Here is a 72,089-nt window from a genome sequence, read left to right as displayed (position 1 = left end):
CGGACAGAACACCCAGCACCAGTCTCGGCATTGGAAAAGGGAATTAAAAACGCAGTCCCATCACCATGCCGAGATCTCTTTCCTAACATCTGAGGGCTTGTAACAACATTTACAGAGCTTTCCCACAGACTGCACAGAAACATCGGGAAAGGTGGAGGTCTTTTGACACATTGAGCCTTCTCCATTCTAGTTCATGGAGAAAACCTCGTCAATGCAGTTTTCTCCACACAAGGTTCATATCCCTCAGTATGTTTAAACATCGGGACATATAAAATAAAAATTAGTGTCATCCCTTCGGCCCATCAATTTTGCTCCTCTATTGGCAGTTCTCCAATAATGTGTGCTTATTAAACACGATTTGGCTGCAACACGATTCACGAATTGTGCACCTTTCTTTATAAAGCGAGCTCCCGTTCACTGTGACATGATTAAATCCCCCGCACCAGCTGAACAGCAAACCCAGCCCCAGGGTCCACTGTCTGCAAAATGCAACCTTAATGTGTTCAGCTAAACCAGGAATGTAATCCATTCTGAACGTCTTGAAACGCAGCCTGAAACTATGAATTGTTAGCGAGGTTTGAGAAGATTTGTAGCTCAGGTTGAGATTATGGACGTATGAATCTTCCAGCTAAGCGAGCAAACCTACGTCCAGAACTGGGAATTGTAGTCGATATTTAGAAGGAACTTTCTTTCACACCAGGGGATGAATCTTGGGGAGAAATCTTGGGACGACAGAGTGGCTCAGTGGTTAGCACCAGGGACCCGGGTTCAATTTCCACATTGGGTTAAATTATGCATGAAGTTGCACATTCTCCCTGTATCTGCATGGGTTTCCTCCAGGTGCTCCAGTTTCCTCCCACAGTCCAAAGATGTGCTGGTCAGGTGAATTGGCCATGCTAAATTGGCTATAGTGTTAGGTGTGTTAGTCAGGGGAAAATATAGGGTCGGGGAATGGGTCCGGATGGGGTACTCTTCGGAGGGTGGTATGGACTTGTTTTGTTGAAGGGCATCTTTCCTTACTGTCGGGAATCTGCTGTAACCAGAAACACCGCAGTAGTGTCCTGTGGTCAGTCCGTTCGCGTGCTTTCTGGTGAAGAGCTTGGTGAAAGGAACAGTGCTGTATTCAGTAACTGTAGTGTGAAAGTGGTATATTTACAGCATTATTACCTTACAATGTATGGTTTAAAGATTTATGTAGACTGTGCTGTTGTTTGTGTTAGGATAACTATTTTTTATGATTTGATTTTTCCTGACTTTATTGGGTCTTCGCCCCTTACCCTCTTTTTCCCATAGCCCCCATTATTTATATTGCACCGCTTTCTATAATAATGTTCCACAGGTATGCAGCTGCCGCGTTATCAGAGAACAACCTGTAATGATCGCTGATTCTCTATCTTCACACCATATTCCTGCTCTCTTCCCATCCCCTTTGTGTCTAACAATCATTATTTACATTCAGTGCCTTGTCTTCCACAGCCTGATCTGGGAGAGATTTCCCCAGGTTCACCAGTCTCTGAGTGCAGACATTTATTCTCATCTCAATGCAGAGTGGCCTGCCTGTACCTAATACGGTGGGCCCCTGTTTTAGACGTCCCAGACGGGGGAATCATCATCCCTGCTTCCATACTGTCTCCCCCATCAAAGTTTTACATGTTTCACTCATTCTCCTGCAGCTCATGGAATGCAGGTCCATTCACCCCAAACTCTGCTCCCACAACAAGCCTGTCATCTCAGAGATCAGTCTGGTCATCCTTCACTGCTCTCCCTCAATGTCAGATTTGTCCTTTATTAGGTAAGGACACTAACACGACATACAATACTGCACAGTGTTCAAGATGGAGTCTCACCAAGGCCCTGTACAACTGCAGGAGAACACCCTTACTCCTGTACTCAAATCCCCCTGAAATGATGGTCAACGCAAGACTTATCTTCTTAACTGCTTTCACTGTCCATAATCAAACAATCATAGAAGCATATACTCTGTACTCTCAGAAAAGCAATATGATACACATTAGTCCCACTTTCTTACATGAGATCTGTAGCCATAAATGTTATGATACTTCAAGTACGTTTTAATGGTTGTGAGAATACCCATCACAACTCTCCTCTCAGGAAATTTAATCCTGACTCCAACGCCCTCTGTTTGAAAAACAATCCTCATATCTTCTCTAAACTTCAACCCCTTCACTTTAAAAGTGTTCTCCCTTGTTTTTGTCCCTTTGACTAAAAGAATGCTGCTGCATAGCCACCCTGTCCATGCCCTTCGTAATCTTATCCTTCTGAATCAAGTCCCCCTCAGCATTCTCTGCTCCAATGTAAACAATCCGAGCTGATCCAACTTCTCTCCATAGCTGATATGCTCCATCCCAGGGAACATCCTGGCGAATCTACCTGCACCCCCTTCAATGCAATCACATCCTTCCATAATGTGACTCCCAGAACTCCACACAGTATTCCATTTGTGGCCAAATTAAAGTTTTGTATAACTCTTACAATCTATGTCTCAATGATTAAAGGCTGTGCTGAAAGTCGCATGTGACTTCTAAACGAACCTAATACCCTACCTAGTGACATTCAGGGATGTGTGGAGAAGCACCCTCTGAGATTCCTAGTGTTCTGCCATTCTTTGAGTACTCTCCTGTCTGGTTCCTTCTTTCAAAGTGAATCACCACATATTTATCAGGGTTACATTTCATCTGCCATTGCTGTGCCCATCTGATCATTCCATCTATATCTTCCTTTAACATAAAACCTTTCTCATCACTGCCAACCACCCGGACGATCTTTGTGCTCTGGCAGGAGACAGAGAGTACTGGTAGAAAGCTGTTTGTGTGATTGGAGACCAGTCTCCCCTGACGTATCACAGGGACCAGTGCTGTATCCCTTATTATTTGTGGTATTGAGAAATGATGTAGATGCGAATGTGGATGAGGGGGGAGGGTGGTGTGGTGAGAGTGTGCTACAGAAGCTGGAATTTGTACTTAAACCAACACATGCTGGACATCACAGTGATCACAGTGACTTAGACATCATCCATGGAGAGAGAGCACATAACCCTTCATTGCCTATATTCTGATTCCCTTCAAACAAAGGCAAATTTAACTTTACCTTCCCCCATTTGCATATGTTCCTCCCAAAACAATTTACTTTATTGTTGTAGGGCTAACCTACTGTATGGATTCTTTAAAAATCCTCCTGATATCCAACTATACCACATCCACTTGTTCTCCATTGTTTATATCGGCAAGGGACATCTTCAAGCAAAAGGTTTGGAAATGTTGCATTCCCTTTCAGAAATATAGCATCATTCCCTAGACGTTTGCTATCCCTTTCCAAGTGACCAATATCGCATTCGTTATAATAAATTCCGACAGATTCCCCACTGTGAACAATAAGTTAACTGATCTGTAGTTCACTATTCTCCCTCTTCTACAATTTGTAAATCCTTAGACTGCATTTATAACCTTCCAAATTGAATATGGAAAAATGCAACGATTCCCAATGCAATTATTATGTCCATTTATGCTTTCTCTGAAATTCTGGTATGAAGTACATTTGGTCTGTCAGAATTATCAATGTTCAATCCAGTTATGTTTTCAAATGTTGCCTGGTCACTGGTATGAATGATTTTAGTCTTTAGTTACACAAGTCCCAGGGTCACTTGGTATTTCTGGGAGATTTTCTGGACCTTTCTCCGTGAAGACAGATATAAAGTAACTGTTTAGTTTCCCGATCATTTTTTGTTCTCGACAAAAAATTATCCTGTCCACACATTCACCCTTCCACCTTTGACCTTGCTTTTATTTTCCTTTCAAATATTAATAGAGGTTTGTGGTCAGTCCTTTTGTTTCTGCTTAGTTTGTGTTGCTGTTCTCTTTATAATTTACTTATCAGTTTATCCGTCCCCTTTTGTTGCGTCCACAATTTCAATGAATCCACAATATATGACCCTTATCTATCGCACTTTCTTCGATCTAATGCAATTCTTAACTTCTTTTGTTCACCATCGTTGATTCACCTTTCACTTTTGCGATTTCTGCCTTGGATCAATATATGTACATTGTAGACCTTACAGTGCTTCTGTAAATAACAGACCTTGCCTGTCTTTTATTAAGTCACTTTAATGTACTTTTCAAATTCACTAAAGTCAAACTTATTTTCGTATCTTAATGGCTTGCACGACTCAGGTATATGCCCGTAATATAAGAAAAAAAACTGCTTGTATTCAGACGTCATGAAAAGTTCAATATATTAAGATCACTATACCCCAAAGCTCCTCTACAGCAAAGTCTTCGATTTGCTCTTCTGATCACACAACACCAATTCTAAAATTGCCTGATCAACAGCTCGGTGCTTAACACACTACTAAAGCAACCCGGCTCATACACACTCAACATGAACATTCACTTGGGTAAACACTGGTTAGATGTAACTTGAATCTGTCCATTATTACAGCAGTACTCACAAACCTGTATATCTAATTTCCTATTTTATAACATACCCAGCATTAATATTGCAGCTTTCACATTGATACATAACCTTCATGAATGTTTGCTTCTCCTTGTTGTTTCTAAGATCCACCTTACCAGATTCTGTGGAAGCTCCTGGTCTCAGCCCCACGTTCCTGTCTGCAGTTCATTATCCTTGAGACACTTTCCCGTTAAATATTTAACTAACACATCTTTCTTCCTGATTTCCCTCTTTAGTATACTCCAACTTCCTTTATACTCTTCTAAGGATTCACTCGATCTATCCTGCCTGTACCTGACATATGCTTCCTCCTTTTTCTTAACTAGACCCTCAATTTATTTAGTCATTCAGCACTCTCTATACATACCAGCCTTTCCTTTCACCCTAATAAGAATATACTGTCTCTGGACTGTCGTTATCTCATTTCTGTACGCTTTCCATTTTCCAGCCACCCCTTTCCCCGTGAAAATCTGCCGCCATCAGCTTTTGAAAGTTCTTGCCTAATAACATCAAAATGGCCATTTCTCCAATTTAGAAGTTCAACTTTAAGATCTGGTCTATCCTTTTCCATTGTTATTTTAAAAGTAATAGAATTGTTGGCAAATAGCTGAAGCTCACACATTTCAGTGAGAAATTAAATCGATTGATTATATTTAAATTTGTAAGAATGATAAGAAGATTTGATTATTCAAGCATTTGCTCACTCTGAACATGCAATCAGTCAGAGGTCAACCACTTGGCAAATGGTGGAGCGACAATCTATGTATTTGAATACTGAGATTCAATGTGTAATTGTGATCACCAAAATAGTGAGACAACATGCTCTTTTTCGATACTAAACAAAATGTGCATTTTTTACTTTCGAATCATAAAAGGTTGTTTGGTGTTTAAAATTTAATTCTATCAATGTAGAATCAACGTAATTGTTTTCAGAGATGGTGCAGTTATTGTTCAGTTGAATAATTTTAGCTCATATCTGATTACTGCCCAATGCACAAACATGGCAAACTCCTGATTATTGCTCAGGTCAGTAAACCCATCTCTTTACATCATGACCGACATTAAAAGAAGATTCCAAAAGGCCTGAATTCGGGTACAGTGCTATTGGACCTTACAGCTGCCTGTGGCACTGAGTGAGACACTGGCCTGCTCCTGAATCTGACCAAACAGTTTCCAACCTGGGTGAGGGAAGTCATTCAAACATTCCCTCACAGAGATCATTTGGAATGCAATTCGGACAGGAGGAAACTAGCCAACAGCCTATCACTGCTCTCAGTGTAGGTACAAATGCTTTCCAAATTAGGAACCAGATGTTACAAATTCGTCCTCATTCAGAGCCTGGCCCAGGGAGCAGATGTATGGACATGGAGTGTCAGAATCACATCACCCAAATTACTTATGGTGATGACATCTGGCTTGTCTCCTAGACTCCATTATATCTGCCCTCTGGACCAGATACTGGGTGAAAATTGTTCACAACTGACAGTCTTCTGCAGCATCTGGTGTCTCACAATGAACCCTCTGAAACTATATCCAATAAATTCACCTTCACATTCACCAGTATCAAAATAAAATTGTACATGTCTGTGGATGGTCAGATACTAATCCATAGGCCACCAGCAGAATGTATCTGAAGAAACCAGGAGCAAACAGCAAGCCAAGAATCACTTTAATAACTGAATTCGGTGGATATTTTCTGGTGTAGGTAACGACACATATTGTGCTGGCACTCAGGTGAATATAACAATGCACACCATAACTGGATGTCTAGGTCTAACGCCCCTCCCCAGCTACCTGACAACACACACCTCACTCCCGGTGCACCTCACTCCCTCGCACATCGCACTCTCTCAAACACTCACCAACTTATGAGAATCCATAAATTGAATGAAATCTAGCACATAAGACAGTACAGCACATTAGAGCCCTTCAGCCCTCAATGTGCTGCGGCCTTTTATCCTACTCTAACCTACATAACCTTCAATGTAATAACTTCCATGTACTGATCCAAGAGTCTTCGTAACTATCCCTAATGTGTTTCACTCTACAACCACTGCTGGCGGCGCACTCCTGAATGTTCTCTGAATAAAGAACCTATCTCTGACATCTCCTCTAAACCTTCCTCCAGTCACCTTAAAGTTATGCCCCTTGGTGATGGCCATTTCTGCCATGGGAAAAGGCTATGGCTATCCACTCTGTCTAAGTCTCTCAACATCTTGTACACCTCTATCAAGTCACCTCTCATCTTTCTTCGCTCCAGTGTGAAAAATCCTCACTCCCTCAACTTTTTTTCCTAAGACATATCATCCTGCGAAGGGCTTATGCTAAAACATTGACTCTCCTCCACTTCAGATGCGGCCTGACCTGTTATGCTTCACCAGCGGCACACATTGATGTACGTAAATTAATTGGCCACAAGAATATGCCAGGGGCTAGGAAGCCTGCAGAAATAACTCACTTCATGATCTCCAAAAGCCTGTCCCCCATCGATAAGACACAGGTTGCATATGGGTGTGATGAAGTACCGCCCATTTCCCTGTGTGAGTGCAGCTTCACCCCTCCATCTACTGACACTCAGTAGCAGCAATTCCTGCCATCTACACGGAGCTCTGCAGAAATTTCCCAAGGCTCCTTACAACGTACCTCTGAAGTCCGATCATCAAGAGGGACAAGGGAAGCAGATACATGGGACCGCCACCATGTCCGCATTCTGTTCCAAGCCACCCACCATCCTTATTGGGAAGTATATTGCTGTTCCTTCAGTGTCACTGTTTCAAGGTCACTCCCGAATGGGATTGGAAATCTAACTACAACACATGGGCTGCAGTGGTTCAGTGCAGCAACTCACCACCACCTTCTCAAGGGCAACAAGGGACTGACAATAAATACTGACCCAATCATATTCTATGAATAAATTAAAATGAAAAAATATTGTGCAAACATGCCCAATGCTGGACAATATGCTTTAGGTTTGTGAGCTCAGGCTGGTTGGATTCAGTCCGTAACTTGCTTATTGTGAACAGCTGAATAGATAACCTGTCAGTCTCTCAGAGGCATGGCCTTCATACCGAGCATCACACAGACCTTGACATGCACACACAACATTTCTGAACTCTGAGGTAGACATAAACAATTCAAAATGTACTCATATCTGACTGTCATGTTTACCACAAAAATGATTAGGAGTGAGTGTTACCAGGGAGAAAGTGAGGACTGCAGATGCTGAAGATCAAAGTAAAAAACTGTGGTTCTGAAAATGCACAGTCGTTCAGGCAGCATCTGAGGAGCAGGAGAGTCGACTATTGGTTCACATCATTAATACAAAGGAAAATAATTGCATATTTTCAATGTTTTTGCACTTAATAATAATGTGGTCTTGGGTGTGAGAATGAGATTCATCATTCCAATGTTCCTTACTATGAGTTGTACACTGTTTTCCTCATATTGTTGTTATAAAAGTGAACGGAATAAATGGGTGGATTTTGTGCATATTGTACAATCTAAAAGTTGGTTTTATGAAAGGATATCGGAACTTCAGTAAAGAGACTTTGCTCTTAATGGTTAGAACAATGCTGCAAACATGTAAACAGAAATTTCCAACTCAAGTCATACACAAGGATGTTGGGCTGGGATCATCCTGTGCATCGATGGAGCTGCAGAATTCTGTTTGGATACTGACATTGTGCGGCTAACATACACTGGATATGGTTTATGAGGGATTCAATGTAAGATGCCATCACCTTTATAACACCTTCATTCAGAATCGGGTCCAAGGTGCAGAATTACAGAGATTAGGAGGCACACAGAAGAGATATACTTGCAAGACATGGCTGTTTACAGGTCATTGCTACAAATGTTGAACTGCATCTGGACCAGCGCCGTGTGCTAGTCCATTGACCAGTCTGACCCAGACACATCCCCTGTCGTTCATGTGTATCTCTAACCAGTCTATTCTGAAGGATTGTGAGAGTAACTGCTCAGCTCCAGTTTGGAAGCTCACTGGACAGATCTTGGAGACGGCCATTGTTTTGGAGGTCATGGTGAGGGCCAGTAACACTGTGACTGAATTCAGGATTTTTTCTCAAAGTCATTTCCAACAGCTTTGCTGCCTGCAAGATGGTGTGTTCACTGATCTGAACATGAATCAGCTGTTTACTACAGTCACTGAATTGTGTAATAGTTAGGTGTGCACTCTGGTAATTCAATTATTGTCCACTCCAATAGATCTCAACTAAAAAAAAATTAAGTTTGGTTTATTTTAAAATATGTAAGAAATAAAGTGATATTAACTTTTCACTATACAAAATGTAAAAGCGACCTTTTGCATATTTCTCATAGGCTAATCAAGCAACAATCAGATATTGTCTGGAAAGCAAGATTATGTGAACAGGACTATATCCCAGGCAACATCAGCACCCTCTCTGGTAGGTTCTGTCTCACAGAAAGGGCACAGCCAGGCAGAAGAGGGCAGCTCCTTGGCATATAGTCAGTATAGGGCTGCATTTTGGCTCAGTGGTTATCACTGCTGCCTTATAGCACCAGGGATCCATGTTCGATTCCAGCCTTGTGTAACTGCCTATGTGGAGTTCACAAATTCTCCCCGTGTCGGCAGAGGGGGTTCCTCCCACAGTCCAAAGATGTGCAGCTCAGGTGAATTGGCCATGGTGGTGGATTGCTCTTTGGAGGGTTGGTGTGGATTGGTTGGCCAGAAAGATCTGTTTCCACACTGTCGGGAATCTAACATAATCATAGTGCTCAGCATTGATGCTGGATCCTGTGGCGGTTAGACTACTCTGCGGCAGGATATGGGGAACCAATAAAAGGGAAACCTATAATTGACCACATAATCACCAAACTGCCTGCTGTAGATACACCCCTCCGTTTCATATATCGGGAAGAATGGTCACTGCACAGTCCTTATGGGAAGCAAGGGTTAACTTCACATTTTGCAGCTCCTCCTCAACATGACATGTACTGAATGGTACAGACTTCAAACAGATTAAGCAACCAATGACCATGCATCCATGAGGTACAATGGCTCATCAGAAGCAGCAGGATCATGTTCTGCATAACTCATACAGTCTGCAACTTACAGGACCGACGTACCTTCCTCTGTACAGCAACATGACACGATCCGACATACCTCCCACTGTACAGTAACCACCACGGCCCGACATACTCGCCATTGTACAGTAACCATCACGGTCGACATACCTCCCTCTGTACAGTAACTATCACGTCCCGACATACCTCCCACGGTACAGTAACCATCACGGTCGACATACCTCCCAATATACAGTAACCATCACGGCCCGACATACCTCCCACTCTACAGTAACCGTCTCGGCCTAATATATCTCCCACTCTACAGCAACTCAGTCACTGATGAGCGCAGAAGAACATGCATGGGGCAGCACCAGCCAGATCTAGAGACGAGGGACAACCTGGAGAAACTCTTACTGCCTGCAGCTGCAAAACGGGACGACTTGTATTCCGACAGCACAAGCAGCAAGTGATGGGCAGAGCTCAGTGATCCGACTATCAATGGTTCAGATCTATTCCTGCAGTCCTGCCACATGTAGTTATAAAAGATCTTGGACAATGAAAGAGACCACTGGAGGAGGAGGCTGCTGCTCTCCAACGATGAAATCACCCATTATTGGGGAGCCCAGCACATCAGGAATAAAATAAAGCTGCTGCATTCGTAACAACTTTCACCAGATGGGCTGAGCAGATGATCCATTTCACCCTCCTTCAGTAGGCCCTAGCATCACTGACCCCAATCTTCAGACAATTCGATTCACTCCACACAATGTCAAGAAATGGCTGGGACACTGTAAACTGTGATTTAACTCCAGAGATTGGCAAATCTCGAGCCAAGCTGTTCCATTCCAGCAATAATACTGACACCTACCAACAATGTGATAAACTGCCCGAGTGTGTCCTGTAATCAAAAAGCAGTGCCCTTGCATTGCAGCCAGTCACTGACGCATCGGTGTACTGTCCACCAATGGAAATGTGATAGAAAGTGCCAGTAATAATGAAATCAATCAGGAATAATCTGCTCAGTGTCATTCAGGTAGTGACCCGCCAGGCTCACTCAGATCCTGAACCCACTGCAAGCTCAATTTAAAAGAGTGGAACTCCAAAGGGGCAGTGAGAGTAATTACTCTTAATATCGAGTCACCATTTAACAAGGTATGACAATATAGTTAATCAGAATCTGGGGCAAGTACTCTTCTGGTGGGAATTATTCCCAACAACAATAATGCCTGTTGTCAGTGTCAGTAATTATCCCCAACAAAAATAATGCCTGTTCCCAGTGTGAGTAACTGGAACTCCAGGAAAGTTCTGCAGCCATTCCTCAGGAAAGAGAGTGTCCGAGGCTCAACCACTTCTCTCTCCATCATAATGTCAAATGGGGGAATGGTTACTGATTATACCATTCCTGAAACAGGCCATACTGAAATGCAACAACACCTGGAAAACATCCGGGTTTTGTCTGACAAACAGCAAGTAATGCTCACGACACTCAAACATGAGACAAATATATCACCACCGAATCAAACCATCATTCTTTGATTTTCAATAGCATTCCCATCACTGAGTTCCCATCACTGAGGCCCCAACACAGTGTCTATCAGCATCCTGGGTGCCATCATTGACTAGGAGTTGCCCTGAACTAACCGTATTAATAACACTGCCTTTAAGAGCAGGTCAGAGGTTGGGAATTCATCTACTAGCTCCCCAAAACCTGTGATGTTTATTCTTGCAATTTAATCTAAGGTCAAATTTCAGCCAATTTAAGAACTATCACTTCCACGGCTATCCATCTATTTCCCACTGATGCGCAGCAATACCAGTGTATACTGCTCCAGTACCTTCTCAACTCACTGCCATCTAGAAGAACTAAGGCAGCAGGGACTTTGGAAAACCAGCTATCTGCAAGCTCACTCCTTCATATGATCAGATGTGATGAGGTTGGCTCATGAGTTTACAATTCCCAACTCCTAAGATCACAAAAATCAGTCAAAATGCAGCGAGACATGGACAGCAGCCAGGCTTCGGGGCTGACAAGTGACAAGTAACATCTGTGCCACATAAATGTCAAACAATGACCATCGTAATTATCTCATCAGTGCCATTCAACATTCAAAGGCAGTACCATTGCTGAATCCATTGGCACTAACATTCTCAGGTTAACCCAAGAGCATTTCAATGCTACGGTGAGAACATCAAATCAGAAGTTAGGAATCCTGCAGCAAGTAACTTTTCTCCTGGCTTGCCAAAGCCTGTCCAAAATCTCCAAGGTTCAAATCAGGAATATGATCAAATAATCTCCACTTGTTTGATGAGTGCAACTCCAGAAGCACTCAGTTTGACGTGATTAAAGACTGAGCAGCCGAAATAAATGGTCCCCATCCACAACGACTCCCTCCCTCCACCGCGGATACTCAGCAGCAGGTATGAGTACATTAACATTTTCTCAGGTAGCACTGTGTCATTGCCATCTGGAAAGAAAAGGACAATATTTAGGGAATAGTGATCATAATTCATTTGGTTTTAACATAAGTATTGTAAAGGACAAAGCGAGACTAAGAAGGCACTGTCTAACCTTGTTTCTTCAAGTAAACAGAAACAAGTAACTAGAAGATAAATCAGAATCAGAGCAGTGGCAGTAGTCTGAGAGGAGATTAAAGTGATTCTAAGAAAATGTGTTCTCAAATTGAAAGGGGTCAGGCAGCTAAATCCAGAGCCCCCTTGAAATCTAGGAATACAAAGACAGAACAGGAAACCTTACATCACACAATGGGAACGTAATACTACAGAATGCCGAGAGGAGTGCAGAATGTGGAGGAGGAAGATCCGAAACGAAATTAGAAAGCAACCAGTGTTTGTGAAATGATACTGTCATCTTCAGCAAATTTCTTTTCAGGCCAGAGAAGGAAAAGTAAAATAAGGAATATAAAAGGCAAGGAATATTAACTGTCGAATGTCTGTATATGGTTCTGAGTTTCAAATAAGCCTTAAAGGACCCCAACAATGGGGGCTATTATGATGAATCTGTGAGAGTTGTCTGAGACGCCCATCTGACCCTTCTCGATGTTACTATATTCAGGGATGTGAGATCTGGTCATGGAGACAGGGTGGTAATGATGGCAAGATTTGGGAAAGTTTAATGACAAGAGAAATCGTCAGTTCAGTCAAAAAGAACAAGGAAGCACATCTAAGAGTTTGGGAACTGAAGACACTCAGAAGCCTCAAAAAACATGATAAAAGACAGGAAAAACGGAAAGAAAAAGAATTGGTTGAACGAAAAAGCACGATGCAATGTCTTTATAGACAGGATTAAGGAAAATGCCAAAGCAGTTTATCAGGAGGAACAGAAAAGCCAAGGAAAGAGTACGCCCGATCAAGGAAAAAGAAGGGAATTAATGCGTGGAGCTGGAGGAAGGGAGTTAAGTCTTTAATCAATACTTTGTATTGGTATTCACAAAGGAGGAGAACATGGTGGGTGGTGAATCAAGAGATGGATTAGATTAGATTACTTACAGTGTGGAAACAGGCCCTTCGGCCCAACAAGTCCACACCGACCCGCCGAAGCGCAACCCACCCATACACCTACATTTACCTCTTACCTAACACTACGGGCAATTTAGCATGGCTAATTCACCTTACCTGCACATTTTTTCGACTGTAGGAGGAAACCGGAGCACCCGGAGGAAACCCACGCAGACACGGGGAGAATGTGCAAACTCCACACAGTCTGTCGCCTGAGTCAGGAATTGAACCCGGGTCTCTGGCGCTGTGAGGCAGCAGTGCCAACCACTGTGCCACCGTGTCGCCCATATGCTGATATCCTGTGTCATTTTGATATTAAAAATGGAGGCTGTGTTGGGTGTTTTGAAAAATATTAAGGTCGACAAGTCTCCAGGAAATAATGGGATTAATCCCAGAATACTGAGGGGATCGAGGGAGTAAATTGCTGAGACTTAGTGCACACATTTTGTTTGCTCTTCAGTCACAGCACAGGTTCCAGAGAACTTGAAAAAAGCCAATGTTGCTCCTTGGTTGAAGAAGGGCAACACGGATAATTCCAGAAATTTCAGCTCGGAGAGCCTTACATCAGTGGTAAGAAAAATATTAGAGATACTTACTGATATGACTGACTCACATTTGCTGCAAATGTGTTGCTGGTCAAAGCACAGCAGGTCAGGCAGCATCTCAGGAATAGAGAATTCGACGTTTCGAGCATAAGCCCTTCATCAGGAATAATGACTCACATTTGGAAAAATATGGAGTTATTCACGATGGGCAACATGGTTTTGTGTGGGGGGAAAATGTTTCTCACAAACGTGATTGAATATTTTGGGAAAGTGGATTGATGAGGACATGGAGCTGGATGTTGGCCATCTGGACCTCTGCAAGGCCTTTGATATGGTTCCTTACAGCAGGCTCATACAGAAGGGGATGTGAACTAGGATCAGCGGTCAGTCAGTAACATAGACAGAGAACTGCTTGGTCATAGCAGTCAGTAGTGGTGGAAGGGTGTATTTTTTCGGTCTGGATATGCGTGAATAGATTGGGGGAGTTGCGGGTTGTCATGGTGATTGGCAGATGATGCAGCAGGATATACGTGGGCTGGAGACTTGGATGCAGAAAAAGCAAATGTACTTTAAAATAAGCAATTGCGAGTTGATACGTTTGAGAAAGTCTGCTGCAGGAGAGAAATATACAAGAAATGAAAGACCTCTAAGTAGCTTCAACATTGAAGGGATTTGGGGATACAGGTCCATAGTTCCCTGAAAGTGGCAACACAGGGAAACATTGTTACATGTTGCATCTGGATAGAACTATATTTTGGCATCGTTTAGAATATTGTGTGCAGGACTGGTTACCAGATCAGCAAAAGGATGTCGAAGTATTGGACAGGGTTTGAAAACCATTTACTAGGATGTTGTCTGGTTTGGAGGATATTAGACATAAGTGGAACCTGTTACAGGTTTACAAAATTATGAGAGGTATGAATAGAATAGACAGTTCCAGTCTTTTTGTTCCCCACAGTAGGAACATTAATTGCTAGGGGGCATAAGTTTTAGGTAATTGGGGAATATTTAAAGGAGATATGAGAAGCAAGTTTTTTTTTGCTGTGCGCCAGACAGAATGTGAAAGTGCCTGGAATGCACTGATGGAGGAAGTTGTAGAAGAATATACAACAGCAATGATGGTATATTGACATGTACATGAGTTAGCAGGGAATATAATGATATACAACATTTTATAACTTATAAAGGCATCAAGTATCAATGCAACTTAATGGGCTGACAGGCCTGTTCCTGTGCTGTACAGGTCAAGACAAGATTTCAACAAGATAGTGGCCAATTGCTGATTGAATAACTCCTGATGATCAGCAGCCCCATTCATGCAGATCTCTCCTCATTAATTTTCAGGTTCATGTCCTTCCTTGCACTGTGGGGAAACTCAATATGGACAATTTGACATGAATTTTAGAGCTGGTATCTGGTGAAGCTATCATCACCCTTGCTCCTGTGGCCTTCTGTCTTGGACACCAGCGTCTCAGGGGACACTGCACAGACCAAAGCTGCGTGTACTACATATCCTCCAATGCTGGCATCTGACATATGTCAGCCTCACCATGCCATCCCAGCAGATCTCGGACCAACTGACAGTATGCTTCTGTACTTCAATGCTGGAGCACAGGGTGCACTGATAGCTCTCATTGCAATGCTGCTGCAAGGACACGGTGCTCAGGGACACAACCAGGTCATGGCCTGTCCCTCTGGGCTGCTCACTCAGTGTTTGTACAGATTCACTTTGAGCTGAATTGAATGTTCACATAATTATTGTCTTACCTCACCCTGCCTTTAGCAGTGTTACTCCTCAGCTAGAGCTACCAGGCTCACCAGCCTGCTGCATTGTCTTGGTGTTTAGTGCAAACACAAACCCAGGAAGCTTGGTATCATTATCCACAGTCAGTCACGGTGCCCAGCACAGGGAGTCAGGGGGAGTCTCAGGTCCCAGTCCGGGAGCTTGGACACGGTCAGTCTCTCTCTTGTGGTTGTTAGGGTCAGGATCCTTCCCCTGTAAGGGGAGGGTGGTGGTGGTGAGGAGCTGAATGTTGGCAGACTTGGAGGAAGGTATCGGTTCCTTGATTAGCAACTTTGCAGATGACACTAAGATTGGTGGAGTAGCAGACAGTGAAGAGGAATGTGAGATAACACAACAGAATATAGATAAATTGGAGAGGCGGGCAGAGAAATGGCAGATGGAGTTCAATCCGGGCAAATGCGAGGTGATGCATTTCCGAAGATCCAATTCAAAAGTGAATTATACAGTAAATGGGAAGGTCCTGGGGAAAATTAAAATCTGGGTATTCAGGTCCGTTGATCCTTGAATGTGGTAACGCAGGTCAGTAAAGTGGTCAAGGCAGCATATGGCATGCTTTCCTTCATTGGACGTGGTATTGAGTACAAGAGTTGTCAGGTCATGTTATAGTTGTATAGGACTTTGGGATAGAATATTACGTATGGTTCTGGTGCCCGCATTACCGAAAGGATGTGCATGCTTTGGAGAGGGTGCAGAGGAGGTTCATCAGGATGTTGCCTGTTATAGAGGGCGTTAGCAATAAGGAGAGATTGAATAGTTCGGGATTATTTTCATTAGAAAGACGAAGGTTGACTGGAGACCTGATTGAGGTCTGCAAAATCATGGGATGCGTAGACAAGGTGGACAGCAAGAAGCATTTTTCACCCAGAGTGTGGAACTCAATTACATGGAGTCACGAGTTCACAGTGAGAGGGTAAAAGTTTAGGGCAGATACGCTGGAAAGATCTTTATGCAGAGGGTGATGGGGTCCTGGAACACTTGGCCAGCGGAGGTGCTACAGACGGGAATTATAACGTCAGTTAAGATATATCCAGACAGATGCATGAATGGGCAGGGAGCAAAGGGATACAGATCGTCACCAAATAGGCGACGGGTTTAGACAGAGAATCTGGACCAGCGGAGATTTAGCGGGCTGAAGAGCTTGTTCCTGTGCTGTGATTTTCTTTGTTTCAATGGTTTGCAGGTTAGATTGATCTTATAGTAGGATAAAAGATTGACACAACACTGAGCGCTGAAGGACCTGTACGGTGTTGTACTGTTCTGTGTTCTAAATAAGGAGGATTACAATGGCAGGAAGGGGTTTCAGGAGGCTGGAGAGGATGGGATCTGAATGAATAGATACATTAGGGAGGTTTACTAGGATTGTCGGATGTAACACAGACAGCAATGATCTGATCTGGAGAAGACGACACAGACTGGGAGGGTTGTGGGGAATGGAGGTGGTTTCACATGGAACACATAGAACCACAGGGTGTTACAGAAATGTGGAGAGCTGTACGGTCTACACGTGTTCATGAAGATGGAGAGGTTAGGAGGGGTGGAGCAGTCGACAGCGAGAAGGGTGTTAGTAGGATGGAGCGGTTTACACAGACAGGGAGGAATTTCAGTGAATGAAGCAGATAACAGAGATAGAGTGGGCTGTATAGACTGGAGGACTAAACAGATATGGAGGGTAGTCGTGACTGAAGATGTTTATAGGTATAGGACGTTTTACATCTGCAGATTATTTCGATATGAAGGGTGTGGAGTCTGTCAGATTATCCAGAACGGCAGTAATTTCGGTTGGAGACAGTTTCACAGATAAGGGAGCATTAGTAACCTCCTCCAGTTTGGTCAAAGGGGAAAGGGTTGTAGGGGAGGGTGAGTTTACACAGGTAGGGGTGTGAGAGCTGGAGAAGGTTATGGAGATGCGTAAATGGATGGAGATACAGGAGGGGCTTATACTGAAAGGGTGGGTGTTCGCGATGGGATGATGTAACACAGAGAGTGAGTCTTGCGAGAACTGGATCGGGAGAATCACAGGCTTTCAGTGGGTTATCGGGAGTGCTGCAGGGACCGGAGAGGATTGTCGAGTCTCCACTGTGTTATCGTGTAGTTAGGACTGGAAGAGGTTACGTAGATACGGAAACATTGAAGACAATGTGTGCCGCCTTCTTTTTCTTGAACAGAGTCTCAATATCCCCCATCAGCCAGGGATCCCTAAACCTGCCAGCTTTTCCCTTCACTCTGACAGGTACACATTGGATTCTTGAGATCACACTTTTAAAAGCCTCCCATTTGCCAGTCATTCCAATTCCTTCAAACAGACTCACCCAGTGGATGGGAGCATGATGTGGAGGAGCTGGTGTTGGACTGGGATGGACAACATTAAAAATCACACAACACCAGCTTACAGTCCAGCGGGTTTATTTGGAGGCACTGGGTTTCATAGCGCTGCTTAATCAGGTAGTTGTCGAGCACAATAATCAGGCCCAGAATTTATAGCAACAGGATTGCTGTGTCATGAAATGTAATGCCAAACAAATTTAGTTTAAGTTTTCATCTTTCAGAATGATCACCTGGACTTCGAAAGCTGGTGTTTGACTTAAATCTGTTGGGCTATAACCTGGTGTTGTGTGATTTTTAATTGATCCAATTGACCTCTGCTCGATCCTGCCAAACAGCCCCAAAATTGGCCCTTCTCTAGATTATGACCTTAATCTGTGGACCTGCCTGATCTTTTTCCATAACTGTGTTAAAAAAGAGGACAGTTGTGATCATTGGACACAAATTGCTCTCCAACTGACACTTCAGTCACTTGCTGACCACGTTTTCTGAGGGAAGGTCTCGTTTTCAGCTGCCTGAGTGGAGTGGGGCCCTCTCCATATTGATTTAGGAAACTTTATTGGACATATTTGACAAATTCCACCCCATACAGGACTTTTACACTCTGGGTAGTCCAGTCAATACAGGGGAAGTTAAAATCTCCAACCAATACTATTCTATTATTTCTATAGGTACCTGCAATCTCTATTCACATCTGCTCCTCTAGTACCCACTGGCTATTTGGGGGTCCAGAACATCATCCCAGCAGACTGACCATCCCCTTTTTGTTTCTAACTTCTAGCCATATGACCTTATTTGATCATCCCAAAAAAGTATCGTCTCTAAGCACGGTTGTTATGTCCTCCCTTATCAATAAGGCAGCTGCCCCTCCTCACTTACTTGTACTTCTGTCACGCCTGTAGCTTGTGTGTCCTGGAACACTGAGCTGCCAGTCCTGCCCTTCGCTCAGCCATGTTACTGTTATGGCTGTAATATCCCAGTCCCCAGAGCTAATCCATGCTCTGAGCTCGTCTGCCTTACCAGTCAGGTCTCGTGTGTTAAAATAAATGTCCTTTCAATCAGAAGTCTTTTCCCTCCCTATACTGTACCCCGGATATCCTGCATAGGAAACTTGCTCTCGATGGCTGATGTATTTTCCCCAGACTGGTTGATGGTACCTCTCTTACTCAGAGTTCAAACCCCTGCCAAACTAATTCAAACCCTCCAGGGTAAGAAAAGCAAATCTCCACCCAGGGATAGAGGTGCCCTTCTGGATCAAGTCAAACCTGTCCACCCTTGTTCAGGGTACCTCTACCCCAGAAGAGATCCCAATGATCCAAGAACTGAAAACTCTACCCCTCCACCAGCTCCTCAGCCACACCTCTACCTGGCCTATACTTCTATTTCAATAGTCACTGGCACGTGGCACTGGGAGTAATCCGGTGATCACAACCCTTGAGATCCTACTTTTTAACTCCTTTCTTCACTCCCTGTACATATTTCACAGGATCCCATCCTCTTGACTAACTGTGTCATGTGGACCGATGTGCACGATGACCTCTGGGTATTTACCCTGTCACTTCAGAATGTTCAGTCACCACACAGAGAAACCCTTGACCCTGATACCCGGAAGGCAGCACACCATCCTTGGGTCTCTTCTGCAGCCACACAGCCTCCTGTCTGTCCTCCTCACCACTGAGTCTCCTATCAGTTTCACTATCATTAGAGAGGATCTGGCAAACCGAGACTGGGAGGACAATCTGCAGTTGGTTCTATATTTGGAAAATGAGAGTATGTTGAAGTGATACAGTGAGAATTCATGGCCAGTGTGGTCCTGCCAAGGGAATAGTAAAAGCAGCAAGTGCAGCGAATACTGGTTAAGCGATATTGTGAGTTTGATAAAGAAAATACAGTGCAATAAACTCAGGTGAAGCCATTCCAACGTATAGAGTGTGCAAGGGGGCTCCTTAAAAATGAAGGACAAACAACGGCCATTAAACATCCTTGGTAGATAGTGTTAAGGAAAAGCCACAAGGTATTTTAGCAGGATATTCAGAATAAGAAAGTTACTGGGGAAAGTGTGGGGCCTGTTAGAAACCAAAGGGTCAATCGTTACATTGAGCCAGGGGAAGTAGATGAGGTCCTCAATGAATAATTCCCATCTGTATTCACACAGGAGCAGAGCATTGTAGCCGGATATTTCAGTTGGGATGGGGAGTTTCTCAAACATATTAAGATCAATAAGGAGGAGGCATTAAATGCTTTCACAGGCTTAAAGTTGGATAAATCCCCAGTGCCCAATGAAATGTATCCTACGCTGCTATGGGAGGTAAGGGAGGAGATTTCTGTGGCCCAGTGGATACATTTAATACTTTACTGGCCAGAGGTGAAGTGCTGAATGACTGGGGGATCGCTAATATGGTTCCTTTATTCAAGAAGGGCAGCAGGGACAGGCCAGGTAATTACAGAGCAGATAGTCTGACAGCAGGGGGAGGGAAATTTTTAGAAACAAGTTTGAGGAACAGAATGAATCAGAATTTGGAAAGGCAGAGATCGATTTGGGATACTCGTAATAGATTTGGTAGTGTAAGATCCTTTCCCAAATTCAGCTGAGATTTTTGTTTGAAATTACGATTGAGGATTTTGATGAGGGCTGTGTAGATGATATGGGTTACATGGAGTTCATTCCATCGTTTGACGAGGTCCCACATAGAAGGCTGGTCCAACAGACCAATGGGATCCAAGGCAATTTGGCAAACAGGATCCACAACTGGTGGAGGGCTGTTTTATGACTGAAATTCTTTCACTAACGGGTGTACCACAGGGATCTGTACGGGAGCCATTGCTGTTTATTATATTCATTAATAACTCTGATATGAAAGCAGAAGGTATCATTAGTAGGTTTGCAAATGACATGAAAGGTGAGGGTGTTGTCCATAGTGAGGTGGATGGTGCCAGGCTACAGTCTGAAGGTATAGGCTGGGACAGAATTTCAAGACAGGAACTTAAGTAGAAACATCAGGAAAGAGCAGAGCAGACATTGAGGGAAAACTGATTGATGAAAGTGCACTTATTTCAAAATAAAAGACTTAACAATTAAGGCAAATGAAGTCGGTGCATGGATGAGAACATGGGATTGGGATACCATAGATATGGCAGAAACACAGCTGACAGTGGGACAGGACTGGGAGCTCAATGTTCCAGGATACAGATTCCATAGGGAGGATAGAACAGGAGGTGAGAGAGGAGGTGAGGGGGGAGTTTTCGATCAGTGAAACATCACTGCAGCACTTAGAAAGGATATTCCTGTGGAACGCCCATTGAAGCGATAATAGTGCAGTTGAGAAATGGGAATGGGCCATCAGTTTGATATGACTGTACTACAGCCCCCCTACAGTCAGCGAGATTTTGAGCAGCAAATATGTCGGGAGATCGCAGATATCTGTAAGAATGATAGGGTTGGAATGGTCAGGGATTGTAACTTTCCAAACCCAGTCTGGGACTGCCAGAGAGCTCAGAGCTTGAATGGGTGGGATTGGTTAGGCATGTACAAGAAAAATGTCTCAGTCAGAATGTAAATGGTTGGACTGCAGGAAGGGGTCAAACCTGACCTCCTCTTGGGGAACAAGGTCGGGAAAGGGACTGAGGCACTATTGGGCAACACTTTGGCAAAGTGAGCACAATTGTATTAGTTTGAAAGTAGCGATGGAAAAGCACAAGCCTGGTCCACAGGACCAGGATTCCTGAAGAACGGCTCATCCCCGAAACGTCGATTCGCCTGCTCCTTGGATGCTGCCTGACCTGCTGCGCTTTTCCAGCAACACATTTTCAGCTCTGATCTCCAGCATCTGCAATCCTCACTTTCTGCACAAGTTAAAGATCAAAATTCATCTTGCCGCAATCCAGAAGGTATTAGTGAAGAGTTTTTGGCAATTGATTGTGGAGGCTATTTGCAGGTAAAGGGACGTCAGGCAGGTGGGAAGCTTTCAAAAGAGCGATAAAATGAGAGTTCAGGGACACCATATTTCTGTTAGTGTGAAGGACAATGCTGACACAAGTGGGATACACTGGATGACTGGGGGGCATTGAGGCTCTGGTCAACAAAAAGGGGCACATGTCACATATAGCCAGCTGGATTAAGGGAATCCATTGAAGAACATAGCGGGTGGAGTAATTCACTTAAGAGGGAAATCAGGAGGGCACAAAGGGGACCACAAAAAGCATTGGCAGATCAGGCTGACGAAAATCCAAAGAGATTCTTCAAGTATATTCTTCAGGACATTAACTAGGGGAAGAATATAGCTTCTTGATTACGAATGGGGCCATCCAAGTGTGGAAACACAGGAGATGGGTGAGACCTGAACAAAAATTTCATGTTTGAACTTAAGTTGGGGAAGTCAAGGAATAAGGAACAGTGACGTCTTCAAAAGACTCCACTTAACAGATCAGGAGGTACTAAAGGTTCTAAAATGCATATAAGATGGACAAATCCTTGGGAACTAATCAAGTATATCTCAGGATATTGCGGGAAGCTCAGGAAGAAATTGTGGGGTCCCATAAAGAGATATTTCTATCACTGATAGCCATGGGTGATGAGCTGGAAGCCTGGAGGGTGGCTAAGGTTGTGCCAGTGTTTAGGAAAGGCTGCAAGGGAAAGTCAGGGACATCAACACCAATCAGTTTGATGTCAGCGATGCAGACATTGTTGGAAGCAATTCTGCGGGACAGGAGTTACATGCATTTGCAACGTCAAGGATTGATTAGGGATAATCAGCACAGCTTTGGAACGCTGCATAGAATTCTGATCATCCTGATCTGGGAAGCATTTCCTGAAACTGCAAATGGAGAAAAGATTGACAAAGATTTTACTAATAATGGAATTCAATGTAGCTAAGTGCGAAGTCGTTCACTTTGGTAGGAATAACAAGATGATGGATTACTGGGCTAATGGTAGGCTACTTGGTAGTGTGGATGAGCAGAGGGATCTTGGTGTCTATGTACACAGATCTCTGAAAGTTGCCACCCAGGTAAATAGTGCTGTGAGGAAGGCATATGGTGTACTGGGCTTTATTGGCAGAGGAATTGAGTTCCGGAGTCCTGAGGTCATGTTGCAGTTGTATAAGACTCTGGTGCGGCCTCATCTGGAGTATTGTGTGCAGTTTTGGTCGCCATACTATAGGAAGGATGTGGAAGCTTTAGAACGAGTGCAGAGGAGGTTTACCAGGATGTTGCCTGGAATGGTAGGAAAATCTTATGAGGAAAGGCTGAGGCACTTGGGGCTGTTCTCATTGGAGAAGAGAAGGTTTAGGGGAGATCTGATAGAAGTGTATAAGATGATTAGGGGTTTAGATAGGGTAGATACTAAGAACCTTTTACCGATGATGGAGTCAGGTGTTACTAGGGGACATAGCTTTAAATTAAGGGGTGGTAGGTATAGGACAGATGTTAGGGGTAGATTCTTCACACAGCGGGTTGTGAGTTCATGGAATGCCCTGCCCGTATCAGTGGTGAACTCTCCTTCTTTATGTTCATTTAAGCGGGCATTGGATAGGCATTTGGAAGTTATTGGGCTAGTATAGGTTAGGTAGGACTCGGTCGGCGCAACATCGAGGGCCGAAGGGCCTGTACTGCGCTGTATCCTTCTATGTTCTATGTTCTATGTTCTAATACTTGAGGGTTTGACAGAAACGGAGAAGCTGGATAAGCGGGAAAAATACATGGGGGAATGAGATAGATTTGTCAGACAAGTTGAAGTAGAATGCGAAGAATTCTCTACAGCACGCAAGTACAAAAAAGCAACTGGAGAGACACTAGTGCTCCTCAAAGATCAGTGAGGCCATCAAAGTGTCGAACCACAGGAGATGGGAGAGTGCCTAAATGAGCGTTTCATGTCAGAACGTACTGTAGACAAAGACAAGGAAACAAAGGGAAAGAAACAGTGATGGCTTGTAAAGAGTCCCCATTACAGAAGGGATGGTGCTGGTGGTCTTAGAACACAAAGGTAGAGAAAGCCCTAGGTCCTGAACAAGTGTATACCAGAACATTGTGGCAAAGTAGTAGCAGGGATGCGAATAGAAATATTTATATCATTGTCCTTCACATTTCCACTGGGTGTAGGTGGCTGAGGGGTGACCTTATAAAGGTTTATAAAACCATGAGGGGTACAGGTAGCCAACGTCTTTACCCCAGGGTAGTGGAGTCCATAACTAGATGGGATTGAACTGCAGAAGGATAAGGTGTTAGCAATTCTGGAACGTGAAAAAAAAGGGTCCCTTGGGCCAGATGGGATTTATTCTTGGCTTTTCTGGGAGGCCAGTAAGAAGATTTCTGAGCCTTTGGCTTTGATATTTATGTCGTCATTGTCTTCAGGAATAGTGTCAATAGGCTGGAGGGTAGCAAATATTGTCTCCTTGTCCAAGAAGAGGAATAGAGATAACCCTGGGTAATTTTAGAGCTGTGAGCCTTACTTCAATTCTGGGTAAAGTGTTGGAAAGACTTCCAAAAGCTAGCATTTATAATCATCTGGAGATGAATAAGTTGATGAGGGATAGTCAACACGCTTTTGTGAAGGGTAAGTCATGCCTCACAAACCATGTTGACTTCTTTGAGGTAATCAAACAGGTGGATGTGGGAAAAGCAGAACTTGGTAGTGCAGATAAGCAGAGAGATCACTGTGTCCATGTACATGGATCGTTGAAAGTTACCACCCAGTTTGATATGGCTGTTAAGAAGGCATACAGCATGTGAGCTTTTATTGGTACAGGGATTGAGTTTCGGAACCATGAGATAATGCTGCAGCTGTACAAAACTCTGGTGCAGCCAGGGTTCCAAGGGGTTTTACTACAATGTTACCCTGGTACGGAGGGAAGGTGTTATGAGTAAGACTGAGCGACTTGAATCTGTTTGTGTTCGAGAGAAGAGTTTAAGGCCAATTTATTGAGACATATAAGATAATCAGAGGGTGACATGGATTGGACAGTGAGAGCCTTTTCCTTCGGATGGCGATGCCTAGCACGAGGGCAAATAGCTTTAAATTAAGATATTAATGAGTATTAATATTAATTAATAGGTATGGGACAGATGCCAGAGGAAGGTTCTTTACTCAGAATAGTCAGATCTTGGAATGCATGGCCTGAAACAGTGCCAGACTCGCCAACTTTATATGTATTTAAACGGTCATTGGATAGGCATATGGGTCAGAATGGAATAGGGAAGGTTAGATGGGCTTCAGATTGGCTCCACAGGTTGGTGCACATTGAAGGTTGAAGGGCCTGTACTGCACTGTCATGTTCTGAGTTCTGTGTTCTGGAGGGCATAATGAGATGGGAGAGGCAAAAACGTAAGAGGGTTTGGAGGAGAAGATTTTCCATACAGGGTATGGTGCAGGTATGGAATAGGTTTCGAGGGGAAGTGGAATAGAAAAGTACAATAACAACATGTAAAGGACATTTGGGCAGATACATGGAGAGGAGAAGGTTTGAAGGGTCAAGTGCAGGGAAACGCGACTCGTTCAGGGACTCTGGTCATCGTGGATGAGTTGGATTGAAGGAACCGTTTCCGTGCTGCATGACCCTGTCTCCTGTTATTGGAGGAGGAGACTACTGAGATAAGGCACGTTATAGACACTGAAGCAAGTTACAGCAATAGGAATGGTAGTTTGTAATGCATTACAATTCAAATATGTGGAGGGAGTATAGGGAAGGGAGGACATTACCGGGACAGGAACTGTTAGAGGAGTTACAAATTATTAATGACACTAGACTCCAAGATATGCCATAGATAGTGTTGCAGAGTAGTGAGTCTTAGCACAACAGAACTTACTATAGGAGTGGTGATTGAGCCTGGGATGTGTCTGTACTGTGCTCCCCCTCCAGCACTGTATCTATGTCATGTTTTGTTAGCCGATGTTTGGAGCTCTCCCTTTGCTCTCTGCTCTGTTCACTGTGAGTGATCTTACCTCACTGCAGGATTTATTGAAGACTCCAAATCTCCCTTCCATTTGTCTCTCTGGCTGATCAATCATCCTCAATGTGGCGATGGACCTGGCAGCTGGGAAGTCTATTGAGTCAGGTCCTTCCAAATACCTACTGGAGTCAGAGGAATAGACAGTGTGGGAAATTAGGCTGATCCAGTGAGGGATACACATGGAGAATGGCACTAAGTCCAGCAGACATCTGAAAAACCCTGTCTCCATCCGTCGCCTGTGCTGTTGCGTCTCTCTGGAGTAGAGAATTCTGTTAGCTCAGGATCCGGAGTAGCTGCAAGAGTGAGAGACGCTGACAGAGGCAGCAATTAGACCCTCACAGTGAGGGATACCTCATGGAGAGAGACTGAGCGATATCACCAGAGGGCAGGAAAATTTCATTATGAACAATCATGTAGGAAGAGCAGGTTTAGGTTCCTGATGTCCTGGTATCAGTGCTCAGGATTGAGCAACCTTTGAGCAGGTGAAGAGATGGCCTCGTGGTATTACTGCGAGAGCATGTATCCGAAACCTTACCCAATGTTCAGTTTAGGCAGGTTTCAATCCCACCATCAGAAATGGTGGAATTTGCAATCATCATTTTTTAAAAAAAATTGCAATGAACAATCCATGAATAAGCATGAAATCATTGCTGATGTCCAAAACAATGTTGTTCATCAAAAATACACGATGAGACATCTGCCATCCTCACGTGGTCTGCACGACATCCCCACAGCAAAGTGTTTGCCTCTGAAATGGCCGAGCAAGTTACTCAGCTCAAGGGCAGCTAGGGATGGGCAAGAAAGGCTGGTCAGTCAGAGACACCCACATCCCATACCTGAGTTTAAAAATAAACCATTAGGATGGTCCCACTGTGACCAGTGTCCTGGCCAATCACATCGGTAGGTTTAGGGACAGGGCTTTAAACCGGCAGGGAGGATCAGGAACAGGGTTCAGTTGAAAAAGGAGCTTTCCAAATCCAAATGCAAAAGGTGAATCTTTGGAACAGCATGGGGATGTGGCTGAAGACAAGCAGAAAGGACCAGGATGGGACCATGTTTAACTAAAACTGTACGTCAGCAAATCAATTTGTGACAGAAAAATGTAGGAAACAGTAAATTATGTGTTTTTTTTTGTGGAATGGACAAAGTCTCTGCCATAAGGTAAATGGATTTGTGACACAGAGATAAAAGAGAGTTAGACACCAGGGTGTCGTGGTTACAGGGTGAAAAAATGTGGAACATAAATATTCAATGGTTGACAACCTTGTGCAAACTCAGGCAAAGTGGACAACGCTAACAAGAATTGATAACAAAGGCATTACAGAGAAAGTATTTGGCCACAGATCATGAAATAGAGTTAGTTTGAATGTAAATTCTGGCTACTACTTGCCAAGGACACAAGCAGCAGAACAGTCTTAGGCCACTGAAGAGCATTTCATTGCTCATCATTGTATTACACAGGAACTCATTGAAATTTTTAATAAAGGCATAATGACAATTCAGTAAAAAATCAAAATTCGTATAAACTTGACAAACACACTGACAACAGTGATATTGCCGGGAAGTTCGGAGAATTTTTTCTGTGTTTCTTTAAATAACACATTGTGCAACTGGCTAGGGATGTAACTATGTCAGATCGACCGTTGCATGATGAAACTTACTGAATGAGTAATGTCACCTGGAGAAATCCTCTGGGAAATTGTATTAAAGCCCATTTTAAAGAAATATAAAATTTTAAAGTGAATCACAGAAAGGACAAGCTACAACTAAAAACAAAAATTGCCCATTACATGAGTTTGAGAAGAGAACTGACCAAGCTAAACAATCTAAGCAGACTGAAACATGTGTGTGCGTAAATGAACAGTGGTAAACATTTGGAGGAACAGTGTAAGTCACTCAACAAAAGGATATTCCATTTAAACAGACAAAACCTCAGCAAGAAACTCACACCTGTCCCTCACTCAGGACAAAATGGATCATATTAGATTATGGGGCTGAGAAGATCACCACAAAGTACTTAAGATCCTGAAGTGCGAGTGTGCTTTAGGAGTAAGTTTTAAAGGGGTTGCAAAGGGTCTGTTAGCAGGAGGAGGGCAGTTGTAAGAGGAATCCCTGTGAGGGTAGAATGTCACAACAGGAACAGGGAGAGGTGAAGGTGCTGGAGGTGGTGAGAGTGTTACAGAGAGTGGTCAGGGCCTGAAGAGTGTTTCAAACTAAGTACGTATTGTTGCAGCTGGAGGGGTTTGCAGAGGTAAGGAGGGACATATGCATTTTTATTTATTCATTTATGGGATGTGGATATCACTGCCTGGACTAGCATTCTTTCACCCCACTGCTAATTACCCAGAGGGCAGCTCAGAGTTAGCCTTCTTGCTGTGGGTCTGGAGTCAAATGTTGGCCAGACCAGGTGAGAATATTTGTTGTCCTTCCCTAAAGCAGGTAAGCGAACCTCATGAGTTCTTCCTACGGATCAGCAATGCATTTATGGTGGCCTCGCTAATATCTTGTACAGATACAACATGACATCCCAACTCTTACTCTCCATTCTCTGACCAATGAAGGTAACCATCCCAAACGCCTGCTTCACCAGCCTGCCTGACTGTGACACCACTCTCAAAGAACTGTGTACATGCATCCCCGTGTCTCTGACTGACAACACCACCCAGGGCCCGAACATTAACTATATAAGTCCCACCCTGGTTTGATTCACCACAATGCAACACTTCACATTTATCTGATTAAACACCATCTGCTATTCTTCAGCCCACTATCCAAGCAGTACTATTCATCCTGTTGGATCATAGATAACCTTCTTCACTGTCCACTTTACCACCAATGTCAGTGTCACCCAAGAAGCTTACTTACCAGGAAACCAATATTCCCATCCAAACCATTTATCCAAATGACAAACAACAGGGGACCCACTACACCGCTGTCACATGCCTCCAGTCAGAAAAACAACATGTCTCCCATTACCCTCTTTTTCCAACCATCAAGCCAATTTTGTATCCAGTTGACTATCTCCTCCTGAATGCCATATCCTTTTCTGTTGATTTGAGCTTATTACCCATTTCCCATACCAATCGTAGAACACAGGACAGTACAGAACAAGACACTTCGGCCATCATGCCATGCCAACCTTTTATCTGACTGTAAGACCAAACTAACTTCCATACCCTTCATTTTACTATCATTCACGTGCCTATCCAAGATTCTTTTAAATGTCCCGAACATATCTAATTTCACAACCACCATTGTCAGTACATTCCAACCACCTACCATTCTCTATCCTTTTATCCACCCTCCATTCACCTTTAAATTACACCCCGTTGTAATAGTCATTTATGCCATAGGAGAAAAATTCTCCTATCATCTTGCTCACCTCTACCATGTAGTCCCACCCCTTTCTTCACTCAAATGAGAAAAGACTTAGCTCCCTCAACCTACCTTCATAAGAAATGCTCTGCATTCCAGGCGGCATCCTGGTAAATCTCCTGTGTACGCTCTCTAAACTTGCATATCCTTCCTGTAAAGAGGGGACCAGAACTGAACACAATATTCCAAGCGTGGTCTCACCAGGACGCTATAAAGATGCAGTAAAACCTCACTGCTCTTAAAATCAAACCCCTTGCTAAGGAAAGCCAACACTATATATGCCTTTTTAACAACCCTAACAATGTGCGTGGCAATTTTGAGGGATCTATGGACATGGACCACGTAATCTCTCTGATCCTCCACCCTGCCCAGTATTCTGCCTTTCACCCTGTATTCTGTATTCAAATTCCACCTTCCTGAATAAATCATTTCACACTTTTCCAGATTGAACTCCATTTGCCATTTCCAGCCCAGCTCTGCGTCCTGTCAATGTCCCACTGCAACCTACAACAGCCCTCCACATTACCCATCACTCCACCAGATTGGCAAACTTACTAACCCACTCTCCAACATCCACATCCAAGTCATTTATATAAAATCACAAAGAGCATAGTACCAAAGCTGACTGTTACAAAACTCACTGCTCACTGAGCTCCAGGCTCAATACTGTCCATCTGCTGCCATACTCTGTCTTCTCTGGGCCATCCAAGCCTGTATCCAGACAGACAGATTTCCCTGTATCCCATGCCTCCTTATTTTCTGAATGCGCTTCAACATATTCTGCCATATCTTCAAAGAATTCAATAAGGTTTGTGAGGCATGACCTGCCCCTCACAAACCCATGCTTACTGTCTAAGATTTAACTATGGTTTTCCAAGTAGTCATAAATTCTATCTGTCAGAGTCCTCTCCAATAATCTGCACACCACAAACATTAGACTAAATCTGTAATTCCCAGGATTCTACCTCCGTAACATGGCCCGGTATCTACAAATCTTCCCTCCTCTGCCACATTCCCCAAAAGGGCACTGGAGGGTGGTGGGGGTTGCAGAGATAGGGAGGGATATCAGGACAGAAGGATTTGCAGACATTCGGAGGGTTGTAGTGCCAAAAGGAGGCTTCGGTAATTGAGAGGTTACATGGTAATGAACGCATTTGAGGAGGGAGGGAGGATTGCTGCGAAACGAAAGGTTTCACAGTTTAGGTGTTTTGTTAGGACTGCAAGAGGTTACTGAGTTGGGGAAGGTTTAACCACTGGTGGATTTTACATAAACATGATTTTGATTGCAATGGCAGGAAGAGGATTCAGGAAGCTGGAGAGTATGGGGTCTGAACGAGGTTACACAAATGGGAAGAATTGTCAGAGGTGGAGGTGTTTACAGAGACAGCAATGGTCTGATCTGGAACGGGGACCCAGCTTGGGAGGGACGTAGAGACTGCAGGTGGTTTCACAAGGAGGGAGGACCATAGGCCCACAGGAGGTGACAGAAATGTGGAGAGCTATAGGGCCTGCAGGAGTTCATGGAGATGCGGAGGGTGGGAGGGATGGAGAAGTTTACAGGGATAAGGATAGTGGTAGGACGGTGCTGGTTTATACTGACAGGGACTATTTAGGGAATGGAGCAGATTACAGAGATAATGTCGGTTGTATATACTGAAAGAAAAACACACATATGGAGGGTAGTCGGGACTGAACAGGTTGAGAGATATAGAAATTCATAGGTTCTGGTGTTATTTAGACATGGAGGATGTGGAATCGGGGAGATTTTCCTGGAGATGAGAACAGCAATTTTGATTGGAGGCAGTTACACAGATAAAGGAGCATTAGTAATTTCCTCCAGTTTGACCTAAGTGGGAAAGGGTTGTAGGGGAGGTTGTTGTTAACACAGATAGGGGTGCAAGAGCTGGAGACGTTTATTCAGATGAGTAGATGGGTGGAAATACTGGAAGAGCTTACATTGACAGTGTGGGTGATATCGATGACAGCATGTTACACAGATCGCAGGTCCTTTCAGAACTGGATTGGAACAGTCACAGGGACTGGAGTGGGTTCGACAGATCGGAGTGTGGCAGAGACCTGAGAAAATTATAGCGTCTCCGCAGATTGATTGTGTCTTTAGGGGTGGAAGAGGTTCGGTAGATACGGAAACCTTAAATCCAATGTATACCATCTTCATTTGCCAGGCCAGAGCCTCAATGTCACTCATCAGCCAGGGATCCCTAAACCTGCCATTTTCCCTTCACCCTAACACGTACATACTGACCCTGGATTTTTAGTATCTCACTTTTTAAAGCCTCCCATTTTCCAGTCGCTTCTTTTCCTTCAAACAGACTCACCCACCCAACCTCTGCTAGGTCCTGCTTCATGGCCCCGAAACTGGCTGTGTTCCAGCATAGCTCCTTAACCTGTGGACCTCTCCTATCATTTTCTGTAGTTATGTTAAAACTAAGACAGTTGCGGTCACAGGAAACAAAGTGCTCTCCGACTGACACGTCAGTCACTTCCTGACCTCGTTTTCTCAGGGGAGATTCAATGTTGCGCCCACCTGCGTAGAACCACGTACATATTGGTAAAGGAAACCTTCTTGGACCCATTTGACAAATTGGAACCTCTATGGGCCTTTTATTCTCTGAATGCATAAGTCAATCCAGGGGAAATTAAAATCTCCAATCAATACTACTCTCTTATTCCTACAGTTATACAATCTCTCGACACATCTGCTCTTCTCAAACCCGCTGGCTATTTGCGAGTCTGTCATTCAGTCCCAACAAAGTGACAGCCCCTTCTTCTTTCTAACTTCTAACCATATAGCCTCATTTGATGACTCTTTAGGAGAATCCTCTCTGAACACTGTTATTATGTTCTCCCTTATGCTGCCCCTCCTCACTTACCTATCCTTCTGTCACGCCTGTACCTTCTCTATCCTGGGACACGGAGCTGCCTGTCCTGCCCTTCTCTCAGCCATGTTTCTGTTATGGCTATAATATTCCATTCCCCAGAGCCAATCCATGCTTCTGAGCTCGTCTGCCCTACCAGTCAGATCACGTGTCAAAATAAATGTCCTTTAAAAAGAAGTCTTTTCCCTCCCTTGACTGTGCCCCTGGATATCCTGAATAGGAAACTTGCTCTTGGTGGCTGGTGTATTTTCCTCTGATTGGCCGATGGTCTCTCTCTCTTTCAAAATCCAAATCGCCTGGCAAACCAGATTAAGCCCTCCCAGGTGACACTTGCAAATCTCCCTCCAGGTTGCTAGTACCCCTCTGGTTCAAGTCTAACCCTCTCCCCTTTTCCAGGTCACCTCTACTGCAGAAGAGATCCCAATGATCCAAGACTAAAAACCCTTCCCCCTCCACCAGCTCCTGAGGCTCTCATTCATCGGCTTATCTTTCTATTTCCGTATCATTGGCGAATGGCACTGGGCGTAATCTGGGGCTCACTGCCCTTGTCGTCCTGCTTTTTAACTTCTTACCTAACTCTCAATACTCACTTGACCAGAACCCACCTAACTGTATCTATGTCATGTGTACTGATGTGCACAATTACCCCAGGTTGTTTGCCCTCCCCTGGAGAAATGGGCAAAATCTGACCTCCCCTTGGGAAACAAGGTAGGGAAAGGGACTGAGGTGTTAGTTGGGGAGCACTTTGACAAAATGACCACAACTACATTAGTTAGAAAATAGTTATGGAAAAGGACAGGCCTGGTCCATAAGTGAAACATCAACATTGGCCTGCCCCAATCCAGAAGGTATTAGTCAAGAGCTTTTAACAGTTGATTGTGGAGACTATTTGTAGGTAAATGGACCTCAGGCAGGTGGGAAGCTTTCAAAAGAGAGATAAAAACTGAGAGTTCAGGGTGAGGATATTTATGTTAGTGTGAAGGACAATGCTGACTACAAGTAGAAAATTCTGGATGACTGGGGTTATTGAGGTTCTGGTCAGGAAAAAGGCGGTCCATGTCATATATGGCCAGCTGGATTCCTCAAAGAACATTGTGGGTCCAGTAATACACTGAAGAGGGAGAGCAGGAGGGCAACCGGGAGACCTGAGAAAACTTTAGCTGGTAATGCTGAGGAAAATCCAAAGGTATTCTACATGAATACTAACGACAGAAGATTAACTAGGCACAGAATGTGCCCCCTTGAAGATCAATGGGATAATCCATGTGTGGAACCACAGGAGATGGGTGAGATCTTTAACAAAAATTTCTCATCAGAACTTAAAGACTGGGTTAGTCAGGGAAATAAAGTCTTCAAAAGACTCCGCAAATCAGAATAAGAGTTGCTGGAGATTTTAAAATGCATAAAAAATAGACAAATCCCTGGAGCTAATCATGTATATCCGAAGACATTGGAGGAAACTCAGGAAGAAATGCCCCTTAAAGAGGTATTCATATCAGTGACAGCCATGGGTGATGAGCTGGAAACCTGCACAAGTAGTGTCTTACAAACTTGTCTGAGTTTGTTGAAGAGGTGACTAAGAAGATAGATGATGACTGAACAAAAGACTTTTTCTGTAATGACCACAGCAAGGCCTTGGACAGGGTTTAGCGTGGAACCCTGGTTCGTAAGGTTAGATAACATGGGAGCAGGGAGAGCTATCCAACTGGATACTAAATTGGCTTGACACTGGGAGACAACGAGTGGTGGGAGAGGGTTGTTGTGCAGTCTATGGGCCTATCACCAGCAGTGTGCAATAAGGAACAGTACTAGATCCACTGTTATGCATCATTTACAGAAATTATTTCTGTAAGAGCATAGGAGTCATTGTCAGTAAGTTTGTTGATAAACGTCCGGATGGAACACAGGTTATAGTGGGCAGGGAATACAGTTATCGTGGGGGATCTCAAACAACTGAGCCAGTGGGCCAAGGAATGAAAGATGGAGTTGGATTCAGGTGATGAATTTTGTTAAAACAAACTAGGGAGGACTAACACAATTAATGGTCGGGTCTAGGCCGTGTTGGCGAACAGAGAGAGAGACCAAGGAGTACAGCTACATTGTTCCTTGGATGTGGCATCACACATGGGCAGGGTAGGGAAAGGGCATTTGGCAGACTTACTCTCATGGGTCACAGCATTGACTACATGAGTTGGTACATCATGATATGGCTGTATAAGGCATTGCTGGGTGCCCAGTTGGAGTATTGCATAGAATTCTGATCCTCCTGCTTTAGGAAGCGTTTCCTGAAACTGTAAATGGAGCAAAGATTGACGAAGATGTTACTGACACTGGAGGGTTTGACAGAAACTGAGAAGCTGGATAACCTGGAAAGCAACATAAAGGGGATGAGATAGACTTGGCAGATAAGGCTAAGGAGAATGCAAGGAAATTCTACAAAAAGGCAACTAGAGAGACACCACGGCCCCGCAAAGATCAATACGACCATCCATGAGTAGAATCACAGAAGATGGGCGAGACACTAAATGAACATTTTATGTCAGAAATTACTGTGGACAAGTCAGTTAAAGAAACAGTGATGGCTTGAAAAGAGTTCCCTTTACAGAAGAGGTGGTGCTGGAGGTCTTAGAACACAAAAGTATAGAAAGCACTAGGCCCTGAACAAGTGTATCCCAGAACATTGTGGCAAAGTAGTGGCAGAGACCCGAGCAGAAATATTTGTATCATTGTCCTTCGATGATACAAATCGCAGGACGATGATTAAAACCGCGAGGGATACAGGTAAGGTGATTAGCCAACGTCTTTACCCCAGGGTAGTGGAGTCCATAACTAGATTGGATCAGAGTGCAGAAGGAGGAGGTGTTAGCAATTCTGCAAAGTCCAAAAATAGATAAGTCCTGGGACTGGATGTGATTTATCCTCGGATTCTCTGGGAATCCAGGAAGGAGATTGCCAAGCCTTTGACTTTGATGTTTATGTTATCAATGTTTACTGGAATAGTGCCAGAAGGTTGGAGGAGAGCAAATGTTGTTCCCTTAGAATAGATTACTTACAGTGTGGAAACAGGCCCTTCGGTCCAACAAATCCACACAAACCCTCTGATGAGCAACCCACCCAGACCCATTCCCTTACATTCATCCCTTCACATAACACCATGGGCAATTTAGCGGCCAATTCACATAACCTGCACATTTTGGACTGTGGGAGGAAACTGGAACACCCGGAGGAAACCCACACAGACACGGGGAGAATGTGCAAACTCCGCACAGACAGTTGGCTGAGGCAGGAATTGAAGCCGGGTCTCTTGCGCTGTGAGGCAGCAGTGCTAACCACTGCGCCACCCCAAGCAGGGGAGTGGAGACAATCCTGGTAGTTATAGACGTGTGATCCTCACTTTCATTCTGGGTAAAGTGTTGGAAAGGCTTGTAAGGGATAGGATTTATATTCATCTGGAGATGAGTAAGTTGATTAGGGATAGTCTACACGATTTTGTGAAGGGTAGGTCGTGCCTCACAAACATTATTGAGGTCTTTAAGAAGGAGAGCAAAGACAGAGATGGATGAGGGTAAAGCAGTTGATGTGGTGTATATGTATTTCAGTAAGGCGTTTGTTAAGGTTCCCCATGTTAGGCTATTGCTGATAATACAGAGGCATGGGATTGTGGGTGATTAAGCAGTTTGGATCAGAAATTGGCTCACTGAAAGAAGACAGAGGGTAGTGGTCGATGAGAAAGATTGATCCTGGAGTTCAGTTAGTAGTGGGTACTGCCAGGATGTGTTTTGGGTCCACTGTTGCTGTCATTTATGTAAATGACCTGAATGAGGGCATTGAAGGATGGGTTAGTAAATTTGCAGAAGACACGAAGGTTGGTAGAGAGGAGGATAGTGACAAAGGATGTTGTAGGCGACAGAAAGGTATAGATAAGCTGCACAGCTGGACTGAAAGTTCGCAAATGGAGTTTAATGTGGAAAGGTGTGAGGTGATTCACTCTGGAGGGAGTAACAGGAACACAGAGTACTGGGATAATGGTAAGATTGTTAGTTGTGTAGATGAACAGAGAGATCTCTATGTCCATGTACATGGATCCTTGAAAGTTGCCGCCCAGGTTTAAGAAATCATTCAGTGTGTGAACTTGTATTGGTAGAGGGATTGAGGTTCGGAACCATTAGATCATGCTGCAGCTGTACAAAAGTCTGATGTGGCCACATTTGTTCAGGTCACTGCATTACAGGATGGATGTGTAAGCTTTGGAAATCATTCAGAGGAGATTTACTCGGAAGTTACCTGGTAAGGAGGGAAGGTCTTATGAGGAAAGGCTGAGGGACTTTAAGCTGTTTTTGTTCATGAGGATGTGTTTGAGGTCAATTAATTGAGACATATAAGATAATCAGTAGGTGAGATGGGTTGGAAAGTGAGAGCCTTTTCTCTTGGATGACGATGTCGAGCACGAGGAGAGATAGCCTTAAATTCAGGGTGATATTAAATTAATAAATAGATATGGTATGGATGCCAGCGGTAGGTTCTTTACTCAGAATAGTCGGGCCAGCTTTAAAGGCATTTCAACGGTCTTTAGGCAGGCATATGGACAAGAATTGGAATGGTGTTGGTTCGCTTGGCTTCAGATTGGGTCTACAGGTTGGCACAAAATCGAAGGCAGAAGAGACTGTATTGCAGTGTCATGTTCTGTGTTCTAGTGGGCATAAATATGTGATGGAAGAGGAAAGACTTAAAAGAGATTTTAAGTGAAAATTTTCTACACAGAGGATGGTGCAGGTATGCAATGAGCTTCCAGGGGAAGTGGTAGAGAAAAGTACATTCACAACATGTAAAAGTTGGACAGGTACATGGGTAGGAGAAGGTTTGAAGGGATACGGGTCAAATACAGGGAAACGCGACTCGTTCATGGACTCTGGTCAGCATGGACTAGTTGTGTTGAAGGAACAGTGCCATGCTGCATGGCTCTGTCTCCAGTTATTGGAGGAGGAGACTACTGATATCAGGAATGTTGTGGACACTGAAGCACGTTACAGCGATAGGATGGTAATACGGAATGCAGTACATTTCAAATATTTGGAGGGACTATTGGGCGAGGAGGAGGTTACAGAAATTGGAACTGTTATAGGAGGTACAAGTTATTGAAGACACTAGTGCACAAGAGATGCCATAGATAAAGTGTTGCAGAGTAGTGAGTCTTAGTACAATAGAACATACATTAGGAGTGGTGATTGAGCCTGGGGTGTGTGTGAACTGTGCTCCCTCTATAGCACGGTACTTGTGTCATGTCTTGTTAGCCGATGTTTGGACCCCTCTCGTTGCTCTCTGTTCTGTGCACTGTGAGTGATCTTACCTCACTGCAGGATTTATTGAGGGCTCCAGATCTCTCTGCTCTTTGTCTCTCTGGCTGACCAAACATCTTCAATGTGGTGATGGACGAGACACCCAACTGCTGGGAAGTCTATTGAGTCTGACCCTTCCTGAGTACCTACAGGAGAGAGAGGAACAGACAGAATGGGAAATTAGACTGATGTGGTGAGGATTAAAAATGGCACCGAGTATCACCATAGAGATCTGGAAAATCCTAGTCTCCATCCCTTGCCTGTGCTCCCTCATCTCTCTGGAGTGCAGAATTCTGTTTGCTCAGGATCTGGTGTGGCTGCAATATATATTAGAGAGAGAGCGCGAGAGAGAGCGAGAGCGAGCGAGAGCAAAAGCGAGACCAAGTGATATCACCAGAGTGCTGGAAGATATCAGGAACACATAATTGTGTTGGAAGAACAGGTTTTGCTTCATCATGCACTGATATAACCGGTCAGGAATAAGCAACCTGTGAGCAGGTGTAGTGATGGCCTCATGGTATTATTGCTAGAGCATGTATCCAAAACCTCAGCTAATCGTCAAGAGATGCAGGCTGGAATCCCACCATCAGAAATGGTGGAATTTGAAATCAATAATTTAAAAATAGTAATTAACAATCCACAAATAAGCAGGAGACCATTGCTGATGTACAAAAAACTCAAACAGTTGTCCTTTCGAGAAGGGCATTTGCCCATCCTCACATGGTCTGCACGACATCTCCACAGCAAAGTGTTTGTCTCTCAATTACCCTCTGAAATGGCCGAGCAAGTTACTCAGCTCAAGGGCAGCTCGGGCTGGGCAAGAAAGGCTGGTCAGCCAGAGACACTTATATCCCATACCAGATTTAAAATATAATCTATTCGGATGGTCCCCCTGGAACTGTGCTGGGACCAGTGTCCTGGTCGATTATGTCGGTAGGTTTCTGGACAGAGCTTCCAACTGACAGAGAGGATGCGGGGCAGCGTTCAGGTGAAAGGAGCTTCCAAATCCAGAGAGGAAAGGTGACGAATCGGAACAGCATGGGAATGTGGCTGAAGACAAGCAGGAAGGAACAGGATCGGATAGAGTTTAACTAAAATTGTACATCAGTGAATAGATTTGTGACAAAAAATTGTGGGAAAGAGTAAGTCATGTTTTATTTTGAATAGACAACGTCACTGCAATAAGGTAGATGGATTTAAGATTCAGAGATAAATGAGATTTAGACACCAGGGAGACATGGATACAGGGCGAACAAAAATATTCAATGGCTCACAATCTGGTGCAAACTCAGGCAAAATGGGTAACACTAACAATAATGGATACTAAAGGCATTACAGAGAAAGCATTTTGCCGCAGATCATGAAGTAGAGTCAGTCTGAATGCAAATTCTGGCTACTACTTGCCAAGGACACAAGCAGCAGAACAGTTTAGTAACGAACAGCATTCCATTGCCCATCACTGCATTACATAGCAACTCATTGGAATTGCTAACAAAGGCTTGGGGATAATTCAGGGAAACTTCAATATTCGTATTATCTTGTCAATCACACTGACAACAGTGACATTGGAAGAGGGATTGGGAGATTTCTTTTCAATGTTTCTTTGAATAACACATTGTGCAACTGGCTAGGGATGTAACCATGTCAGATCGACCGTTGTGTGATGGAACTCAGTGACTCAGTAACGTCACCTGGCGAAATCCTCTGGGAAATTGTGATAAAGTGCAGTTTAAAGGAATTTAAACTTTTAAAGTGAATCACAGAAAGGACAAATTACAACTAGAAACAAAAATAGCCAGTTACATGAGGTTGAGAGGAGAACTGACCAAGATAAACAGGCTAAACAAACTGAAATATGTGTCAGTAAATGAACTATGGAAAAAAATTAAAGGGACAGTGAAAGATACTCAACAAAAGGACATTCCATTGAAACGGATAAAACCTCAGCAAGAAATTCCCACCCGTCCTTCACTCAGGGCAAAAAAGAACATAGAACATAAAAACATACAGTGCAGTACAGGCCCTTTGGCCCTCGATGTAGCGCCGATCCAAGCCCACCTAACCTAAAATAGCTCACTATCCTCCATATGTCTATCTAATGCCCGTTTAATTGCCCATAAAGAGGGAGAGTCCACCACTGCTACTGGCAGGGCATTCCGTGAACTCACGACTCGCTGAGTAAAGAATCTACCCCTAACATCTGTCCTATACCTACCACCCCTTAATTTAAAGCTATGCCCCCTCGTAATACCTGACTCCATACGTGGAAAATGGTTCTCATGATCAACCCTATCTAAACCCCTCATCATCTTGTACACCTCTATCAAGTCACCCCTAAACCTTCTTTGCTCCAATGAAAACAGCCCCAAGTGCCTCAGCCTTTCCTCATGCAATCTTCCTACCATACCACGTAACATCCTAGTAAACCTCCTCTGCATCCGTTCCAGTGCCTCCACACCTTCATATAGTATGGCGACCAAAACTGCACACAATACTCCAGATGCGGCCGCACCAGAGTCTTATACAACTGCAACATGACCTCAGGACTCCGGAACTCAGTTCCTCTACCAATAAAAGCCAGTACACCATATGCCTTCTTCACAGCACTATTTATCTGGGTGGCAACTTTCAGAGATCTGTGTACATGGACAACAAGATCCCTCTGCTCATCCACACTACCAAGTATCCGACCATTAGCCCAGTACTCCAACTTCTTGTTACTCTTACCAAAGTGAATCACTTCACACTTAGCTACATTGAACTCCATTTGCCACCTTTCTGCCCAGCTCTCCAGCTTATCTATATCCTGCTGTAACCTGCCACATCCTTCCTCACTGTCAACAATTCCGCCGACTTTCGTCTCATCCGCAAACTTGCTCACCCAACCTTCTAGCCCTTCCTCCAGGTCATTTATAAAAATGACAAACACCAAAAGGTCCCAAAACAGATCCGTGCGGAACACCGCTAGTAACTGCACTCCAAGATGAACCTTTACCATCAACTACTACCTTCTGTCTTCTTCCAGCCAGCCAATTCCTAATCCAAACCTCCAACTCACCCTCAATGCCATACCTCCGTATTTTTTGCAGTAGCCTACCATGGGGAATCTTATCAAACGCCTTACTAAAATGCATATACACCACATCTACCGCATTATCCTCGTCCACCTCCTTAGTCACCTTCTCAAAGAATTCAATAAGGTTTGTGAGGCACGACCTGTCCTTCACAAAACCATGCTGACTATTCTTGATCACATTATTCCTATCCAGATGTTCATAAATCCTATACCTTACAGTTCCTTCTATGACTTTGCCCACAACAGAAGTGAGACTCACCGGCCTATAGTTACTAGGGTTATCCCTACTCCCCTTCTTGAACAGGGGAACCACATTTGCTATCTTCCAGTCTTCTGGCACTATTCCTGTAGACAACGAGGACATAAAAATCAAGGCCAATGGCTCTGCAATCTCCTCCCTTGCTTCCCAGAGAATCCTAGGATAAATGCCATCAGGCCCAAACGACTTATCTATTTTCACCCTTTCCAGAACTTCCAACACCTCTTCCCTCCATACCGCCAAGTCATCTATTCTAATTACTTGTGACTCAATATTCACATCAGCAACAATGTCCTGTTCCTGAGTGAATACTGACGAAAAGTATTCATTCAGTGTCTCCCCAATTTCTTCAGCCTCCACACGCAACTTCCCACTACTATCCTTGACTGGACCTATTCCTACCCTAGTCATTCTTTTATTCCTGACATACCTATAGAAAGCCTTTGGGTTTTCCCTAATCCTACCAACCAAGGACTTTTCATGTCCCTTCCTTGGTGCTCTTAACTCTCTCTTTAGATCCTTCCTGGCTACATTATAACTCTCAAATGGATCATGTTAGATTATGAGGCTAAGAAGATCATCAAAAAGTACTTTTAAAATCCTGAAGTAAGAGAATATTTGAGGAGGAAGTGTTAAAGGGATTGCAAAGGGTCAGCTAGCAGGAGGGGGGCAGTTGGAATGGGAATCATGATCAGGGTTTAATGATACGACCGGAACAGGGAGAAGTGAAGCTGCTGGAGGTGGTGAGAGTGTTACAGAGAGTGGTCAGGGCCTGAACGGTGTTATAAAGCCAGTACGGATTGTTGAAGATGGAGGGGTTTGCAGAGATAGGGAGGGACATATGTATTTTAATTTATTCATTAATCGGATGTGGGTGTCACTGATTGGACCAGCATTCTTTGTCGCACTGCGAATTGTCCAGAGGGTAGCACAGAGTAAGCCATATTGCTGTGGGGCTGGAGTCACATGTTAACCAGATTAGGTTAGAATATCAGATGACCTTCACTAAAGAAGGTAAGTGAACCTGATGAGTTCTTCCTACATATCAGCAATGCTTTTACGGTGACCTCACCAGTGTCTTGTGCAGATAAAACATGGTAAAAGCAAGGGCTGCAGATGCTGGAAACCAGAGTCTAGATAATCGTGGTACTGGAAAAGCACAGCAGGTCAGGCAGCATCTTGACATCCCAACTCTTAGTAACAATGTTCTGCCCAAGGAAGGTAACCATCCCAAACGCCTGTTTCACCAGCCTATCTTACTGTGACACCACTTTCAAAAAACTGTGTATCTGCATCCCTGGGTCTCTGACTGAAAAAAATACTACCCAGGGCCTGAACATTAACTGTACAAATCCCACACTGTCTTATTTCACCAAAATGTAACATTTTGCATTTATCTAAGTAAACCCGATTTTTTCTTCTTCAGCCCACTATCCCAGCAGTAAAGTTCATCCTGTTGAACCACAGACAACCTTCTTCACTGTCCATTTTACCACCAATGTCAGTATCACCCAAAAAAAACTTACCAGGAAACCAATAGTCCCACCCAAAGCATTTATCCAAATGACAAGCAACAGGGGACCCACTCCACCGCTGGTCACATGCCTCTAGTCAGAAAGACAACATGTCTCCCATCACCCTCTGTCTCTGATCATCAAGCCAATTTTGTATCCCGGTGAATAGCTCCTCCCGAATGCCATATTCTTTTACATTGTTCTGAGCTTATTATCCAGTTTACATTACAGAACATAGAACAAGACAGCATAAGACCCTTCAGCCATGATGCCATGGCAACCTTTTATCCTACTTTAAGATCAACCTAACCTACATAACATTCATTTTACTATCATCAATGTGCCTAACCAAGAATCTATTAAATGTCCCGTTACACCCACCCACCACTCTGTGTAAAGAACTTCCATCTGAAATCTCCCCTTACCCATCCTCCAATCACCTTAAAATTATGCCCCCTTGAACCATGTATGCCATGGGATAAAGAAGTCTCTCACTATTCACTCCATCTATGCCTCATACCATCTTGTTCGCCTCTACCAAGTCACCCCTCATCCTTCTTCACTCCAATGAGAACAGCCGAAGCTCCCTCAACCTTTCGTCATAAGACATGCCCTCCAGTCCAGGTAAATCTCCTCTTTACCCTCTCTCAGAATTTCACATTCTTCCTGTAATGAGGGGATCCGAACAGAACACAATATTCTAAGTGGGGTCTAAACAGGGCTCTCTAGAGCTGCAGCTTAACCTTATGGCTTTAAAACTCAATCCCCCAGCTAATGAAAGCCAATACAACATATTCCTTCTTAACAACATTATCAGCTTGGGTGACAAATTTGACGGATCTCAGGTCATGAAATCCAAGATCCATCTGTTGCTCCACACTATCCAGTATTCTGCCTTTACCCCTGTATTCTGCAAAGTAAGTCACTTCGCACTTTTCCAGATTTGACTTCATCTGCCACTTCTCAGCCCAGCTCTACATCCTGTATTCTGCATTCAAATTCAATTATCAAAATCAATGACTCCACACTTTTCCCAGATTGAACTCCATCTGCCATTTCTCAGCCTAGCTCTGCATCCTGTCAATGCCCCGTTGCAACCTACAACTGCCCTCCACACTATTCACCACTCCACCAACCTTCGTCTCATTAGCAAAGTAACTAACCAACTCTTCCACTCACACATCCAATTCATTCATAAACTCACAAAGAGCAGAGGTCCTGCAACCTCTCCCTGCAGAAAACCACTGGTCACCGAAGTCCAGGCTGAATGCTTCCCATCTGTCATCACCCTCTGTCTTCTATGGGTCAGGAATTCTGTACCCAGACTGGCAGGTTTCGATGTTTCCCATTCTCTGTACTTTTCCAATAAGCCATAAATGCATTTTGTCATATTCTCAAAGGATTCCATAAGATTTGTCAGGCATGACCTGCCCCTTACAAAGCCATGCTGAACTATGGTTTTCCAAGGAATCATAAATACTGTCTCTCAGCGTCCTCTCCAATAATTTGCACATCGCAGACAGAAGACTGACAGGTCTGTCGTTCCCAGGATTATCTCCATTCCCTTTCTTGAATAACGCATGGCTGATTCACCTAACCTGCTCATCTTTGGACTGTACGTGGAAAGCAGAGCACGTGTCGGAAACCCATGCAGACATGGAGAGAATGTGCAAACTCCACACAGTCAGTGGCCTGAGGCTGGAATCGAAATCGCGTCCCTGGTGCTGTGAGGCAGCAGTGCTAACCACTGAGCCACCGTGCTGCCCCATGTAACTCTCTAGAGTCCTGCTTCTGATCCTTGGTTCCTCAACCTTAATTTAGCTTCCTTCTTCATCTTCACTCGATGTACTACATCGCTTGGAACCTTCGCAAATGCTTTGCTGAAGTCCATGGAGACAACGTTGACTGCTCTGCCTTCATCTATCTCTTGGCAAACTCCTCAAAGAGTCAATCCAGTTTGTGAAATATGGTTTTCCACTCACATAGCCATGTTGACTATCTCTAATCAGCCCTTGCCTTTCCAAATATATGTAGCTCCTCCTTTCTCTCAGAATCTCCTCCAGCAACTTACCCAGCACTGGGCTCACGGCGCTGTAATTTCCTGGCATTTCCCTTCAGCCATTAAGTGATGGAACAGCATTAGCCGCCCTGCAGTCTTCCAGCACCTCACTGTGTCTGTTGATAATATAAATATCTCTGTTAGGGATACCGCAATCTCTTCCCTAGCTTCCCATAATATTCAAGGATAGACCTAATGAGCTACTGAGGATTGATCTATCTTTGTTTGTTGTAAGATTCCAGCACTTTCTCTTCTCTGGTGAGGATTCTTTCCAAGACATCACTATTTATTTCCCCAAGTTCCCGAACTTCCGTGTCTTTCTCCACACTAACTTCTGACAACACTACTTTGTCTAATATCTCACCCACCTCCTGATAGTTAAGAGGGCCTTTTCTCTACCAAGTTACTCCTTAGCCCTTATTGAAACTTGTGTGAAGGTTTCTGAAAATTTAAATAAACCGTATCCTCGGTGCAGCCACTCCTACACCGTATCTATTCTGCCATTTATATTCACACCAATAAAAATATAATCCTACAGGCTCAACACCCCATTCTCTTTTTATTAAATGTGTTTTGAAGGGCCCATGTCTGCATGGGTTTCCGACAGGTGCTCTGCTTTCCACGTACAGTGCAAATATGTTTTTTGACATATCCTTTCTAACACATTCCAGCTCCCGACCTACTGTCAGGCTAACACGATTTGGTTTCAGACTTACAGCAGAAAGGGTTATGGGAGTTTTATTTATTCATCTGAAAAAGGTAGCTTACAGGTTCAACAAGTAATAGAGGCTTTGGAATTAAGGAGGGTCGTGGTGATTGCAGAACAATATGGAGATAGGGAATGCTGTGGGGCTTGAAAGAGGCCAAAGAGATATGGAGGGCTGTTGGGATTGAACGAGGTTACACAGATCAGGAGGATCATATTACTTAAAGTGTGGAAACAGGCCCTTCGGCCCAACGAGTCCACACCGATCCACAGAAGTGCACCCACCCAGACCCATTCCCATCCCCCTACATTTACCCCCGCACCTAACACTATGGGCAATTTAGCGTGGCCATTTCAATTAACCTGCACATTTTTGGACTGTGGGAGGAAACCGGAACACCCAGAAGAAACAAACGCAGACAATGTGCAAACTCCGTACAGTCAGTGGCCTGAGGCAGGAAATGAACCCGGGTCTCTGGCGCTGTGAGGCAGCAGTGCTAACCACTGTGCCACCGTGCCGCCCACTAAGATTGAAGGAGGTTACTCTGAATGGGAGGGTCGTCGGGTCTGGATGGGATTATGGAGATAGGGAGGGTCGTGGGGACCTTTGGAGGTTATGGCTTTAGGGAGGTTTGTGGGAATGATTCAGGTTACATGGATAGGAAGAGTCATGGGGACTGAAGGAGTTTTTGGAGATAGGGAGGGCTGTGGGGACAGAAGGGGCTTACAAAATTGGGATGACTGTGGGGACTGAAGGAGGTTATGGAGATCGTAAGTCCATAGAGAAGCACAGGAAAGAAGAGCAGGTATCGGGCATTTGACCACAGAGTCTGTCCCACCATTCAATATGATCAGGACTGATCATCTAACCCAGTACAGTATTCCTGCTTTCACACCTTACTCCGATACTATAGTGACTACTGTCATTTAGTGATAGAGCGGACTGTAGTAAGTGGGACAGGGGTGTGTCTTACAAAGATAGGGAGAGTTGTGGAAGCTGGAACAGGTGACAGATAAGGGAAGGTTTTAGGAATGGGAGGACTTTACACAAATTTGGAGGAATGCAGGGATGGGACGTGGTAAAAAACAAAGGGAGGATTTTGGGAGCTCGATCTGAGACAGGAACAGCTGAGAACACAAGTGAGTCAAACAGTGAGGGCAGGCAGGGACAAGGTAGGACTAATAAGTTAAACTGCATTTATTTCAATGCAAGGGGCCTAACAGGAAATGCAGATAGACTCAGGGCATGGTTAGGAACATGGGACTGGGATCTCATAGCAATTACCGAAACATGGTTCAGGGATGGGCAGGACTGGTAGCTTAATGTTCCAGGATACAAATGCTACAGGAAGGAGAGAAAGGGAGGCAAGAGAGGAAGTGGTAATTTTGATAAGGGATATTATTACAGCTGTGCTGAGGGATGATATTCCCAGAAATACATCCAGGGAAGTTATTTGGGTGAAACTGAGAAATAAGAAACGGGTGATCACCTTATTGGGATTGTATTATCGATTCCCAATAGTCAGAGGGAAATTGAGAAACAAACTTGTAAGGAGATCTCAGCTATCTATAAGAATAATAGGTAGTTTAGGTCGGGGATTTTAACTTTCCAATCATCGACTGGGATTGCCATAGTGTTAAAGGTTTAGATGGAGAGGAATTTCTTACGTGTGTACAAGACAGTTTTCCGATTCAGAATGTGGATGTACCTACTAGAGAAGGTGCAAAAATTGACCTACTCTTGGGAAATAAGGCAGGGCAGGTGACGGAGGTGTAAGTGGGGGAGCACTTTGGGACCAGCGACCATAATTCTATGCGTTTTAAATTAGTGATGGAAAAGGAAAGACCAGATCTAAAAGTTGAAGCTCTAAATTGAAGAAAGGACAATTTTGACGGTATTAGGCAAGAACTTTCGAAAGCTGATTCGAGGCAGATGTTCACAGGTAAAGGGACGGCTGGAAAAAGGGAAGCCTTCTGAAATGAGATGACAAGAGTCCAGAGAAAGTATATTCCGGTCAGGATGAAAGGGAAGGCTGGTAGGTATAGGGAATGCTGGATAACGACAGAAATTGAGTGTTTGGTTAGGAAAAAGAAAGAAGCAAATGTCAGGTATAGATAGGATTGATCGAGTGAACACTTAGAGGAGTATAAAGGAAGTAGGAGTATACGTAAGAGGGAAATCAGGAGGGCAAAACGGGGACATGAGTTAGTTTTGGTAAATAGAATTATGGAGAATCGAAAGGGTTTTTACAAATGTAGTAAGGACTAAGGGTAACTACGGAAAGAATAGGACCCCTCAAAGGACAGCAAGGTGGCTTTTGTGTGGAGCCAAAAGAATTGTGGGAGATACTAAATGAATATTTTACATCAGTATTTACTGTGGAAAATGATGTGGAAGATATAGACGATAGGAAAATCGATGATGACATCTTGCAAAATGCCCAGATATACAGAGGAGAAAGTGCTGGATGTCTTGAAATGGTTAAAGGTGGATCGAGAACTTGATCAGTTGTATCCGAGAACTCTGTGGGAAGCTAGAGAAGTGATTGCTGGGCCGTTTGCTGAGACATTCGTATCATCGATAGTCACAGGTGAGGTGCCAGAAGACTGGAGGTTGGCAAACGTGGTGCCACTGTTTAAGAAGGGTAGTAAAGACAAGCCAGGGAACTATAGATCGGTGAGCCTGACCTCGGCGGTGGGCAGGTTGTTGGAGGGAATCCTGAGGGACAGGACATACGTGTATTTGGAAAGGAAAGGACTGATTCGGGACAGTCAACATGGCTTTGTGCATGGGAAATCATGTCTCACAAACTTGATTGAGTTTTTTAAAGAAGTAGCAAAGAAGATTGATGAGGGCAGAGCAGTAGATGGGATCTATATGGACTTCAGTAAGGCGTTCGACAAGGTTCCCCATGGGAGACTGATTAGCAAGGTTAGATCTCATGAAATACAGGGAGAACTAGCCAATTGGATACAGAACTGGCTCAAACGTAGAAGACAGAGGGTGGTGGTGGATGGTTGTTTTTTCAGACTGGAGGCCTGTGACCAGCGGAGTGGCACAAGGATCGGTGCTGGGACCTCTACTTTTTGTCATTTACGTAAATGATTTGGATCGAGCATAAGAGGTACAGTTAGTAAGTTTGCAGATGACACCAAAATTGGAGGTGTAGTGGACAGCGAAGAGGGTTACCTCAGATTACAACAGGATCTGGACCAGATTGGCTAATGGGCTGAGAAATGGCAGATGGAGTTTAATTCAGACAAAAGAGAGGTGCTGCATTTTGGGAAAGCAAATCTTAGCAGGACTTGTACCATTTAATGGTAAGATCCAAGGGAGTGTTGGTGAACAAAGAGACCTTGGAGTGCAGGTTCATAGCTCCTTGAAAGTGGAATCGCAGGTAGATAGGATAGTGAAGGCGGCGTTTGGTATGCTTTCCTTTATTGGTCAGAGTCTTGAGTACAGGAGTTGGGAGGTCATGTTGCGGCTGTACAGGGCATTGGTTAGGCATGCAATTATGGTCTCCTTCCTATCAGAAAGATGTTGTGAAACTTGAAATGGTTCAGAAAAGATTTACAAGGATGTAGCCATGGTTGGAGGATCTGAGCTATTGGGAGAGGCTGAACAGGCTTGGGCAGTTTTCCCTGGAGTGTCAGAGGCTGAGGGGTGACCTGACAGAGGTTTACAAAATTATGAGGAGCTTGGTTAAGATAAATAGACAAAGCCTTTTCCCTTGGCTCGATGAGTCCATAACTAGAGGGTATAGGTTTCAGGTGAGAGGGGAAAGATATAAAAGAGACCTAAGGGGCAACTTTTTCACGCAGAGGGTGATACGTGAATGGAATGAGATGCCAGAGGATGTGGTGGAGGCTGGTACAATTGCAACATTTAAAAAGCATGTGGATAGGTACATGAATAGAAAGGGTTTGGAGGGATATGTGCCGGGTCCTGGCAGGTGGGACTATATTGGGTTGGGATATCTAGTCGTCATGGACGGGTTGGACCGAAGGGTCTGTTTCCGTGCTGTACATCTCTATGACTCTATCACTCATAGAGGTTATAGAAATAAACTGTGTGGTCACGTGTGGAGGAGATTAAAGGTATAAAGGTTTGTAGTTACTGAAGGAAATTACATCAATATGGACCAGTAGAGTTTACAGAGACTGAGTGCGTTTTAGAGACAGGAAGAGTATATAGTCATCATTAGAAATGCAGAAACTAATTTATGAGAGAAGCAGGGTCACTCTGCTTTGTGTCCAGAGAAAAGGAGGAGTCTAACAGCTGGAGGAGGTTACTAAGGTACAGAGCTTTTTTGTTGTCGTGACGGGAAGGTTACAGAGATCATGAAGGTAGCAGGAGTTCAAAAAGTCACAAAGACAGGGAGGTTTTTCAGGTCTGGAAAGGACTACACTGACAGGGATGGCTTAAGGAACTGAAGAGTTGTTTTTCACAGATAAGGAGAGATGAAACAGAACCCGGGATTAAAGGCAAAGGCAGAAACTTGGAGAGTTGCATTGGTTGGAGGAGCTTACAGGGATAAGCAGGATTGTAGGGGCTGATAGAGATAGGGGAAGTGGTATCTATGAAACAGACAGTGGAGAAACTGACAGACACAGGGAGAGTACTTTTGAACAGATGAATTTACAGACAAGATGGTGATAATGAAGCCTGAGATTTTTCTCATGTTCCTTGCCCAGCATTGTTCCTACATCATGCCCTCAGGGTCTGAATTAAAGCCCATGAACTCCTCCCTGTGCTGTTTATTGTGAGTGATCTTACCGGCTGCAGGATTCACTGAAGGCTCCAGATCTCACTCTCCATCTCTCTCTGGCTGAACAACCGTCTTCAATGTGGTGATGGACTAGACAGGAATTGGGAATTCCTCTGAGTCAGAGACAGCAGGAATACCTACAGGAGACAGAGAAATAGACAGAATGGGAAATGAGACTGATGCAATGAGGGTTACACATGGAGAATGGCACTGAGTCCCACAGAGATCTGGAAATTCCCTTCTCCATCCATGGCCTGTGCAGTTGCTTCCCTCTGGAGTGGAGAATGCTGTTGGCTCAGGATCTGGAGTAACTGCAAGAACGAGAGACACTGACAGAGGCAGCAAATAGACCCACACAGTGAGGGATATCACATGGAGAGAGACTGAGTGATATCAGCAGAGTGCTGGAAGGTGTCAGTATCACACAATGGTATCATCAGAAGTGGTTCTGACCAGTGAGCACTTCTCCCAGTACTCAGGGAGGACTGAGCAATTTTATTGGGATAGGCTCCTCTGGTACCAGGATTATGCAGTGTGCGATAAACGGACACAGATGAGGAGGGGGACAGGTCTGAGGTGAATGGAAATTCCCAAGTCCAAAGAGAAAGGTTGAAATATTGGAATGCCATGGAGATGTGGATGAAGACCAAAAGAAAGAAACAGTAAGGGATTGAGTTTAATTAAAATACGACATTGTCAAATAGATTTGTGACAGGAAATTATTGGTTAAAATAAAGTAAATGCCATTCCCGCCCCTCACAATTCCTCATACACCACAAGTGACATCACTTCCGCCCCTCACATCATCGCTGATGTCACACACTCTGTGACTTCCACGCCCCTCACTGCGGTGTTTGCCAACACTTCTCTCCCCACCAACACCACTCACCTGTATTCTGCTGACACCACTCCCAAGTCCCACCGTCACCATCCCCACCCCCAGAACCCTGAGGGGAACACCACTCATGCCCATGACTCCATCCCCATTCCCCCTAACACCACACCCACACCAGTTACAGGCACCGTCGCCTCTCCCAGCTCCACACCTGCAACTGGGCCCAGCTCCCAGTCCTGCCGAGTTGTCACCATTCCCCCTGACCTCCCCCTCACTGAGGACAAATGATCAGTCCTCAGCAAAGGCCTCACCCTTATCCCCCTCCGTCCACACATCAATTAATTTAATACACGCCATGACATCGAACACTTCTCCCACCACCTCCGCCTCAAAGCTTATTTTTACAACGAACACTTCCACCTATTTTCTGAGGACCCCTTTTCCGGCCTGCAATACACTCTATCCACCTGGACACCCCAAGCTGGCCTATTACCTGCCTTCGATCTCTTCATTGCCAACTTCCACCGAGACATTAAACGCCTCAACCTATCTACCCTCTCCCCCACTCCAACCTCTCACCCTCACAACGTGCAACCCTCTACTTCCTCTGCTCCAATCCCGACCTCACCATCAAACCAGCAGATAAAGGGGGTGCAGTGGGAGTCTGGTGTACTGACCTCTACACCGCTGAAGCCATGATGCCAACTCAAAGACACCTCCTCCTACCACCCCCCTACCATGACCCAGCTCCCATCATCAAACCGTCATCTCCCAGAGCATACAGAACCTCATCACCTCAGGAGGAGATCTCCCACCCACAGCTTCCAACCTCATAGTCCGAGATCCCCCACTGCCCGGTTCTACCTCCTTCCCACGATCCACAAGCCTGACCACCCTGGCCGACCCATTGTCTCAGCATGCTCCTGCCCCACCGAACTCATGTCTGCCTACCTCGACATTTTCGTACTCCCCCAGTCCAGGAACTACCCACATTCGTTCGAGACACCACCCCCACCCTCCACTCCTCCAACACTTACGTTTCCCTGGCCCCCAACGCCTCATCTTCACAATAGATATCCAATCTCTCTACACCCCAATCCACCATGACCAGGACCTCCAAGCCCTCCATTTCTTCATCTCCCGACGTCCACAACAGTACCCTTCCACCGACACCCTCATTCGTTTGGCTGAACTTGTCCTCACCCTTAACAATTTTTCCTTCAACTCCTCCCACTTCCTCCAGACCAAAGGGGTAGCCATGGGCACCCGTATGGGCCCCAGGTACGCCTGTCTCTTTGTTGGCTACGTAGAACAGTCCATCTTCTGTAGTTACAATGGCACGACTCCCAACGTCTTCCTCTGCAACATTGATGACTGCATTGGCACCACCTCGTGCTCCCTCGAGGAAGTTGAGCAATTCATCAACTTCACCAACACATTCCATCCTGACCTTAAATTTGCCTGGAACATCTCTGATACCTCCCTCCCCTTCCTGGACCTCTCCATCCCCATTAATGACAATCGACTTGACACTGACATTTTTTTACAAACCTTCTGACTCCCACAGCTACCTAGATTACATATCTTCCTACCCTACCGTCTGCAAAATTCCCAACCCCTATTCCCAATTCCTCTGCCTCCGCCGTACCTGCTCCCAGGTGGGCCAGTTCCACCACAGTACACACCAAATAGCCTCCTTCTTTAGAGATCGGATTTTCCCATCCCACCTGGTAAAAGATGCCCTTCAATGCATCTCGTCCACGTCCCGCACCTCCGCCTTCAAACCCCACCCCTCCAACCGTAACAAGGACAGAATGCCCCTGGTTCTCACCTTCCACCCTACCAACCTTCCCATAAACCAAATCATCCGCCGCCATTTCCACCACCTCCAAACGGACCCCACCACCAGTGATATATTTCCCTCCCCACCCCTCTCCACTTTCCACAAAGACCATCCCTGCGTGACTACCTGGTCAGTTCCACACCCCGCAAAAACCCACCCTCCCTTCCTGGCACCTTCTCCTGCCACCGCATGTATTGCAAAACCTGCGCTCACACCTCTACTCTCACCACCATCCAAGGCCCCAAAGGAGCCTTCCACATCCAACGTTTTACCCGCACATCCACCAATATCATTTATTGTATCCACTGCTCCCGATGCGGTCTCCTCTACATTGGGGAGACTGGACACCTCCTAGCAGAGCACTTTAGGGAACATCTCTGGTACACCCATTCCAATCAACCCCACCGGCCTGTGACCCAACATTTCTACTCCCCTTCCCACTCTGCTGAGGACATGCAGGTCCTGGGCTTCCTCCATCGCTGCTTCCTCACCACCCAACGCCTGGAGGAAGAACGCCTCACCTTCCGCCTCGGAACACTTCAACCCCGGGGCATCATTGTGGACTTCACCAGTTTCCTCATTTCCCCTCTCCCATCTCACCCCACCTCCAGCCTTCCAGCTCCGCACCGCCCTCATGACCTGTCTTAATGGCCTATCTCCCTTCCCACCTTATCCACTCCATCCTCATCTCTGACCTCTCACCCCCATCCCCGCTCCCATTCACCCATTGTACTCATTGCTACCTTCCCCCATCCTCCACTCTGACCTAGCACCTTCTTCCCCACTCCATTCACCTATTGTACTCTATGCTACTTTTTCCCCATTCCCACCCTCTCTCATTTATCTCCCCACCCTGCAGGCGCCCCGCCTCTGTTCCTGAGGAAGGGCTTTCGCCCAAAACGTCGATTTTCCTGTTCCTCAGATGCTGCCTGACCTGCCGTGCTTTTTCAGCACCACTCTAACCTAGACTCTGGTTTCCAGCATCTGCAGTCCTTGTTGTTACCTTATTGGAGGAGGAGATTACCGAGATATGGCATGTTGTAGACACTGAATAAAGTTACAGGGATTGGGATGGTCGTCTGGAATGGAGTACATTTCAGACATGTGGAGGGACTATCGGGAAGGGAGGAGGTTACAGCGATAGGATCTGTTACAGTAATTAAAAATTATTGAAGACACTGGACCACAAGACAAGCCATAGATACAATGTGGCAGATTAGTGAGTTTTAATATAACAGAAGTTACATTGGGGCGGTGATTGAGCCTGGGGTGTGTGTGTACTGTGCTCCCCTCCAGCACTGTATCTATGTCATGTCTTATTAACAGATGTTTGGAGCCCTCTCATTGTTCTTTGCTCTGTGCACTGTGGGGGGCCATACCTCACTACAGGATTTATTGAAGGCTCCAGATCTCCCTGCTCTTTGTCTCTCTCTGGCAGACCAACTGCGTTCAATGTGGTGATGGACAATCCACCCCGCAGCTGGGAAGGCTATTGAGTCAGGACTTTCCTGAGTACCTACAGGAGACAGAGAAATAGACAGAATGGGAAATTAAACAGATGCAGTGAGGGTTACACATGGAGAATAGCACTAAATTCCACGGAGATCTGGAAAATGGAGCGATATTAAATAATAGTCCCAGATTGCTGGAAGATGTCAGGATCACACAGTCATGTTGGAAGAATGGGTTTAGCTTCATGATGCCCTTGTATCAGTGCTCAGGGATGAGCAGATGAAGTGATGCCCTAGTGCTATTATTGTGAGAGAATGTATCCAAAACCTCAGCTAATGTTCAGGGGAGACAGGTTTGAATCCCGCCATCTGAAAAGGAGACATTTGAAATCAATAATTTTAAAAACAATTATTAACAATCCACTAATAAGTATGAAACCATTCCTGAAGTACAACAAATCCAAACACTTGTCCTTTCGATAAGGACATCTGCCCATTCTGACATGGTCTGCACGACGTACCCACAGCAAAGTGTTTGCCTCTCAATTACCCTCTGAAATGGCCGAACAAGTTACTCAGTTCAGGGGATTCTAGGATTGAGCAAGAAAGGCTGGTCAGTCAGAGACACCCACATCCCATACCTGATTTTAAAATGAAAGCTACCAGGATGGTCCCCCTGGAACTGTGCTGGGACCTGTGTCCTGGCCAATCATGTTGGTAGGTTATTGGACAGGGCATTAAACAGGCAGAGAGGATGCAGGTGAAAGGAGCTTGCCAAATCCAAAGGGAAAAGGTGAAGCAATGGAACAGCATGGGAATGTGGCTGAAGACAAACAGAAAGGAACAGGATGGGACAGAGTTAAACTAAAATTGTACATCAGCAAATAGATTTGTGACAGAAAATTGTGGAAGAGAGGATATTATGTTTTTTTTTGAATGGACAACGTTGCTGCAATAAGGTCGATGGATTTGTGACACAGAGATAAAAGTGATTTAGACACCAGGGAGACATGGATACAGGGTGAACAAAAATATTCAGTGGTTCGTAATCCTGTGCAAACTCAGGCAGAATGGGCAACGCTAACAATAATGGATAACAAAGGCATTGCAGAGAAAGCATTTGGCCACAGATCATGAAGTAGAGTCAGTCTGAATGTAAACTCTGTCTACTACTTGCCAAGGACACAAGCAGCAGAACACTTTTAGCCACCAGACAACATTCCATTTTTCATCACTGCATTAAACAGGAACTCATTGGAATTTTTTAACAAAGGCATTGTGATAATTTTGGAAAACTTCAATATTTGTATAATCTGGGACAATCACACGGACAACATTGATATTGGGAGACGAGTTCGGTAAATTTTTTTTCAGTGTTTCTTTGAAAAACACATTGTACAACGGTTAAGGGACATAACTATCGCAGAGCGAACATGTAATGAAACTTAGTGAATGAGTAATGTCACCTGCAGAGATCCTTTGGGAAATTGTGATGAAGTACAGTTTAAAGAAATATAAAGTTTTAAAGTTAATCACAGAAAGAACAAGCTACAACTAGAGTTTGAGAGGAGAACTGACCAAGGAAAACAGGCTAAACAGACTGAAATATGTGTCTGAAAATGAACAGTGGAAAACATTTGTAGGAACAATGCAAAGTACTCAACAAAAGGACGTTCGATTGAAAAAGTAAAAACCTCAGCAAGAAACTCCCACTGATCCCTCACTCAGGACAAAAGGGATCATACTAGATTATGAGGCTGAGAAGATCACCATAAAGTCCTGAAGTGAGAGTGTGTTTTAGGGGTAAATGTTCATGGATTGCGATGGGTCTGCTCGCAGGAGGAGGGCTGTGGGAAGGGGAACCACGGTCTGGGTTCATTGACACAATAGGAACAGGGAGAGGTGAAGGTGCTGGAGATGGTGAGAGTGTTACAGAGAGTGGTCAGGGTGTTACAAAGCCAGTCTGAATTGCTGCAGCTGGAGGGGTTTGCAGAGGTAGGGAGGGACATAGGTATTTTTATTTATTCATTCATGGGATGTGGGTGTCACTGCCTGGAACAACGTTCTTTGTCCCCACTGCTAATTACCCAGAGGGCAGCTCAGAGTCAGCCATATTGCTGTGGGTCTGGAGTCACATGTTAGCCAGACCAGGTTAGAATGTCAGATGTCCTTTACTAGAGGAGGTTAGTGAACTTGATGAGTTCTTCCTACTGATCAGCAATGTTTTTTACTGTGGCCCCACCGATGTCTTTTACAGCCACAACATGACATCCCAACTCTTACGCTTAATGCTCTCCCGAATGAAGATAACCACACCAAACGCCTGCTTCACCAGCCTGTCTACCTGTGACACCACTTTCAAAGAACTGTGCACCTGGGTCACTGGATCTCTGACTGAAAACACCACCCAGGGCCCGAACAATAACTATACAAGTCCCACCCTGGTTTGTTTCACCAAAATGGAACACCTCACATTTATCTAATTAAACTCCATCTGCTATTCTTCAGCCCACTCTCCCAGCAGTACTGTTCATCCTGTTGTATCACAGATAACCTTCTTCACTGTCCACTTTACCACCAATGTCAGTGTCACCCAAGAAGCTTACTTACCAGGAAACCAATATTCCCATCCAAACCATTTACCCAAATGCCAAACAACAGGGGACCCACGACACCGCTGGTCACATGCCTCCAGTCAGAAAAAACAACATGTCTCCCATCACCCTCTGTCTCCTACCATCAAGCCAATTTTGTATCCAGTTCACTAGCTCCTCCTGAATGCCATATCCTTTTACACTGATCTGAGTTTATCACCTAGTTTACCAGACAGAACACAGAACGCAGAACAGTTCTGCCCAAGACCCTTCGGCCATGATTTCATGCCAACCTTTTATCCAACTGTTAGAAAAAAGTAAACTACATACACTTCATTTCACTATTATACACGTGTTATCCAAGAGTCTATTAAATGTCCCGAATGTTGGTAATTTTACTACCACCATTGGCAGTGCATTCCAACCACCTACCATTCTCTACCCGCTTATCCATCCTCCATTCACCTTAAAATTATACCGCCTTGTAATAGCCATTTATTCCATAGGAGGAAATGTCTCTGACTATTCACTCACTGTGCCTCTTATCAACTTGTTCACCTCCACAAAGTCGCCTCGCCCCCTTCTTCACTCCAATGACAAAAGCCTTAGCTCCCTCAAGCTTTCTTTGTAAGAACTGCCCTCCACTACAGGCAGAATCTTGGTGAATCTCGGGTGTACGCTCTCTAAAACTTGCACATCCTTCCTGTAAACAGGGGACCAGAACTGAACACAATATTCCAAGTGTGGTCTCACCAGGATGCTATAAAGATGCAGTAAGACCTCACGGCTCTTACAATCAATCCCCTTCTGAGGGAAGCCAACACAACATATGCCTTTTTAACAACCCTACCAACGTGCGTGGCGATTTTGAGGAATCAATGGACATGGACCCCATGGTGTCTCTGTTCTTCCACACTGCCAAGCATTCTGCCTTTCATCCTGTATACTGTATTCAAATTCGACCTTCCAGAATGAATCACTTCACACTTTTCCAGATTGGACTCCATCTGCCACTCCCAGCCCAGCTCTGTCTCCTGTCAATGTCCCACTGCAACCTACAACAGTCCTTCACATTACCCACCACGCCATCAACCTTCATGCGATTGGCAAACGTACTAACCCACAATCCGAGTCATTGACAAAAATCACAAAGAACAGAGTGCCAGAGCTGATTGTTACAGAACCCCTCTGGTCACTGAGCTCCAGGCTCAATACTGTCCATCTGCTGCCACCCTCTGTCTTCTCTGGGCCATCCAATCCTGTATCCAGACAGACAGATTTCCCTGTATCCCAATCATCCTTCTTTTCTGCATGAGACATCATCGTATTCTGTCATATCCTCAAAGAATTCAATAAGGTTTGTGAGGCATGACCTGTCCCTCACAAACCCATGCTGACTGTCTCTAATTATACTATAGAACATAGAACAGTAGAGCACAGAACAGGCCCTTCAGCCCACGATGTTGTGCCGACCATTGATCCTCATGAATGCACCCTCACATTTCTGTGACCATATGCATATATAGGAGTCTCTTAAATGTCCCCAATGACCTCGCTTCCACAACTGCTGCTGGCAACGCATTCCATGCTCTCACAACTCTGTGTAAAGAACCCGCCTCTGACATCCCCTCTATACTTTCCTCCAACCAGCTTAAAACGATGACCCCTCATGTTAGTCATTTCTGCCCTGGGAAATTGTCTCTGGCTATCGACTCTATCTATGCCTCTCATTATCTTGTATACCTCAATTAGGTCCCCTCTCCCCCTCCTTTCCTCCAATGAAAAAAGTCCGCTCTCAGTCAACCTCTCCTCATAAGATAAGCCCTCCAGTCCAAGCAGCATCCTGATAAACCTCCTCTGAACCCTCGCCAAAGCATCCACATCTTTCCTATAATAGGGTGACCAGAACTGGATGCAGTATTCCAAGTGCGATCTAACCAAAGTTTCATAGAGCTACAACAAGATCTCACGACCCTTCAACTCAATCTCTCTGTTAATGAAAGCCAAAACACCATATGCTTTCTTAACAACCCTGTCCACTTGGGTGGCCATTTTAAGGGATCTATGTACCTGCAACCCAAGATCCCTCTGTTCCTCCACACTGCCAAGAATCCTATCCTTAATCCTGTATTCAGCTTTCAAATTCGACCTTTCAACTTGCATCACCTCGCATTTATCCAGGTTGAACTCCATCTGCCACCTTTCAGCCCATCTCTGTATCTTGTCAATGTCCCGCTGCAGCCTACAACAGCCCTCTATACTGTCAACGACACCTCCAATCTTTGTGTCATCTAGAAACTTGCTGACCCATCCTTCAATGCCCTCATCCAAGTCATTAATGAAAATTACAAACAGTTGGAATGCTACGAGTGATTGCGAAGTTTACAGGGATAAGGTTGTTGGTAGGACAGGGCTGGATAACACAGACAGGGACTGTTTTTGGCAGCTGAGTAGATTACAGAGATAAAGAGGTTTGTAACATCTGCTGGAACAAACCGAGATATGGAGGGTCATCGTGACTAAAGATGTTTATAGATCTAGGAAGGCTTAGGCTCTGGGGGTTATTTAGACATGGAGGCTGTGGAATCTGGGTTCGTTTTTGAGAGATTGGGGTGGCAAGTTTGGTTGGAGACAGTTTCACAGATAAGGGAGCATAGCACAAACAGGAGGAAGTTCCTGCGGTAGGGAGGGTTCGAGTGGAGAGTGATGTTTACACAGATAGGGGTGTAAGAGCTGGAGAAGGTTATGGAGATGTGTAACTGGATGGAGATACAGGAGGAGCTTACATTGACACGGTGGGTGATCGTGGCGGGAGAATGTTACATAGTTAATGAGTCTTGTAGGAACTTGACCGGTTGAAACACAGGCATTGGAGTGGGATCTACAGATCGGGAATGTTGCTGGGACCTGACAGGATAACACAGATAGGGATGGTGGTAGGGTCTCCACAGACTGATGGCATTTTAGGGACTGGAAGAGGTTATGTACACAGGGAGGGCTGTAAGACTGCAGGAGCTCATAGAGAGTTGAAGATTTGGAGCAGTTCACAGAGGGAGGGTTCTCCAACAGGAGTAGGTTACAGATAGTGAGCGTTGTGTAGCCTGAGAAAGTTAAAGAGAGAGAGAGTTTTCAGGTCTGGAAGACATTACACTGACAGGGACAGTTGAAGATACTGAAGCAAAAAAAAATGGAGAAAATTACACAGATAGGGAGGGATGTTGGGACTGAAGGTGAATACACACACGGAGGGTTGTATTGTTAGGCGGAGCTTAGAGGGATAGGGACTGGTGTCGGGATTTACACAGATAAGGAACGTTGTGTTTTTGGAGAAGGTTACACTGATACAGACAGTGTTAGGGGGTGTTTAATGGACTACAGAAGAGCTCAGAGAGAATGGATTCTGGGGAGTGGAGGAGATTACAGACACAGAGATGGCTGTCGGTTTGAACAGAGCTTCTACAGATCCTCAGTGCTGTAAGGCTGGAGGGAGGTTACAATAATAAAGGTTGCGACAGTTAATGACTTTTTTTTACATAGAGAAAGTCTCGCAACGTGACTGTCAAAAGGAAGGATAGACAGTCCAGATGAGTTTACAGAGATATAAATGTTTTGGAGGTTTTCAGGATGGAACAGTGATTGGGAGTGATGTAATGAATGACAACAGTTATAGGGATTGTTCTAAAAGCAGGAAGAGGTGACAGTCATATCGATCGTGGTAAGGACTGGAGAAGCTTACATCAGCAAGGAGTGTTTTAGAGACTGTTGGAGACTACACATATAAGGAGAGTATTGGAGATGAGGCAAGGTTCAAGAGACAGGGATGGTTGACAGGACTGGGCAATAACCTGAAAAGAATCTCCACAGTGTGGAAAAAAGGCCATTCGGCCCAACAAGTCCACACCAACCCTCGAAAGAGCATCCTAACCAGACCCATCTCTCTCGCTGTCCAATAAACCCTGCATTTCTCGAGGTGAACTCACCGAAACCACACTTGCCTGAATACTACAGTCAATTTATGATGGACTATCACATATCGTGCAAATGTTGGGCTATGGCAGGAAACTAGAGCACCCGGAAGAAACCCACACAGTCAGGTGGGAGAACATGCAAAGTCCACACAGACAGTCGGCCAAGGCTGGAATTGAAGCCAGGTTCCAGGCACAGTGAGGCTGATTATACAGAGCACTGCAGAGATTGGACTAGGTCACAAAGTTCACAAGGTTCATTGGAACAGGAGGAGAATATGGTCAGGAACAGGAGAAGTTTACACGGATGATGTCCATGAGAGGGACTGGAGGAGGTTAACGCAATAGGGAGGGTTGTGGATTCTCTCGACAATTAGAGGTACGGTTGGTTGGGGAGACTGGATGAAGTTAGTATACCCAGAGTTGTACACACTGGGTGAGGTTACCAAGTTAGCAAGGATTCTATGGACTGACTGAGGTTATGGACAGAGGCAGTTGTGGGAATAAGAGTTTTTACAACAATTGAGAGGATACTTCAGGCACATGGATGGTTTTAGTGGCATGAGCATGTTGGAGAGTTAGGAAGGCTAGTACTGACTGGAGGTGGTCAGAGGTAAGGAACATTGTAGTGATGGGAGTTAGTCACAGAGACAGAGAAGATTGAAGAGAGAGAGAGGGCATGGTTACAGATCTCGGGAGCATTTGGGTAGCTTCAGAACATTACACAAAAGGGAGGGTTGGTAGGAAACGCTGTACAGACAGTGAGGTGAAAGGGATGGTGGAAGGTTAGAGGTAATGAAGGTGCCATAGGACAGGATGGAGGAGTGCTGTTGGGACTAGAGAAGGTTACAGTGACATCATGTGCTGGAGAGGCTGGAGGGAGGTACACAGATGGGGAGGTCAGTCAGGGCTGGATGTTACAGACAGAGAGGGCTATAGGTGCTACACAAGATGACAGACATAAGGATTTTTATAGTGTTTTGGTGATAGGGGTCATAATACTATCTTTCAAAGTCAATTTGGAAAAATATAAGGACAGGGCAGAAGTGTAGACGCCAAATTTGTGGAAGCCCCCTAATCATTAGAATATCACTGTCACTGGGCATTATCACTATCAGGAGACAGGATCTGCTAAACACAGACTGGGAGGAACTATTTGCAGTTGGGTTCATATTCAGAAAGAGGAAGTGTGTCAAAGTGATACAGGGAGAATTCAGGGCCAGTGTGTTCTGTGAAGAGTGAATGACAAAGGCAGTAACTCCCGTGAATACTGGTCAAGCGGTATCCTGAGCTTGATAAAGGAAGTACAATGCAATGAAAACAGGCAAAGACCGACAAACGCATAGAGAGTGCAAGGGGATCCTTAAAATGACGGGCAAATGATGGGCACGAAATATCCTTGGCAGATACTGTTAAGGAGAGGCCACAAGGTATTTAATGAGTATAGTTAGAGGAAGAGGATGTCCAGGTAAACAGTGAGACTTGTTAGAAACCGAAGGGACCATCTGTGCATGGAGCCAGAGGAAGTAGGTGAGGTCTTCAATGAATACTTCCCATCTGTATTGACACAGGAGAAAGGCATTGTAGCCGGGGATTTCAGTTGGGACAGTGCGGTGCTAGAACATGAAAAGATGAATAAGGAGGAGGTATTAAATGTTTTCACAGGCAGAAAGGTGGAGAAATCCCCACTGCCTAATGAAATGTATCCCATTAGTAACTTGGATGTGAAAGCAGAAATAATTATTAGTAGGCTTGCAGATGATATGAAAGGTGAGGGCGATGGTCTCAGACTGCAGTCTAATGTCCATCAGATGATAAACTGTGTCGAGTAATGGCAGATGGAGTTTACTTCTGATCACTGTGAGGTAATGCACTGTGGGAAGTCTCATAAGCGAAGGATATACATCATGAATGGTAGGTCCTCTTGGAGTATCGAGGAACACAGGGACCTTGGTGGGCAAGTCCCTGGATGTCTGAAGGAGTGAGAACAGGTACACAGGGTGGGGAAGATACCTGAACTGGGAGCAGGAGGGGGACCCATATCCTGGAGGGGGCGAATTGTTAGAACTGCTTGAGAGGATATAACCTAGTCTGGCACTGTGTTAGACCTTAAGCAGTCGTAAGGCCAGACAGAAAATTGAGGCTGGTGCACAAGGTAAAGAGAGCAATTTCAGCAGACAAGGCAGGCAAGAATATAGCAGGAAATGGGGGGGAAAACTGATGATTAAACTACATTTATTTCAATACAAGGGGCCTGACAGCTAAGGAAGATGAAGTCAGGGCATGGATTGGAACATTGGGAGATTATAGTTATTACAGAAACACAGCTGAGGGAGGGGCAGGACTGGCAGCTCATTGTTTCAAGATAGAGGGACTGCAGGAAGGGGAGGTAAGAGAGAACGTGTGATGGTGTGTTTTGATTGCATTAATCATCACAGTAAGACTTAGAGAGGATATTCCTGTGGGATTGCCCACTGAAGTTATGTTAGTGGAACTGAGAAATAAGAATGGGTCATCACTTTGATGCGATTGTCCTACTGACGCCAAATAATCAGTGGCAGACTGAGGGACAAATATATCAGGAGATCTCAAATATCATTCATAATAATAGGGCTGTTATGGTTGGAATTTTTAAACTTTCCAAACCTAGACAGGGACTGCCAGTGTTCAGCAGTTGCAAGGGAGGAATTTGGTAATTTTGTTCCAGGATCTCCCAATCAATATGTAAATGGCCTGAAAAGAGAAAGGGGCAAAACCTGACCGCCCCCTGGGAAACAAGGTCGGGAAAGGGACTGAGGTGTGAGTGGGAATGCATTTTGCCAAAAGGACCACAATTCTATTAGCTTGAAAATAGTGATGGAAAAGGACAGGTCTGGTCCACAAGTTCAAGTTAGGAAATGGGGCCTGAGCAATCTTGACAGTATTAGACAGGAACTTTCAAAATGTGACTGGGGAGTCTATTTGCAGGAAAAGGGAAGTCTGGCAACAGAATATTTTAAAAGTGAGCTAAACTGAGCGATCACCACCAGCATGTTCCTGTTTGTGTGCAGCTCAATGCTGACAGCATTCAGAAACACTGGCTGTCTATTGAGGGTCTGGTCAAGGAAAAGGGGCACATGTCAGGTATCGCTAGCTGGATAAAGGGAATCCCTGAGGATCACAGGGCCTGTAGGGATACACTTTGTGTGGAAATCAGGAATGCAGAAAGGGTACATGAAATAGCCTCGGCAGAGAAGGATAAGGAGATTGTATAAAAGTGATTGCATAAATATATTGAGTAAAAGCGTAGCTCGAGACAAAATAGTGTTCTTTAAAGATCAATGAGACCATTGATGTGTGGAACTGCAGGATATGGCTAAGACCTTAAACACATTTTTTCACTCCAGAAATTACTGTGGACAAACACTGGGGAACTCAGGGAACAAGTGTAATACGTTAGACCACATTTGGAGTTCGCTGCAATTCCAGTATCCCCGCTATAGGAAGGAGGTTGGGAAGCTTGAAAGTGTTCGGAAAAGATTGACAAGATGTTGTCGGGGTTGTTGCTGAATAAGCTCGGGCTATTTTCACTGGAGCATCGGAGACTGAGGGGTGACCTGACAGAGGTTTATATAAACATGAGGGGCATGGATTGGGTTAACATTCAAGGTCTTTTCCAAGAGGTTGGGGATCCAAAACTAAAGGGCATAGGTTTAAGGTAAAAGGGGAAAGGTTTAAAAGGAACTGAAGGGACAGTTTTTTTTATGCACACGGTGATGTGTGTATGGAATGAGCTGAGAGAGAAAGTAGCAGATACTGATACTATGACAATATTTAAGAGATGGATGGATATGTGAATAATAAGGGTTTAGAGGTACATGGGCCAAATGCTGGTAAATGGGATGGATTTATTTAGATCTTCTGGTCAGCACGGATGAGTTGAACTGAAGGGTCTGTTTCCCTTGTACATCTCTATGGCTTGAAAAGAGGGCATGTTATAGAAGAGGTGGTGCTGGACGTTTTAAAACACAAAGGTATGGAAAGCCCCAGGACCTGATTAAGTGTATCACAGGACATTGTGGGATGTTAGGGAAGGAACTGTGGAGCCCCAGGCAAAGGTATTTGTACCATTGACAGCCATGTGTGATGGGCTGGAAGGCTGGAGGGTGGCATAGTGGACAGCGAAGGAGGTTTGCTAAGATTACAAAGGGATCTTGATGATATGGGTGAATGAGTTGAAAAATTGTCGATGGACTTCAATCTGAATAAATATGATGTAATGCACTTGGTAAAACAAATAAGGGTAGAGCTTATACAATTAATGTTAGGGCCTCGGTTAGTGTTTTAGAGCAGAGGGACCTCCGGGTTCAGATACATAATTCTTGAAGCTCACATCACAGGATGGATAAGACAGTGCTTGGCATGCCTGACTATTGCTCAGTCCATTGAGTGTAGGATTTGGGACGTCATGTTGAGATTTCACAGACATTTGTGAGGCCTGTTCTGCAATACTCTGTCCAGTTCTGGTCGCCCAGTTATAGGGAGGATATTATTAAGCTGCAGGGCATTCAGAAGAGATTTACCAGGATATTGCTGGGTATGGAAGGCTTGGGTTCTGCAAAATGGCTGGATAGGCTGAGTCTTTTTTCACTGGAGACTGGAGGTTGAGATGTGATGTTATAAAGGTTTATGGAAAACATGGTATGTAGATCAACTTAATGGTAGTTGTCTTTTCCATAGGATGGGGAGTCTCAAGAGGAGGAACCACATTTTTAAGTTTAGAAGAGAGTGATGTTCAAATAAAAAAGACATGGGGGCAAATTGTTACACAGAGGGTGTTTTGATTGTGGAACGAACTTCCTGAGGAAGGGGTGGATGAAGGTACAATGACAACATTTAAAAGACAGAGATACTAAACAAATATTTTGTATCAATTTTTATTGTGGAAAAAGACATGGAAGATATCGAATGTCGGGAAATAGATGGTGACACCTTGCAAATTGTCCATATTACAGAGGAGCAAGTGTTGGATGTCTGGAAATGCATAAAAATGGATAAATTCCCAGGACCTGATCAGGTGTACCCTCAAACTCTGTGGGAAGCTACAGAAGTGATTGCTGGGCCTCTTGCTGAGATATTGATATCATCGATAGTCACAGCTGAGGTGGCAGAAGACTGGAGGTTGGCAAACGTCGTGCCACTGTTTAAGAAGGGCGTTAAAAACAAGCCAGGGAATTATATATCGGTGAGCCTGAACTCGGCGGTGGGCAAGTTGTTGGAGGGAATCCTGAGGGACAGGATGTACATATATTTGGAAAGGCAAGGACTGATCAGGGATAGTCAACATGGCTTTGTGCATGAGAAATCATGTCTTACAAACTTGATTGAGTTTTTTGAAGAAGTAACAAAGAGGATTAAAGAGGGCTGAGCGGTAGATGTGATCTATATGGACTTCAGTAAGGTGTTCGACAAGTTTCCCCATCGAACACTGATGATCAAGGTTCGATCTCAGGAAATACAGGGAGAACTAGCTATTTGGATACAGAACTGGCTCCAAGGTAGAAGACAGAGGGTGGTGGTGAAGGGTCGCTTATCAGAATGGAAACCTTGACCAGTGGAGTGCCACAAGGATTGGTCCTAAGAATGGTGACTAGCCAAGGGTAAGGGAGTCCAAAACTCGAGGGTACAAACTGGAGGTGAGAGAGCAAAGATTTAAAGAGGGGGCTGAGGGGCAATATTATCCACAGAGGATGGTGTACAGGTAGAACGGACTGCCAAGGGCACATGGGAGAAACAAGAACAATGACAACATGGAAAACACATTTGGGCAGGAACATGGAGAGGAGAAGGTTTGAAGAACTAAGGGCCAAACGAAGGCAAATGAGACTCATTCAGTATAGGAAACATGGGCAGCATTGACGTGTTGGACCACAGGTTCTGTTTCCATGCTGTATCACTCTATATCCAGTTAAAGAGGATTACAGTACCAAAATAAATCATATTGCAGACACTGAAGCAAGTGACAGCGATAGGGATGGTAGTCTGGAATGCAGTACATTTCTATTATGTGGAGAGTCTATCGGTGAGGGAGGAGGTTACAGGGACAGGAACTGTTATAGGAGTTAAAAAATACTGAAGACACTGGTGCACAAGCAATGCCATAGATACAGTGTTGCAGAGTAGTGAGACTTAGTACAGTGTTGGAGTCTGAACACAGAACAGAAAGATCCCAGGCAGCATTCCCACCCTCTCATGGGAAGCCTGCTTTCCCTTCTGTTGTCCTGATGCTCACTAAGAGAGCACAGGCCTGGATTGAGAACTATGAACTCCCAATGCTATGTCAGTGCAATGTAAGTTAAAATAGACTTAGTGATTGAGCCCGGGGTGTGTCTGTACTGTACTGTGCTCCCCCTCCAGCACTGTATCTATGTCATGTCTTGTTAGCGATGTGAGGAGCCCTCACACTGCTCTCTGCTCTGTGCACTCTCAGTGATCTTACCTCAGTGCAGGATTTATTGAAGGCTTCACATCTCCCTGCCCTTTGTCTCTCTGGCTGACCAACCATCTTCAATGAAGTGTTGGTCAAGATACCCAGCAATTGGGAAGTCTATTGAGTCAGAAACTTCCTGAGTGCGTACAGGAGACAGAGAAATAGACAGAATGGAAAATTAGACTGATGCAGTGAGGGTTATACATGGAGAATGGAAATGAGACCCACAGAGATCTGGAAAATCCCACTCTTTCCCTGGCCTGTGCTGTTGCATCTCTCTGGAGTGGAGAATTCTGTTGGCACAGGATCTGGAGTAACTGCAAGAGCGGGAGGCACTGACACAGGCAGCAATTAGACCCACACAGTGAGGGATACCACATGGAGGGAGAGTGAGTGATATCACCAGAGTGGTGGAAGACCTCAGGATCACACAGTCATGTTGGAAGAATGGGTTTAGCTTCATGATGCCCTGGTGTCAGTGTTCAGGGATGAGCACCCAGTGAGCAGGCGAAGTGATGGCTGAGTAGTATTATTGCTAGAGCATGTATCCAAAACCTCAGCTAATGTTCAGGGGAAGTGGGTTTTAATCCCACCATCAATAATTTTAAAAATAGTAATTAACAATCCATAAATAAATATGAAACCATTGCAGATGTACAAAAAACCCAAACACTTGTCCTTTAGATAAGGACATCTGCTCATCCTCACGTGGTCTGCACGACATACCCACAGCAAAGTGTTTGCCTCTCAATTACCCTCTGAAATGGCCGAGAAAGCGACTCAGCTCAAGGGCAGCTAGGGCTAGGCAAGAAAGGCTGGTCAGCCAGAGACACCAACATCCTGTAACTGAGTTTAAAAATAAACCATTCGGATTGTCCCACTGGTAGTGTGCTGGGACCAGTGTCCTGGCCAATCATGTCGGTAGGTTTATGGATGGGGCTTTAAAGTGACAGAGAGGATGCCAGTGAAAGGAGCTTTCCAAATCCAAAGGGAAAAGGTGAAGAATGGGAGCAGTATGGTAATGTGGCTGAAGACAAGCAGAAAGGAACAGGATGGGACAGAGCTTAACTAAAACTGTACATCAGGGAATCGGTTTGTGACAGGAAATTATGGGAAAGAGTAAATTATGTTTTTTGAATGTCTCTTCAATAAGGTAGATTGATTTGTGACACTGAGATAAAAGAGATTAAGATACCAGAGAGACGTGGTTACAGGGTGAACAAAAGGTGGACAGAAATAGTCAATGGATCACAACCTTGCGGATATTCAGGCAAAATGGGTAACACTAACAATAATGGGTAAGAAAGGCATTACAGAAAAAGCATTTGGTCTTAGATCATGAAGTAGAGTCAGTCTGAATGTAAATTCTGGCTACTACTTGCCATGGACACTAGCAGCAGAACAGTTTTAGTCACCAAACAGCATTCCATTGTTCATCACTACGTGACACAGAAACTCACTGGAATTTTTTTTAACAAACACATTGTGATAATTTTGGGAAACTTCAATATTCACATAATCTGGGACAGTCACACTGACAACAGTGATATTGGAAGAGGAGTTCAGAGAATTGTTTTTCAGTGTTTCTTTGAATAACAAATTGTGCAATTGGTTAGGGAGGTAACTGTCTCAGAGCGACCGTTGTGTGATCAAACGTAGTGGATGAGTAATGTCACCTGCAGAGATCCTCAGGGAAATTGTGATAAAATGCAGTTTAAATAAATATAAAGTTTTAAAGTGAATCACAGAAAGGACAAACTACAACTAGAAACAAAAACAGCCAATTACTTGGGTTTGAGAGGAGAACTGACCAAGGTAAAGAGGCGAAACAGACTGAAATATGGGTCTGTAAATGAACAGTGGAAAATATTTGAAGGAACAGTGTAAATCACTCAACAAAATAAGATTCCATTGAAACAGACAAAACCTCAGCAAGGCCCCTCACTCAGGACAAAATGTATCATATTAGATTATGAGGCTTAGAAGATCACCAAAAATTACTTCAAATCGTGAAGGGAGATTGTGTTATAGGAATAAGTTTTAAAGGGATTGCAAAGGGTCTGCTAGCAGGAGGGCAGCAGTGGGAAGGGGAATCACTGTCAGGGTATAATGTCACAAAAGGAACAGGGAGAGGTGAAGGTGCCGGAGGTGGTGAGAGTGTTACAGAGAGTGGTCAGGGTGTTACAAAGCCAGTACGGATTGCTGTAGCTGGGGGGGTTTGCAGCGGTAGGGAGGGACATAGGTATTTTTATTTATTCATTCATGGGATGAGGGTGTCACTGCTAATTACCCAGAGGACAGCTCAGAGTCAGCCATATTGCAGGGGGTCTGGGGTCGCATGTTAGCCAGACCAGGTTAAAATGTCAGATGTTATACACTAAAGGTCAGTGAACCAGATGTGTTATTCCCACTGATCAACAATGCTTTTATAGTGGCCTGACCAATGTCTTGTACAGATACAACATGACGTCCCAACCCTTTCTCTTAATGCTCTGCCCAATGAAGGTAGACATCCCAAACGCCTGCTTCACCAGCCTGTCTCCCTGTGACACCACATTCAAAGAACTGTGTACCTACATCCCTGGGTCACTGACTGACAACACTACCCAGGGCCCGAACAGTAACTGTACAAGTCCCACCCTGGTTTGTTTCGCCAAAATGGAACACTTCACATTTATCTAATTAAACTCCATCTGCTATTCTTCAGCCCACTATCCCAGCAGTACTGTCCATCCTGCTGGATCATAGATAACCTTCTTCACTGTCCACTTTACCACCAATGTCAGTATCACCCAAAAAACTTACTTAACAGGAAACCAATATTCCCATCCAAACCATTTACCCAAATGACAAACAACAGGGGACCCATTCCACCGCTCTTCACATGCCTCCAGTCAGAAAAACAACATGTCTCCCATCACCCTCTGTCTCCAACCATCAAGACCAATTTTTTGTCCAGTTGACTAGCTCCTCCTGAATGCCATATCATTTTACACTGATCTGAGTTTATTACCCAGTTGAACATATGACACGTAGAACACAGAAATGTACAGAACAAGACCCTTCGGCCATGATGACATGCCAATCTTTTATCTGACCGTAAGATTAAAAAAAAGTGGCAGATAGAGTTTAATTCAGGTAAATGCAACGTGCTGCATTTTGGGAAAGCAAATCAAAATAGGACTGATACATGAAATGGTCAGGTCCTTGGGAGTGTTGCTGAACAAAGAGACCTTGGGGTGCAGGTTCATAGCTCCTTGAAAATGGAGACCCAGGTAGATAGGATAGTGAAGAAGGCGTTTGGTATGCATTCCTTTATTGGTCAGAGTATTGAGTACAGATGTTGGGAGGTCATGTTGTGACTGTACAGCACAGTGGTTAGGCCACTGTTGGAATACTGCATGCAATTTTGGTCTCCTTACTATCAGAAAGATATTGGGAAACTTGAAAGGGTTCAGAAAAGATTTACAAGGATGATGCCAGGGTTGGCGGATTTGAGCTCTAGGGAGAGGCTGAACAGGCTGGGGATGATTTCCTTGGAGTATCGGAAGGCTGAGGGGTGACCTTGTAGAGGTTTACAAAAATATGAGGGGTATGGATAGGGTAAATAGACAAAGTATTTTCCCTGGGTTTGGGGAGTCCAGAACTAGAGGGCATAGGTTTAGGGTGAGAGGGGAAAGATATAAAAGAGTCCTAAGGGGCAACTTTTTTCACGCAGAGGGTGGTACGTGTATGGAATGAGCTATCAGATGAAGGGTGGAGGCTGGTACAATTGCAACATTTAAGAGGCATTTGGTTGGGTATATGAATAGGAAGGCTTTGATGGGATAGGGACGGGTGCTGGCAGGTGGGACTAGATTGGGTTGGGATATCTGGTCGGCATGGACGGGTTGGACCGACGGGTCTGTTTCCGTGCTGTACATCTCTATGACTCTACCTTCTATACCCTTCATTTTATTATCATCCATGTGCCTACCCAGAAGTATATTAAATGTCCCTGATGCATCTAATTTTACTGCTACCGCTGGCAGTGCATTCCACTCAGCCACTCTGTATGTAATGAACCTACCTCTGAAATCTCCCCTTAACCATCCGCTAATCAACCGAAAATTATACCCCCTTGTAATAGCTATTTATATGAGCGTAAAAAATATCCCTTATTATTCACTCTATGAATGCCTCTCATCACCTTGTTCACCTCTGCCAAATCACACCACACCCTTCTTCACTCCAATGAGAAAAGCCGTAGCTCCCTCAACCTTTCTTCATAAGACATGCTCTCCAGTACAGGCAGCATCCTGGTAAATCTCCTCTTTACCCTCTCTCAAGTTTCCACATCCTTCCTTTAATGAATGGACCAGAACTGAACACAATATTCCAAGTGGGGTCTAACCAGGGCTGTAGAGAGCTGCAGCATAATCTCACCGCTTTAAAACTCAATCCCCACACTAATGAAATCCCACACAATATATTCCTTCTTAACAAGCCTATCAGCATGGGTGGCTACTTTGAGGCATCTATGGACTTGGAACCCAAGATCCCTCTGTTCCTCCACACTGCCAAAGATCCTGCCTTTAACCCTGTATTCTGCATTCAAATTCAATCGTCAAAATGAGTGACTTCACACTTTTCCAGATTGACGTCCATCTGCCATTTCTCAGCCTAGCTCTTCATCCTGTCAATGTCCCGTTGCAGCCTACAACAGCCCTCCACACTGTCAGCCACGCCACCAACCTTCGTGTCATTGGCAAGTCTACTAACCGACCCTTCCACTCACACATACAACTTATTCATAAAATCACAAACAGCAGAAGTGCTGCAATCACACCCTACAGAAAACCACTGGTCACTGAGTTCCAGGATGAATTATTTCCATCTATCGTCACCCTGTCTTCTGTGGGCCAGTAATCCTGTATCCAGACAGACAGGTTTCCCTGTATCCCATGCCTCTGTATTTCCTGAATAAGCCATAAAGTTGTTTTGTCACATTGTCAAAAGATTCAATAAGACTTTTAAGGCATGACCTGTCCCTTATACAAACATGCTGACTATCTCTAATCAAACTATGGTTTCCCAAGGAAAAATAAATCCTCTATCTCAGAATCCTCTCCAATAATCTGCACACCACAGCCATAAGACTGACAGGTGTGCAATTCCCAGGATTATTCTTGTTCCTTTTCGTGAACAAGGGAATAATATTTTCCTGTCTCCAAATCAACTGGTCCAACTCCAGTGGACAGTGAGGGTGCAAAGGTCATCACCAGGTGCGCAGCAATCCATTCCCTCCCTTCGTG

This window comes from Hemiscyllium ocellatum, chromosome 39 (assembly GCF_020745735.1).
Source record: "Hemiscyllium ocellatum isolate sHemOce1 chromosome 39, sHemOce1.pat.X.cur, whole genome shotgun sequence".
Taxonomy (NCBI): Eukaryota; Metazoa; Chordata; class Chondrichthyes; order Orectolobiformes; family Hemiscylliidae; genus Hemiscyllium; species Hemiscyllium ocellatum.
This window is presented reverse-complemented; position numbering follows the sequence as displayed.